Source organism: Molossus molossus, unplaced genomic scaffold (assembly GCF_014108415.1).
Source record: "Molossus molossus isolate mMolMol1 unplaced genomic scaffold, mMolMol1.p scaffold_m16_p_12, whole genome shotgun sequence".
Classification (NCBI taxonomy): Eukaryota; Metazoa; Chordata; class Mammalia; order Chiroptera; family Molossidae; genus Molossus; species Molossus molossus.
In genome coordinates, this window is record NW_023425347.1 from 70,030,034 (window position 1) to 70,100,932 (window position 70,899).

The 70,899-nt window shown below is 47.1% G+C and overlaps 2 protein-coding genes across 3 annotated transcripts; one reads left to right on the forward strand and one right to left on the reverse strand.

Annotated features, from left to right (window-relative positions):
- The first annotated feature begins 2,842 nt into the window (after positions 1–2,842).
- LOC118626316 (cytochrome P450 4A11) lies at positions 2,843–20,678 on the forward strand. The gene is made up of 12 exons (XM_036255830.1): positions 2,843–3,037; positions 12,025–12,166; positions 12,866–12,910; positions 13,385–13,512; positions 14,449–14,573; positions 14,906–15,060; positions 15,514–15,620; positions 15,702–15,892; positions 15,996–16,129; positions 17,410–17,474; positions 17,622–17,698; positions 20,510–20,678. The coding sequence occupies exons 1-12, from the start codon at positions 2,843–2,845 to the stop codon at positions 20,676–20,678; spliced, it is 1,533 nt and encodes a 510-aa protein (XP_036111723.1).
- A 2,808-nt stretch (positions 20,679–23,486) lies between these two features.
- LOC118626314 (cytochrome P450 4B1) lies at positions 23,487–37,265 on the reverse strand. 2 transcript variants are annotated; one of them, XM_036255826.1, is made up of 12 exons: positions 37,077–37,265; positions 30,979–31,120; positions 30,752–30,796; positions 30,116–30,243; positions 29,186–29,310; positions 28,750–28,901; positions 28,491–28,597; positions 27,538–27,728; positions 25,420–25,553; positions 24,608–24,672; positions 24,429–24,511; positions 23,487–24,007 (listed from the first exon to the last, which is right to left on the reverse strand). In XM_036255826.1, the coding sequence occupies exons 1-12, from the start codon at positions 37,254–37,256 to the stop codon at positions 23,824–23,826; spliced, it is 1,536 nt and encodes a 511-aa protein (XP_036111719.1). In that variant the 5' UTR covers positions 37,257–37,265; the 3' UTR covers positions 23,487–23,823. The 2 variants fall into 2 exon arrangements, with proteins under 2 accessions (XP_036111719.1, XP_036111720.1); XM_036255827.1 differs by lacking the exon at positions 30,979–31,120 and having other exon boundaries at positions 37,077–37,134.
- Positions 37,266–70,899: the final 33,634 nt, after the last annotated feature.

Genomic DNA, 70,899 nt, shown 5'->3' on the forward strand with positions numbered 1-70,899 from the left:
CCACACCAAGACACATCATCATCAAAATACAAAAGGTTCAAGACAAAGAGAGAATCTTAAAAGCAGCAAGAGAAAAGCAGTTAGTACCTACAAGGGAGTTCCCATAAGACTGTCAGCTGATTTCTCAAAAGAAACTTTGCAGGCCAGAAGGGAGTGGCAAGAAATATTCAGAGTGATGAAAAGCAAAAACCTACAACCAAGATTACCCTATCCTGAAAAGCTATCAGTTAGAATCAATGGCCATATAAAGAGTTTCCTAGACAAGGAAAAGCTAAAGGAGTTCATCACCACCTAACCATTATTATATGAAATGTTGAAGGATCTTCTTGAAGAAAAATATTAAAAAAATATGAACAAACAAAATGGCAATGAATACTTAGCTATCAACAATTGAATCTACAAACAAAATGAACAAGCAGAACAGAAACATTCTCTTAGATACAGAGAACATTTTGTTGGTTGCCAGATGGGAGGGGGAGGGGGGAATGGGTAAAAAAGATGAAGGAATTAAGCAGTACAAATGGGTTGCTAGACTGACAAACCTCAAAGGGAAGGGGAGATGGGGGTGGGAAGAAATAAACCAACGAACTTATATGCATGTATGCATAACCAATGGACACAGACAACAGTGTGGGAAAAGGCAGGAGGGGGGCAGGAGTGGGGAGGAGGTGGTCAATGGGGGAAAAAATGAGGAACATCTGTAATACATTCAACAATAAAGATTTAAAAAATAAAATAAAATAAATTTCCATAAAGACTGGCCAGTGTGGTTCAGTGGACTGAGAGGTCCTGGTTCAATTCCTGGTCAGGGCACATGCCCGGGTTGTAGGCTCGATCCCTAGTAGGGGGCATGTAGGAGGCAGCCAATTGATGTATCTCTCTCACACTGACGTTTCTATCTCTCCTTTCCACTCTCTTTAAAAAATGGCAATAGCAACATATTCTTTTTTAATTCTTCATAAATACCATTTCAATGACTTCTACATTTGGCCATACGGTTTGCCCAACACTTTTTCACAAAAGTGCCCTGGATTGTAAGGCTTGTGTTTACGCCAATATGTGGAGGTAATGAAACACTCATCTGCTACTTGGAAACACAGGGTAAAACTGAGCAAACAAGACATGCCTCCTGGGAAATTTGGGGGCTGCCATGTGTGGACTGAAATCTCTTTATGTTAATGGTTAACAGCAAAGCTCTGAGGCCAGATGACCAGGGTTTGGCTCTACCCCTTACCAACTATATGACCAGCAACTAACCTCTCTGTGCCTTAGTTTTCTCATCTAGAGTTGGAGAATTTTTTTTTAAATCTGTGTTGTAGCATTGTTGTGGGAGAAAACATATATTCTTTGCTCAGTGCCTAGAACATAATAAGTGTTCACACTAAATGTTAAACATCACCAAGCATAATGAGCCCAAATGAAGAGAAGAAACTGAGGATTCAGGGAGAGAAAGATTTACAACCAAAATTCAAATCCAGGCTTTCTGACTCCAAAGTCTCTCCACTACTGCCCTTCATGCTGATGTCAGGCTGGTGCTGAGCCAAGTAAGGGAAAGTCAGGGTCCAAGAGTCCCTGGGGGTGGACCCAGAGGGATGGAAAATAACCACTGCACTGGGGGAAGGTTGCAAGAATGGGTGTAAAAGGTTACATGCACTGGCTCTTGGGTTTGGACAGGAGTCCAGGGTTTAGGAGAGAAAGAAAAGAACCTGGTTGTGTGATGAGTCTCCCGTCATGAGATAGGGCAATGAAGGAGGGTATTGGGAGTAAGAGTTTAGATGTGTGAAGGAGCAGGTCAGGTGGAAATGGAGCCCCTTGGAATGCTGCCTACTACAGAATTTTATTTTACTACCTGAATTATGGGCCTTGGATTTGGTATTGGGGGACAGAATCATGAAAACAGTGAGGATAAGAGATTAACTTAGCCCTGTCCCTTTCTCTTTTGTAAAGATCTCCATGACTTTTTCGTGCCCATCCCTCTCTCTAGTACTCTCCAGTTGATTAGTTCCTATTCATCGTTTAGGACCCCATTTTCTTTTAGTTTTCTCCTTTCCTGGGTGGACTGAGCCAACCATTCATTCCTCCAGTAAAGGCCTTCTCATGTTTTATTGTACTAAGTGATTTCTGACTTTACCTGCTACATTGTGCACTCAAGAAATACCTGCCCTTCTTAGAAAAAAGTGTTATCCCACCGACAAAAGGAGAAACTGAAGCTCAGAAAGTATCAGTTGCTGACTTCCTGTGTAGTGGGACAGACCTGGAGCTGAACCTCCTGAGTCCAAGGTCAGTGCTCTGTCCACTCACACATTTCCCTTGGATCACAACTGAGTAGTGACTGGGACAAGTGCTGGGGAAACCTTCCGAGGCCAGCAGGCAGGCAGTTTTGGAGACAACAGCAAAGGATTCTAATTCCAGCTCAAACTCTCAATGGTTGTTTTATGTTGGTCACTTTACCTGTCTGTGACTAGTTTCTATCTCTGAAATGGAAATAATAATAAAATAACCACACCTACTGAACATTGGTGATCAGGACTGTGATTCCTAGAACTCGGGGTTCATGTTTGTTTTGCCTGCTGCTGTGTCCTGTCACCTAGTATGCTGGCTGGCCCATGGAGGTGCTCGTTAAATGTTCATCAGGTTACTGACTAGTGAGATTTTGAAATGTACACTGTCAGCTGAAAAAGGTTTTCTTCCTGTTCCCCAAGGTAGATCCTCCACAGTTAATCAATTCTGGTGGCTAAGCTCTGAGCTGTGCCCTCCCCCTTCCCCTCCCCACAGGTGGGTGGGACAGCACTTCCAGACCGGCCTGAGGTGGTCAGACACAGTCAGCAATCCACAGCGCGCCATGGGTGTCTCTGCGCTGAGTGCCTCGGGACTCCTGGGCAGAAGCTCTGGGCTCCTGCAGGTGGTCTCCCTGCTCTGTCTGGTCCTGCTGCTGCTCAAGGCAGCCCAGCTCTACCTGCACAGGCAGTGGCTGCTCAGAGCTCTCCAGCAGTTCCCGTCCCCTCCTTCCCACTGGCTGTTGGGGCATAGCCGCGAGGTAAAGGGGAGCAGGACGGGAAAAGGGAGGGCAAGGAGGGCAGGGCTCTCAGAGCATGGTCACGTCAGCAGTCTGCGGGACAAAGCCTTGTTGTGAGAAGCATGTGGCTGCGGGGCAGAGCCCTCAGGTTGAGGCTCCTCATCCCAAGTGCTGGTGCTCTCCGCCCGTCAGATCCTCCTTCCTTAGGCAGATCTGTGGGCTATTTGGGATGCCCGGCACTTTGAGGACAATGGCTGTTCCTTCCCGAGTCTCTCTGCTCCAGGCTCACAGAACAGAACTTCTAGATGCTTCCCTGCCCATGTCCGCTCAGTTCCGCCCTCTCTGCCTGGCTCTGAGCTTGCCTGGGAACACAGACATCAGTCTCATGGATCCCTGCCTGTGAGGATGATAGACAGGAATTTAAAGAAGGTATCAGGTTACAGGAAGAGAGGCTCACCCACAAGGGGTCTGGGGGTTTTCTCAGCTGTGGGGGACCAACCAGCTTGGTTGGTCTGAGACTGTGGAATATTTCAGAGTGGTGATTACAGTGCCAAGATACTGGCACATATGAGCAAGTAGTCTTCCAGGATGGTCCCAGGTAAGCAGTGCTCGCATTTGAGTTGCTCCATTAAAGAGAATCTCTTTACCTGCCAGGTCTCATTCGCTAATCCCCTGCCCTGTGAGCTCCTTGGGGCTGAGGATATTATCTCCTTTCTGTCTTCGTACCCAGCACAGAGCCTGACAGAGTAATGCCTGCCTCAGGGGTGTGGACTGACAGAGAGAGGAGCAGCCTGCAGGTTGGGTGTCAGACAGTGCTACCGAGCCCGCTCTGTTAGCATGAGTCCCTGAGGGGAAGGGCGCACAGCAAGGTGAGGGGCTGCATGGAGAGGGGCTCACCCATCTTTCGTGGGCTGAACAAAGTTGGATATTGCAGAAACCCGAGGCTTCTTTTTCAGAGAAGGAGGCCAAGCGATTATCAGCAGAGTGTGGCCCAAGATGGGAACTGTTTATATCAGCCACAGAAAGACAGCCAAAGCCCGTTTGTTCATACAAATTGTGGTTGACTTCTAATGACTTCTGGATTATTTGTTAATTTGGAGAAATTGTGACTTTTATTGATGTAATCGTCACTTTCTGAGCTAAGATTTGACAGAAGGAACCACTAAAAATTCCTCCAGTGACTTTTCCCTACACTGATGGCATAGATGATACCTAGACTCAGTAAGAGGGTAATGCTATTTACATAACTATATTACTCATGGTGTGACTCATCTCTCAACTTCGACTGGCCTGAGAGATACTGCAGCCCCCTACTTTTATAATACTGCCTGCGATTTTCATGTATTCAAAATCTCTGCTATTGGCTAACTGGGAATTGAATTCCACATGTTGAATCCAGATTGAAGCTAATCTTTCCAGCCAGATGACAAGTGACAAGGTGGCCAGTTAAGTATATGGGCTCTGTCCCCGAGCTAGCTGGGTTCATATCCCAGCTCTGCCATGACTCCCAGCCCACTGTACAACTCGATCTCTTCATCTGTCAGTTGGGGAAGACGATGATATTTACAGCACTCAAGTGAGTTATTATAATGTTAGAACTGTGCCTGGCACAGAACAAGGGCCATCGTTGCACTTACCCTAATTCATATGAATTTAGAATACTATTAATGCCTACGAAGGACAAGGATGTTGAAGGTACAAACTCACTGCATTAAGTTGGGATGAAATCTGACAGGGACTATGGAAAGGAGAACTAACATCTTTGGAATTCAAATAACCCAAACTGCCCCATTCCCCACCCTTGCCCTGGACCTCCCTCTGAAACAGGCCTCCTGCCATGCCAGCAGAGCCACATCTGATGATGGCCTGGTGGCCACATTCTTACCTGTCCACCTACTGTCTTTGTGTCTCCCTTTGAGGAAATTGCTTTGTGGCCACAGTTCCCAGGGTCAACCAGGTGAGGACAACTCCAGGGCATCACTGCCTGAATGGAGTGGCCAAAGCCTGGAGGCCAGGTGGGCACGGGGTATTTGCCTACACAGGATTGTCACCTCTGCCACTGTGGGCACCATCCCCTCTACAAGAGTTCCTACTGGCTCTGGCCACACCTGCTCAGGGACAGCTGGCAGCCCCAACTGGTGACTGGAGGACTGACAGACCAGTGGACACCAAAATGGCCTAGAGAGAACAATAGAAATGCAGAACACAGTTTAGCTTCTTTGGTTCCCCAAAGGAAACTAATGGCAGTGCCCAGGAGTAGGATTTTCAGGAAGCTGACAGGCATGGGCTCCAAAAATCAGGAAGAAGGCATGATACTGTGCTGAAACAGGGTCTCCCAGGCCCACGCTGTGCCAGTAGGAGGGGATCTGAGAGGACCAGGTAACAGAGCTGGGGTGGTATGAGGCTCCCGCTGGTCAGTCCCCACCTTTAAAGAAGAAGGGCAGCCCTAATAATGCACATGGCCTGGAAGTATAAAGGTTAAATAGTTCGAACAGGACACTGCTCAGGTCACAGCAGGTTCATCTGCCTACCCGCACTCCCACTTGAACATAAGCTCTGTGATGATTTTGTAGTTCATTGCTGCATCTCCAGAAACTATGATGGCAATGGACCAAAGCGCGTGTTCAATACATAGTTATCAAATAAGTAAATGAGTAAATCCATCTACTCATCTCTTCGTTTATGTATTTGCTCATTCACGTAGTGGAAACATTTTGGGATGTCTTCCCTGCTCACCTACTCTGAGACCTCTTCCCTCACATGGATGGGCCCCCGAATGCCCTATTCAACCCCAGCCTCAGTTGCCTGTAGCAGGTGAACATCTTGGCCATATTACAACCAGGTTCTCAAACAGGATTCACAGTGCCACTCAGACACGACACGGGGTAGAATGGTAGCAGTCTGGAATGGGCACAGGGCTCTTCTCCATCACGTGGGCCCAGGTTTATGAGGACAAGGACAGTTGTCTATTTATCTGAGGATTCACAGTGCCACTCAGACACGACACGTGGTAGAATGGTAGCAGTCTGGAATGGGCACAGGGCTCTTCTCCATCACGTGGGCCCAGGTTTATGAGGACAAGGACAGTTGTCTATTTATCTGAGGATTCACAGTGCCACTCAGACACGACATGTGGTAGAATGGTAGCAGTCTGGAATGGGCACAGGGCTCTTCTCCTTCACGTGGACCCACGTTTATGAGGACAAGGACAGTTGTCTATTTACTTGTGAGCACATTGCCAGGTTCTAGAAAACTGTCAGGGAGCCCCAGTAAACATTTGCTAAGATAATGAATGCATATACGTACAGACGAATGAGAGACTCAGTCCTGGCTGCTCTCCAGGGCCTGGATCTGCCCCTTCCTCACCCTCCTGCCTCCTGCCCTTGGGTTCTGTGATAACACCCCAGGTCCTCAGCCTTCTCCTGTCCCTTTTCTCTTTCTTTTTTTTTTTTTTATCCTCACCCGAGGACACTTTTTTTTGCATTTATCTTCAGATAGTGTGGGAGGGAGAGAAGGAGGAAATGAGAGAGAGAAACATCGACATGAAAGGGACACATCAAGTGGTTGCCACCCACACGACCCAAACCGGGGCTGCAGACAAACTGCAACCGAGGTACGTGCCCTTAGTGGGAACTGAACTCAGGTCTCTCCAGCCCGCAGGCCGACACTCTAACCGCTGAGCCAAACCGGCCAGGGCCCTTTTCTCTTTCTTACATTACTTTAAGATTATATCTATCACTTGAAACAAGAATTTTAATCATAACTCACTCATTTACTCGCCTAATACATGCTCATTCATTCCTTGTCACACTTCTTTATTCTTAAAAAAAAAAAAAAAGGCATAATTCCTACTAGCCATGCTCTATGCAGGCTCTAAGAACATGGAGATTATAGGTATTAAAGGTAAATTTGCCAACATCAGGCCCAGCGATTAGAACACTGAGTTGAAATGTGATAGCAGAGACTCCCAGGGAGCTGTGGGAACTCTGGGGTCAGCAGGCTTGGATGTAAATGCGGCTCACCTGGGCATATCCTTGAACAGTTTCCTCATTCTTCAGTGAAACAGGATAAACTACAATCCATCCCCACTCATAGGTATACCTTGAGCATTGCACAATTGTACTACTTCGTAAAGGCTGCCTAACAAACTGGTGGGTAAACAAACAGATCGTCTCAGTTCTGGAGACTAGGAGTCCAAAGTCAAGATGTTGGGAGGGTTGGCTCCTTCTGAAGGCTCTGAAGGAACCATCTGCTCCAGGCCTCTCTCCTTGGCTAATAAACCACGATCTTCTCCATATGTCTCTTCATACCATCTTCTCATTGAAGGATTATTTCTGTGTCCGAACTTCCCCCTTTTTATACAGACAGTTATATTGAATTAGGGCCCACTCTAATGACCTCAGTTTCTTTAAATATGTTGGTACTGATTTTTTTTAGGGAGAGAGAGAGAGAAACATCCATGTGAGAGAGAAACATCCATTGGCTGCCTTCTGCATGGCCCCTACTGGGGATCGAGCCTGCAAGCCGGGCATGTGCCCTGACTGGGAATCAAACCAGGACCTCTCCGTTCATGGGATGACGCTCAATCCACTGAGCCACACTCACCAGGCTAATGACCTCATTTTTTTTTTTTTTATCCTCACCCGAGGACATTTTTTCATTTTTTGTTCAGATAGAGTGGGAGAGAAAGAGAAGAGAGAGAGAGAGAAACATCGACGAGAAAGGGACACATGGAGTGGCTGCCTCCTGCACAACCCAACCAGGGCCGGGGACAAATCACAACCAAGGTACATGCCCTTAGCGGGAACCAAACCCAGGTCTCTCTGGACCGCAGGCCGATGCTCTAACCGCTGAGCCAAACTGACCAGGGCTAATGATCTCAATTTTAAGTTTTATCTTTATTGTTAGCCCTGGACGGTTTGGCTCGGCAGTTAGAGTTTCGACCGCGGACCAGAGAGACCCGGGTTCGGTTCCCGCTAAGAGCACATACCTCAGTTGCAGTTCGTCCCTGGCCCCAGTTGGGGTTGTGTGGGTGGCAACCAGTCAACGTGTCTCTCTCACATCAATGTTTCTCTCTCTCTCTCTCTTCCTCCCTCTCTATCTGAAGATAAATTCAAAAATGTCCTTGGATTAGGATTAAAAAAAAGTATTACAGATGTTCCTCCCTTTTTCCCCCGTTAAGCCCCTCCTCCCCACCACCACTCCCCTCCTGCCTTCCCCACACTATTATCTGTGTCCATTGGTTATGGATATAAGTTCTTTGGTTTATCTCTTCCTGCATCACCCCCTTTCCCTTGAGGTTTGTCAGTCCAACAACCAAATTGTACTTCTTCTTTTTTTTTTTAATCCTCACCGGAGGACATTTTTCCATTTTTTGTTCAGACAGAATGGGAGGGAGAGAGAGGAAGAGAGAGAGAGAAACATCAACGTGAAAGGGACACATCAAGTGGTTGCCACCCACACGACCAACCAGGGCCAGGGACAAACTGCAACCGAGGTACGTACTCTTAGCAGGAACTGAACCCAGGTCTCTCTGGACCACAGGCTGATGCTCTAACTGCTGAGCCAAACCGTCCAGGGCCAAATTGTACTTCTTAATCTCATCACCGTTTTCACCCAACCCCCTCCCATTTGGAAACCATCAAAAAGTTCTCTGCATCTATGAGTCTGTTTCTGTTCTGCTTGTTTATTTGGTTTGTAAATTCAATTGTTGATAAATATGCATTTATTTCCATTTTATTGTTCACATTTCTGTACTTCTTCAAGACCCTTCAATATTTCATATAATACTGGTTTGGTGATGATGAACTCCTTTAGCTTTTTCTTGTCTAGGAAACTCTTTATATATCCATCGATCCTAAATGATAGCTTTGCAGGATAGAGTAATCTTGGTTGTAGGTCATTGCTTTTCATCACTTTGAATATTTCTTGCCACTCCCTTCTGGCCTGCAAAATTTCTTTTTAAGAAATCAGCTGACAGTCTATGGGAGCTCCCCTGTAGATAACTATCTGCTTTTCTCTTGCTGCTTTTAAGATTTTCTCTTTGTCTTTAGCCTTTTGCGTTTTAATTATGATGTGTGTGGATGTGGGCCTCTTTGGGTTCATCTTGTTTGGAACTTTCTGTGCTTCTTGGACTTGTATGTCTGTTTCTTTCACCAAGTTAGGGAAGTTTTCTGTCATTATTGTTTCAAATAGGTTTTCAATTTCTTGCTCTCTCTCCTCCTTCCAGCACCCCCATGATGCAAAGTTGGCACGCTTGAAGTTGTCCCAGAGGCTCCTTACACTACCCTCATTATTTTGGATTCTTTTTGTTCTGATTGTGTGTTTTTTGCTTCCTTATATTCCAAATTGATGGTTTGATTCTTGGCTTCACCTACTCTACTGTTGATACCCTGTAAATTATTTTTATTTATTTATTTATTTATTTTATCCTCACCTGAGGACATTTTTCCATTCTTTATTCAGACAGAGCAGGAGGGAGAGAGAGGAAGAGAGAGAGAGAGAAACATTGACGTGAAAGGGATACATTGAGTGGCTGCCACCCAAATGACCCAACCACGGCTGGGGACAAACTGCCACCGTAGTACATGCCCTTAGCGGGAACCAAACCCGGGTCTCTCTGGACCGCAGGCAGACGCTCTAACCGCTGAGCCAAACCGGCCAGGGCTATTTTTTATTTCAATTAGTTCATCTTTCATTTCTTACTTTCTTATGCTCTTGAGGTCCTCACTAAGTTCCTTGAGCATCCTTATAACCAGTGTTTTGAACTCTGCATCTGTTGAATTGCTTATTTCTATTTTCTTTAGTTCTTTTCCTGGAGTTTTGTTCTGCTCTTTCATTTGGGACATGTTTTTCCTCATCTTGGCTGCCTCCCTGTGTTTGTTTCTATGTATTAGGTAGAGTTGCCATGTCTCTCAGGCTTTGTAGAAAAGCCTGTTATACTATGTATCCTGTAGGGTCCAGAGGCACAGCCTCCCTGATCACCTCAACTGGGCACATGAGGTGCACCACCCCGTGTGGATTGTATATGCTTTAGTTTCAATTGAGTCTTGATTGCTGTTGCCATATAATGGGAGACATTTACTCAGGTTGATCAGCTGCAAGGACAGGCTGTGCCCACTGACCACTAACCTCTGACCACCTTGGAGGATCAGCTGTACAGGGGCCCACCACACAGAGCAAGACTTACTTTAGCAGGGCTCTGGTACCCACTGAGTCCACTGCTTGTGGAGGTGGTTGGGTCAGTTGTGGTTCTATGCTGCGGTCTGAAGATCTTCACTGGGTGTGCTGGCCCTGGGCCTCCCAGGAGGCATAGGCCAAGGTCAGCCACTGCCTGTGTTCTACCTGGGGCCACCAGGCATACGCTACAAAGAGATCTGCAGGTGGCTGCTTCTTGTGCTGGGTTTGGAGGTGCCCAGGAGAGGCCCAGCTGTGAACCACGGCCAGCTGTTGCTAGTGCCAGGCCTGGGGCCACTTAACAAAAGGTATGGTGCTCACTGAGGCCAGATGCTGCTTGTTTGAGAGATTTTAGGAAAATCTGAAGCATGAAGCAAGACAGGCCATTGCTATGGTAAAGCCACTGGAAACAGCTTGGGTGGGCCCAAAAATTGGGTGAGGCAGGGCCGCAGGGAATCACCAGGGCAGAGCAAACAGTATGAGCCAGGTTGCTGGGGTCCCACATATGGCACCTGTCTGCTGTCTGCTGGCCCCCTGGGGGAAGGGCTCACCAAAGGAACAATGGCCTCTGCCAGCAAGTCTGTCTGGGAGAAAGCTGCCCCTCCAGCTCTGCCCTGATGGCAAGCAATGCAGTTCTTCCCTATATGTCTCTGGCACCTTTCAAGCTGCCTCCCCCGTGCTGGAGCCCAGGGGGAACGAGTCCAAGTAAGTCCATGTAAGGCCCTGGCCGGTTTGCCTCAGCGGTTAGAGCGTCGGCCTGCGGTCCAGAGAGACCTGGGTTCGGTTCCCGCTAAGGGCACGTACCTCAGTTGCAGTTTGTCCCCAGCCCTGGTTGGTCGTGCAGGTGGCAGCCATTCGATGTGTCCTTTTCACCTCTCTCTCTCTCTCTCTCTCTCTCTCTCTCTCTCTCTCTCTCTCCCACTCTATCTGAATAAAAAATGGATAAAAATGTCCTTGGGTGAGGATAACAAAAGAAAAAGAGGAACTGCCTGGGACTCTAGAAGCCTCAGCCTCCCTCAGCCTCAGTTCCCGCTGGTTTTTAACTTCTCTTCCTGGCACTGGAATCCTGAGCTGGGGGCCTGGTGTGGAACTGGGACCCTTGCTCCTCAGGGAGGACCTTTGCAGCCGAGGTGTCCCTCCTGATTTTTATCTACTACACGTGGGTGTGGAACCAGCCTGTCCGCACCTCCGCCCCTCCTGCCAGTCTCCATGCGGCTCCCTGTTTAATGTCATAGTGGTAGGACTTCCATTCAGGTCAATTTCAGGTGGTTCTGAATGATGGTTGTTCTGTAGTTTAGGTGTAATTTTGACGTGGTTGTGAAAGGAGGCGATACCGCATTTACCTACACTGCCATCTTGACCGGAAGTCCTCTAATGGCCTCGTTTTAACCTAATTACTCCTATACAGACCCTAGCTTCAAATAAAGTCACATTCTGAGGTATAGGGAATGAAGTCTTCAACATATGAACTTGAAAGGGACACAATTCAACCAATAACTCGAATATAAGTCTGTGAAAAAGGCTGTACACCACTCAGACCATCACTGAACATTTACAAAACACGTATTATGTGTAAGATTCTAAAGGCAGTTCTGAGTGGGGGCCCAACCAGAAGCCAGAATCTGACCTTAGACCAAGTCTTGATAAAGGGAGGAATGCAGATCGGAGGCTGGCCCGTCAGAAACAGTTCCGAGCTCCTGATCACAGCGGATAGATCCAGAACTATCTCCCTGTGGCCGTCCTACCCTTCACCACCACTCCAAGTTCTAGGCCTAAAGAGAAAGTTGTTTGTTTGTTTTTGTTTTTTTTTTTTGTCTTTTCCTTGCTTACAGTTCCAAAAAGACGAAGAGCTACTACAGATTCAGAAATGGGTAGAGAAATTCCCGTCTGCCTGTCCTCGCTGGCTATGGGGGAGCAGGGCCACCCTCGTGGTTTATGACCCTGACTACATGAAAGTAATCCTGGGAAGGTCAGGTGAGAGCAAAACGTATGTTGCCACTGGAGCAGCTCTTCCCTCTGGTACATATCCTTGGTTTGTGGAATTCCAGCATAGGCTTGTGGTTCTGTTATCATTACCTGACACCTCTACCAGTCACCCTCCCAGCCCACATGCAGCTTAAGGCCAACAATATCTGCTTAAACTGAATGCCTACGCAGCTGTATGGGGCCAATTTTTCTCTCCTTTTCTTTTCTTTAATTCTCATTCTCATTCTCCCCCCCCCCTTTTTTAACCAGATTGAAATGATCTATTATGCAAATTTCCCCCAGATCTGAAAGATAATTTTTTATCCACCTTGAGTTGAGTTTGGCATTTCTAATTGTTACTTATTTTGGGTCATGGGATGACTAAGCCCCACAAATTGTAGGAAGACACAGACTTCTGTGTTCCTCTGGCACTGAGGATAGAGCCTATATTTCTGGCTGATTCACTATCCTAGTCCTGTGAGTGTTCTGCTGTGGGGACACTGAGTCTGCCTTGCTGAGTCCACAGTGACTGTTAGGACAGAGACACGTGGGGATGGGAGGCATGTGGGAGGTTGCCTTAGACAAATGCCAGCTGACAATGGCCAGGAAGGGATGGCAGCCCAGTGTCTGCACCACAGCTGCCTCCTGGAACTGCTTGCTTTGTTTGGTTTTCTCCGACTTCCTGTAATGCCCTTCCTTACCTTTCAGACCCAAAGTCTCAGGATGCGTACAGATTACTGGCTCCCTGGATTGGTAAGTATGCGTAACCAGGACTGCTGCCCAGCTGCCAGGTACATTTACCAAGAGCTATCTCTTCGGCTCATAGAGAACAACAGGGAACCAGCACCATATCACCACCCTCATCTCTGAATTAAGCCTCATTTATCGTCTCGTAAAACCTTCACCCGTGCCAGGTGGTGAAAGACCCCCTGAAACTCAGCATCTCTCCGTCCCTTCTCAGTGCTCTCCAATGTTTTCGGGGTGACATTTATTTACATTCTTCTATGACCTGCCCCACTATTGTATTTTAGCCTGTATCTCACAGCTATCATAATGACATCCTGTGTACCTGTCATGTTGAGAAATTCACATCCCTGAAATTCACTGGCCTTTCCTGCCTTTGCCAATAATGTGCCTTTTTCTGACACCTTTGGTTCCTTCCAAATTGTCCCAAGTCATCCTTCTAATTCTATCTCCCCTGCCCCCACACACCTATCTGTGGTCCAGGGTATGGTTTGCTCCTGCTGGACGGGCAGACATGGCTGCAGCACAGGCGGATGCTGACCCCAGCCTTCCACTATGACATCCTGAAGCCCTATGTGGGGCTCATGGCTGACTCTGTCCGAGTGATGCTGGTAAGTCCATCCCTCTCTCACCTGCACACACACACTCATAGCACAACTCACATAGTCCACTAGGACACGTGGACACCCATCACACATAGCCAACCGAAATAAAGTGCTCGGATCTTACTGTGTGTCAGAACTTCCCCAAAGTGGAAAGGACAGGAAGTACCTGGAAACCAGCTCGGGTCCACACTACTTTGGTCATTGCCAAGGGAAAGCAGGGCCATGGTGGAAACAGGTTCTGCTCTCCTCCCTTCTCCATGTCTAGAGCAATGGTCATTCCCCTGGACAACGGGACAAATTGCCAATAGCTGGCATGGGCAGTGCAGCTTTAATGGCAGGTGAACATTTCAGAATATCACTTAAGTGCACTCTGGCCAGAGCCTAGGACTTTGGTTTGAAACTGAGGAACTCCACAAAAGGACATGGAAACTACCTCTGCACTCACAGAGCCAACTTCCACCATCAGGTTTCTGATCTCACCAGCTATGCTCCGCTAACATTTGATGAAGGAAAGGAACTAGAGTCCCTGATGTCCCTTCCTTAGGAGCCTTAGTACTGGTCACTTAGGTTTCCTCTTGTCTGGGCACATTTGCTACCTAGAGTTGGAGTGCACCTGTCCCTCAGGTCTGGCTCAACTCCAGGACAGAGGAGATTCCTTCTTTGTCCACTGAGTAACAATGTTTTCTGGTCTGCCAAAAGGTAGTTACCACCATAACGTATTCCTAAAATTCAAAACGAATTCAGACTATCCTGAGAGAATGTATTTAATTATATAATCAAAGATTCTGGGAATACAGTTCTCACTTCACTAACATTTGCTTTATAGTCTTAATATGCTTTAATATGTCTGTTCTGAAGAGTGGGAGAAACAGAGAGAGAGCTTAGCTCTCTCAGCAGAGGTCCTCTGAGGGAGGGAGACGAATGTCCCTCCTCCCACCACAGGACAAATGGGAGGAGCTCATCAGCCAGGACTCCCACCTGGAGATCTTTGAACACGTCTCCTTGATGACCCTGGACACCATCATGAAGTGCGCCTTCAGCCAGAAGGGCAGTGTCCAGACAGACAGGTCAGTGATAATGCTTCGGCTGCAGGGTTTCTGTTTTTACCAACTGATACGGACTTACTGGAGGGGCAGTGCAGACAGCTTGGATGTTCACCAGCACAAAAAGCAAGAGTCTGTCGAGAGGTCCTGACCATAGACAAATTCCAGTCTAGACCAAACCTTGACTCAGCCACAGATCCCTGATCCCTGGCACAGGGGGAAGCCTGGCTGCTCCTATTACCCATAAAGGACTGAGGGTCTCAACCATTTACGAAAACTTCTGCCTAAAGCCCCGCTTCACCTCCAGGCAACATTCCTCCCAACTCCCTAGTCTGCTCTGTGTCTTCGCCTTTTAGGAACTCCCAGTCCTACATCCAGGCCATTGCAGATATAAAAGAGCTCTTCTATTCTCGATTGAGAAATTTCTTCTACCAGAATGACATCATCTACAGGCTGACTCCTGAGGGCCGCAGGAGCCACCGGGCCTGCCAGTTTGCCCATCAACACACAGGTTGGGCTTCATCTCCTGGGCTGCTCCCCTCCATCAGGCACATCTCAAAGAGACTAGCCCTGACCCTTAGGGAGAGTCTGACCCCCTGCTGCCTTTCGGGAGGTGGGACACCCAAAGTGGATACTTTTCTTGTGCAGAACTTGAGAACCGAGATGTTAAGGTGCCAGTGACTGTTGGAGGTGGGGGGAGAGTTTACTCATGTCACCACATTGGTGATGTCACCCCCTCCAAGCAGCATTCAAGCAGAGCCTACTCCATGGGTGTGCTGTTGAGGGGAGCCCTGACTTGCAATCAGATGTTGCTAGAGCTCTCACCCGTGATGTACACACCCACTCCCACACCCATCCTGATTCACTGGCACCCTGATTGGAGCAGGGTGGGGAGCACTGTGGGTTGCTGTTTCTGGGCACCCAGAGCTCTCAGCTCTGCCTGGGAACCACTGTTCTGGGACAGACCAAGTGATCAAGAAGAGGAAGGTGCATCTGCTAGAGGATGAAGAGCTGGAGAAGGTCAAGAGAAAAAGGCACTTGGATTTTCTGGACATCCTCCTCTTTGCCAGAGTGAGTGTGTAGGAGGGCCTGCAGCTTTGCCCAGAAATACATAGGGTGGGGTGAACATGAACTCTTGCCTGCCTTCCCCAGATGAAGAATGGGAGCAGCTTGCCTGACAAGGACGTCCGTGCGGAAGTGGACACGTTCATGTTCGAGGGCCATGACACCACAGCCAGCGGCATCTCCTGGATCCTCTATACTCTGGCCGCACACCCCGAGCATCAGCAGAGGTGCCGCGAGGAGATTCAGGGTCTCCTGGGGCATGGCGACTCCATAACCTGGTGAGTGCTCAAGAAATGAAAGAGCCCTGCCCACTCAGCTAGACAAGAAGCCCTGGTCTGCCTGGGCCTTGCCTGCCCTCAGGTTGGGCTTCATTCATTTCAGGGGTCACCTGGATCAGATGCCCTACACTACCATGTGCATCAAGGAGGCACTACGACTCTATCCGCCTGTACCAGGTATAGGCAGAGACCTCAGCAAGCCCGTCACCTTCCCTGATGGACGCTGCCTGCCCAGAGGTCTGAACTGCACCACACCCACCAACCTAGGCACTCTGCAAGAACCCATGGCCGATCAGGTCCACGTATCCTAGAGCAGTTCTGAGCCTCTCCGGTCTTGTTTCTTCATCATTAAGTGGATGCCTTCTTTGTAGTTTGGATAAAGAATTTAAAATACCTGACACATAGTTGGACCACAGTGAAAGTTCAATATAGTTTCCTTATCAACTCAGAGAGAATAAATCATTTCAGTACATTTACCTAATAAGGGTCCATCTCAATTCTGGCATCTCACATGAATAGAATCCTAAGCTTCTATCTTTCTCCAGGACTAGCATCCCATCACATTTAGAATCCATGGTTTTATGATATTACAGTATTCCATTTGATGGCACCGATGTCCTATGATTCTAATACTCAAATGCCCCCATCCCAACTCCAGATACAGGACTCTTGGAGCAATCCTGTCTGCATAGTCATGTCTATTTGAATGTCCTCCATATTTAATAAAATATGTACATAACTTCTTCATGACAAATGCAAAGAACTGTGTACATTTTAGTTCATATAATACTGACTCAGGTCATGGAGTCTTCTTCACAAGAAGATGTTGGACTCTGGATATGGCTTCTGGAATTTTACTCTGAAATTCTAATTCTCTGACATGTGAGGGTTGCAGAGACTATCAGACAGGAGTAAGAGTAGCTGTGGTTTCTTTCTTATGGGGTGTAGGCAAATGAAGGAGATCAGGAAACCCACTGTGATGGGTCCGATAGTGCAGTCTCTGAGGAGTCCTCAGGTTGATGGTAGAGAGAAGCTGATGACCTGATTTGAGAGCCCTGTCATGGTTAGATGTCACCCGTTGGCTAGCCTTTGATCTGAATGTCAACACTGCCACGTTCTAGTGGGTGATTGTAGGCATGTTGCTCAGCCCCTCTGAAGATCAGGGGCCTCATCTGAACAAAGGAGATATGAGTGCCCTCCTTGGAAGGTTGTGGTGAGGATTGAACGAGTTAATGTATATCTCCTAGGGCTCATGAATGGCACTTGATAAATGCGAATTTTACCTTGAGTTACTCCAAAAAGGAAATCTTCAATTCTTTCTTGCTTCTCAGTCCTGGGTCATGGCTATCCAGTGCTCATGTGTGCACATGTGCTTGGCTGTGTCCACCCCACCTCTACTGCAATAGGATAATTCCACTGGGTGTGACTCTCATTGTGGCTCCCAAGGTTTTTGTGCATGCACCTGCCCCCTGCTGGCATGGTTATGATCAGTCTTCTCTCCTCTCCCCACCCTACAGGAATCCAAGTCTCACTTTCTATTTATGGCCTTCACCACAATCCGAAGGTGTGGCCCAACCCAGAGGTATGATGGCTGTGGGAGGGAGGATGAGTCGATCTCTGTAGTAGACCAACACCTCCTCTTGCTTCTACTTCCGGGAGTCCTATGCCCTCATGGATTGGAAGGAGAGGCTTGACCCTACCCGTCATGACCCTGGTGCTATCTCTGCAGGTGTTTGACCCTTCCCGTTTTGCACCGGATTCTAATACACACAGCCATGCTTTCCTGCCCTTCTCAGGAGGATCAAGGTGAGGCATTCAGTACTTGGGGGGCGTGTGTCACCAGGTACCTACCCAGATGATTGTCACCTCCTACACTTATAATTGGTGTCTGCAGTTATACCCTTGTATGTTGGTGTGTTGGGAAGGAGGCATTTATCTATATGTACAAAAGAGAGGTGACATTTCAAGGCATGACACAGACTTTGCCCACTGACTTTTCTCTCAAAAGCTGTTGATTGTCCTCATTGTTATGCTTTAAGCCAATGTTGGACTATGTAGACAGTGGGACAATGGTATATAAATCACACTTCATATAAAGAATCTTGCCTACTGAAAAGTTGTCATGGTTCTGTGAATGTTAATGTGAAGTCAAACTTCTGTTGGAATAGGCTGTAAAAACAGAGGCACCTATTGGTCTGGAACTCTTCAAACGGCTACTTTCCCAATGGCCATCCACAATTCAGAGTTCAGTTCAATTCTAAAGTTCAGTGATTCTGAACTTTAGAGGTGCTTTTATTCTGGTGCTTTTCTTACCTCAGGAATACGATTTCTCAGAGTTAAAATGGTTCATACAAATTAAACTTCAGATTGCTTTTCTCAGTCATCAGTAATATTTTTTAAAATTTTTTCTTTATTGACTTTAGAGAGAGAGCAAAGGAGAGGGAGAGAAATAAAGACATCGATGAGAGAGAACATCGATTGGCCGCCTCCTGCGTGTCTCCCACTGGGGGTTTGGTCCACAATCTGGGCATGTGACCTGACCGGGAACCAAACCAGTGACCTCTTGGTGCATTGATCGGCATTCAACCACTGAGCCAGACCAGACCAGTCATCAGTAATATTTAAAGGAGGTTTTTCCTCTTCCCACAGGGCAGTCCAACCACTGCCTTTTCTACTTCCCTGATCCGCCACTCACTGAATCTGTGATATTTGCAGATGATTGGATTTCCAGCCACTTCCCTTTCCTACTCTTCAAGCCCTAACCACAAGCGGTGATGTAGCCATTTGATGAGTTTCACACCAGTGTATGCCTCTCTATTTCTGCAGTCTATCCCTACAAAAGCTTGAATGTCAACATTCACATAAGCATGACCACCTTTCCAGTTTGCGAGACTTTATGTAAGGTGGGATTTATAAACCGCAGTCTCACAGTCTACACAGCCCAACAAAGTAAAAAATGACGACAATCACTGCTGTGAGAAAGAACCCACTGCTTTCTGTTGACATGTAGCATTAGAAAGGCTCCGAGTGTGTAAAACAGAAAGCGTACTTGGAATAGCTGGTGAGCTGGGTGAATACACTCCAGAGCAGCTGCTGTTTGAAAATGTGCGAAGGCTACAGAGATCCTCCTGTGAAATAGGAACTTCCATTAACTGTGCACTTGGTTAATAGAAACAAGCTTTTTCTGAATGCATAAGTCTGCGGATTCTTCAAATGGTGAATCAACTTTCACAGAACAGGCTTCGCACAAATTGTTCTTCCAGAGATTGATTGGCTCTAGCATTTGGTTTCTCCCAGAATGGAGTCCTTCCTCGTAGACCTTGGCTGCAAGTCATGTGGCTGCCACTAGAGGGTAGGAGAGCACTAGGCAGCTCAATCCCTAGCTCAGAACTATTCACTTTTTTTTTTTTAATTTACTTTTTCAATTGAACTAACTTTATTCAAATATAAACACATTTCTTAAGCCTGTTTCTGTGTGCCAAGTCCTGTGCTAGGAGATGGGAAAGATATTGTCCCTGCCTCCAGTTCACAGTCAAGAAACAAATACCTCTACATAAGATAGACATCATTCATTCCTTCTTTCTTTCTCACTCATTAACTCATTGAGCAGATTGTTGAATGTTCCATGTTCCTCACACTGTTCTGGGCACTGGATGGTGATGTGTCCTTGAATACAACACTAATGGTGCCTTGGGGGTCCGGGGAGGAAGAGTTACAGCAGCAGAAGGGTGAGGACAGGATGTTAGTAGACTTGGCCTTGAGCATGTGGCAGGCATAGGGAGGGCATCTCCTGTGGTCTCAGCAACATGAGCTGAGTTAGGAAGTGAATCCGGGCAGGTAAGAGGTGAGTGAGGCAACAACGCATAAAGGGCTTTGATGCCAGCGGAGGCATTCGGACATGTCCACCTGTGACTGGGGGCATAGGAGGGGCTGAGGCGGGGGGCCAGAAAGTCCAGGTAAGGAGACTGACCGATGTCAAGGAGGGACATTTCTTTGGTAGAATAGGGCTACAGAAGCTGGTTGACTGAGCATGAAGGAGAGGCAGGAGTCTAGACCATTTATTGTGAGGCAAGGGGAGCAACTGGTTGAAGGTCACTAATCCCTGGTTGCCCCAGGAAGCTCCCATTGCCATTCTGATTCTCTTACACAACTCCATTCTCCTCTTTGAAAATCAAGGTCCCAGTGCATACTCCTAGATGGAGAGGACCTGAGTGCGTTGCCAACCTAACTCCATGTCATGCCCTGACCTGACCTCCACATTGTGAAACCAGAAATTGCGGGGGAAGGAGTGAACAAATTAATAATTACCTTCGTAGTGATTCATTTGATTTGATTCAGTGGCTTAAGGCACTGACCTTCCCCTAACAGGCTTTCATGTCTGCCAAGAACAGAAGAAGGAGTTAGAAACTACTGCTGAAAGAGACATAGACTTTGTCCAAGTTCAGGGGCAGAATGGGAAGTAAGGCATGTGCGGTAGAGTGTGCGTGACCTAACAGGAAGGGGATCAGATTCACTCTTGTCAGAATGCCCTGCTCCTGGCAAGGGCTCGGAGGCCCATGCCTGGCCAGCTCAAAACAGGGTTTGAAACCATTTCTCATGTCTTTTTCCCTGGCCCAGGAACTGCATTGGGAAGCATTTTGCCATGAACGAGCTGAAGGTGGCTGTAGCCTTGACCCTGCTTCGCTTTGAGCTGGCCGTGGATCCTCTCAGGGTCCCCATACCCCAAGCAGTAGTCGTGTTGAGTTCCAAGAATGGGATCCACCTGCAACTCAAGAAGCTCCTGTAGTCTTTGTCGGGATGAGGACAAGCTCTGAGGAACTCCTTCCTGCCACCCTGTCTTCCTGTTACCCGCTCCCATGCCCTGTCTACTTATCAGTTCTCGTTTTTCATCTGCCCACCTGCTATTCTATCTGACGTCTTCCCTCTGGTCCTTTGCCTGTCTGCCCCTCTCTCTGTCTTTTCACTTCTGCCTGCTTGTCATTCCCTGTATTAGTTTCCATTAGCTGCTATAATAATTTACCACAGCCTCAAGAGGACAGGCTTGGCTGAGACTTAAAACACCACAAACGTTTTCTCTTAGGGTTCTGGAGTCCAAAGTCTGAAATGGGTTTCGCTGAACCACAACCAAGGTTGGCAGGGCCACCCTACCTCCAGGGCTCTTGGAGAGAATCCCTGTCTTTGTCTTCCCAGCACCTAGAGCTAGCTGCATCATTATAGCCTTGGCTCCTGGAGCCTTCCTGCATTTCAAATCCAGCAGCATCTTCAAGCGTCTCTCTGCTTCTGCCTTCACATTGCGATCACATGGGCCTCTCAGATAAAACAGGACAGAGTCGCACCTTGCAGGGATCAGACTGTGGACATCTTGGAAGCCAATATTCAGCCTAATCGGCCCTGATGTGACTACTATGGGTCTGTGTTCCCGGCTCCCTTCTGTGTGTTTCCTGTCTACCATTTGTCATCCCCGCACTCTCTACTTTTTTTACCCCCAGAATAAAGTTCACAATGTCATATGAAGTGACTGTCTTCTCTTTGGTCTCCTTTGTCTTCCCTCTCCTGCCATATTGGGGGGGGGGGCGATGGTCCTCCTACCATGGGCTCTGTTCCCTTAATATTCCTCCACCAGCCTCTCTCAGCCAAGCCTGTCCTCTTGCTGGTTCTGAACATAGCTCTTCCTCTTGTCCCACCCACTGCCATTCCTAGCCCAGGGTCCTGGGTGCCACAGGCAGACCTCCCAGCACCCCTCTGACTGGGGCGGGATGCCTCCTCTTCCTCCCCGAAATGCTTCTCTGCCATCTGGCATCTGTAGCCAGGATCTCCCTCCCAGTCCCTGGCCTTCAAGAGCACTGGGCTAGTTCAGCTCTGCTCTGAAGGGGCTGGCTGGACACTTAGTGCTCGACGAGACATAGAGCAGGAACGTGAGCTGGGACTATCCCAGAAAGAAAATTTGGAGGTCCTCTGACATCAGGTGGCGCAGAAGGGCTTGGTGGCCATGCTCAGAGGGCACAGGACAATGGGAACTTGGAATTCTGGGTCAGCCACGCACACATGCTCTGACCACAGAATCCGCAGGGGTGAGGAGAGGGACCAAGAAATGACCCTGCTGGCTTCAGGCAAAGGAAAGAACCCAGGTTCAGTCCACGCTCACATGCACACCTACATGACAAACACAGACAGACACTCCTGTGCAGCCATACCCGTGTGTGCCCCTCGCACACCTCACCCTACCCCCACACACGTGCCCACAAGTACCTGGGATCAGAGGAGGCAGCAGGGTGTTTTAGAGAGCTAGAAGGATGAAGTGGAATTCATCTCTGGTGCTCTCGGACCCCCAGCCTCTGTCCTCCCTCCCACATGGCACCTCCTCTTTCCCTCTGGCTCCAGAACTCTCAGCTCTGTCTCTCACCAACACATGTCCCAGAGACAGAGTCAACACTACCCACGGAGCCTTGGTCAAAAGAACCCAGAAATGCAAGGCTCAGCTCCAACTCCTCCCTGATGAGCAGCTTGGCAGGTTCCTTCCCTTAATACTGAAGTGGGGGAATGACCTCCTCCAGTCCTGCCTCTCAGGCCTCCTGACAGTCCAAAGGTAAGAAAAGGAGACAAGTCTTGAACTTGGGCGCCACCCAGGGGCCAGGGTTGGTTATGACCACTAGGATCAACTACCAGGTGACAGGTACTGAAACCATCCTCACTTGTGCACAGAAAGGTCTGTCCAGGGCCAGGACAGAGAGGGATGTTGGTGACATGGTGAACACTCTGGCAAAGGTTTCTGCATCCCAGCTTTATGTGGGCAAGGAAGTCTAGGTCTTAACAGGACTTTGCAGGAGTGAGCAGGCACCCATAGCCAACCTTCCAGAGCAGTGGCCTTCTTCTGAGAAGCATCAATAGCAGGAAGGATGTGTCTCCAGATGGTCCACCCCCTGGGCAACATAGATACATCCCCACGTCCCAGGACTAGAATTCTCCTCTCTCGCCCCTTCCCCGGTGTCAGGTGCACCCCCTTCCACGCCTGTCTAATTCCAGGTTTAGAGCTCACTAACGGCCTCAGACCTTGAACTCTAGAGGTATATTTGGCAATCAGGCAGCTGCTGCAGCAACTACTGAGGAAGGACCTCTGATTCATCATGTGGCCCCAGCCTAGGGTTCTCCCCAAAAGTCCTTTGCACCTCATACTCCACCCCGCCTCAAGGCCTGATTCAAGCACCATTTCTTCCAGAAAGTTCCCTCTAATGCCATTCTGCCACCTTCCCCAGCCAAAACCCATACACCCAGACCACCGGGGGACTGTGACACAGATGTTGACAGTAGCAGGAGTGCCACAGAGACCTATGTCAGGAGGGCAGAAGACATGCCTGTGAACTCATGTTCCATACTCCTTGACCTCGGCATTGGTTACGTGGGTGTTTGATTTAGAAATTCATTGCTCTGTACATTTTTGCTTTAGGCAAATTTTCCAAACACACATACACAAAGTTAAACAAAGACACACATCTCGGTGAAGGGGCAAGCTCCAAAAAGCAACCCTCTATCACGTGGAGTGGGTGAGTGCCTGGTCATAGCCATGAACACGAAGGTACAGCTTCCACTGCAGTCACTGTACCACTCAGGCTGGAATGTAAGTTTCTGCTACATTTTAGAAAAATTGCCGATTATGGGAGAAAAAACAAGATTCCAGAAGCAAGTAGCTATTCATCACATGCTTGTTGAATGAATGAGTCAGCTCTAGAATACATGTCCAGAAAGCATTTATAGACACACATGCTTCCACGGCACAACCTCCAAGTGACTGTCTATGTGGGTCCTATTCCCCCTCTGTAATACAAGCCTCCCAATGACAGGGAGCCACAGCAGCTCCACAATCCAGCCGGGAGAGGGTGGTGCCCAAGGAGAGACCGCAGCCTGGGCTGTCTGGGGCCCTACTCTTAGCAGAGCTACTTCCCAGAGCGTGGGCCCAGTGGCTTCAGGTAGAGGTTGATGCCATTCTTGGAGCCCAGGACCAGCTGCAGCAACTTGATGGGTGGCCTCATGGGGTCCGGGGCAAACTCAAAGCGGTGCAAGCAGAGGGCCGTGACCACCTTCATCTCGTTCATGGCAAACTGCTGCCCGATGCAGTTCCTGCAGTGAGCAGCACAAAGAGGCATCAGGCTATGGGGTCCAGGGTGGTGAAATCCAGTGCTCTCAGTGGCCAGCAAAAATCAATAACTATTTTTGGATAAATAATTGGCTGCTAGATTGATGGACCTGGACTTAAGAAACAGAGCTTGGGAGGATGGTAGGGTCCCAGACTGAGATTCACATTGGCGGTTCTGGCTTAGTGGTCTCTTTTGGAATGACTTACCCACCCCACCACCTGCTAGGGACATGAATATGCTAATGACAAAAAGAAGGTCCCTGGAACTTACCCTACCTTAGAATCACCACTCAGCATAGTCCCCTCACAATAAACAGAGTTCCCTAAAGTGATGCCTCGCCTGTTACATCATCCACCCTCCTCTCCCCAGTCCTGAGGCCCTGGGCATGTTGGGTTTCTCCTTACCTGGGCCCAGCAGAGAAGGGCATGAAGGCAAAGGGGTGGCGTCCGGTCACATTCTCAGAGGAAAAGCGCAGGGGGTCAAAGACCTGAGGGGACAGGTCTTGTTTAAATACCTTCCAGGTCCAAGGGGTGACCCCACAACCTCCCGCCCCATCTGACCTTGGGGCACGGGAATGGGGTACCTCAGGGTTGGGCCACACTGCGCTGTTCCTATGGAGGGCATAGATGTGCAGAGAGACCAGGCTGCCTGCGGACAGAGCAGAGGGCAGGTGACCAGTTGGTCCTGGGACAGCCAGGCCCACCTCTTCACAGGGCCAGAATCCCCTCCTGTCTGCCTAACTAGGTACCAGTCCCTACCTCAGCTCTGCTAGTGACAGAAGGTTCATGACAACACTCAGCACATCAATGTGCTTTCGATCATCATCACACCTACTTCCTGTAGCCCCGGCACTGGGCACAGCACTCAACACAGACATTTCGTGCAATGGAACAAAAATGGACTGAGCCCACTCCACCACCAGACAGGACAGGCAAGAACTACTACGTACTTTCCGCTTTCAGTTAAGTGACTCTCGAGGCAAGTTATTCATAACAATATGTATCAGTAGTAACTGCTACCACGCGTGGGATGCACACCATGCTCCAGACACGGAGCTGAACACTCTCTACCAGCCCCCACATGCGGCTGCACAGGCTGGCACACACGGCATCATGGGCTACATGAACAGTGCCCCCCTGAAGTTGTTCACGACAACTTCATGCCCAGTGAGAGGTGACAGCCCTGATGATTTCATCCTAACCACAGCCCTGTAAGGCGGGTACTCTCCTTACCACCATTGGACAGAAGAGGAAAAAGAAGAGCCAGGATTTGACCCAGGCCAAACACAAAGCCTGAGTTGTGTGCCATTGGTGCCAAGGGTGAGCCGAAGGCACAGAGCGTCAAGAAGCATCCTCAAGGACGCCAGTTCCAGCCCCGAATCCACCGCAATCCCACCTTCAGGTAGAGAGCGGCCGTCCACAAAGTTGACAGGCTTGCTGAGCTGGCGGTACACCTGGGGCACAGGCGGGTAGAGGCGGAGGCTCTCCTTGATGCACAGGGTCAAGTAGGTCATCTTGCCCAGATCATCCCTGCCAGCAACACAAGCGGTCTTTTCTGGAGTTGGGGAGCAATGGGGTCCTGCGGAAAGGCAGGCTCCAGCCCCAACTTCCCCCTTCACCACCATCACAGGCCCAAGTGTCAGAGGAGCACCGGTGCTCCAAATGGTCAGGCCCGACTGGGCCTGGGGTGGCACTTAGACCCAGGAGTTCTGACTCCACTGTTCTCCATCCCTCCCTCATCTTCACTGCCAAGACCCTAGAAGTGTGTGTGCACCCAGCCATCAAAGACAACGTCCCTCCTGTGCCTCTCAGAGCCCCACTGAAGCCCCACAAGAGATAGTTCTATAGGTTCCGCTTGGTTTAACCCTATGGAGCTGGAATGGACAGGAACAGGGGCTAATATTCATTGGTTGGATGAATTAATAAATGCAGGAACAATGAGAAGATCAGGTAAGTGTATATATATATATTTCTCTTTTCCCTTCTGCCACTAGAAAGCTCAGACCCAAATCTGAGGTCCAAATATAACGACTGTGCAACACCTTATTACAGAACCCCTAGGTGTTCCCCCTCTTTTTCCCCAGTCCTCATTTTTCATTTGTGTTTTACTATTGTATTGAATAAGTATCCTTGAGTTGCTTCAAATTCTAGATAGAATGAAGAAAAAATAAAATAAATATTTCAACTCTGTGTCTCCAGGCTGTGTTCATGTTGTTACTCAACATAGAATGCCCAGCCCTGGCCGGTTTTGCTCAGCGGTTAGAGCATCAGCCTGCGGACCAGAGAGTCCCTGGTTCGGTTCCCGCTAAGGGCACGTACCTCGGTTGCAGTTTGTCCCCAGCTCGGGTTGGGGTCGTGTGGGTGGCAACCAATTGATGTGTCATTCACATGGATGTTTCTCTCTCTCTCTCTCTTCCTCCCTCTCTCGCTCCTGCTCTATGTGAAGATAAATGCAAAAATGTCCTCGGGTGAGGACAAAAACGCACACACACATCAACATAGAATGCCCAGTTCTCTCTCCCTCTGCCCGAGTTTCACCACTCCTTAGAAAGCCAATTTAAGCTCAATCCCCTCTGATTTCTCTGCCTGCAACATGGGGTCACTCATTCTTTGGTTTTCTCTAGCTTTTTAGTTATGTGACTTAATTTCTCTAAAAACATCCAAGGGCAGCAAAATGTATCCTTCTTCTCTTCTTCCTACCACACTCTCGACACCTAGCTGGACATCCTTGAAAAATTTCCAACATCTAGCCAATACAAATAAGTAATGGAGACTTCATCTTCCTAACCTTCGACCCTGGAATTATGTGTGTCTTCCTCAAATGAATGTAAACTTTCTCCCCTCAATTGAGCATGTTTGCACCCCTGCTGGATGCCTTGATGCACCTGGTCAAATAGGTCATCTAGCCTAGGTACTGCCAGGAGGGGAAAGGCAGAGAGAAGGCTGTGAGGGCAGAGGTGTGAGAGGGTCCCAGAGAACCTGCTGCAAAGAAAGGTCAGCATCAATGGTGTTGTGTTGATGAGTTCAACCTGAACCAAGAAACAGAACAATTCAACGTTTCTGAGCGATGGAGTTTGGAACAGTTTTTCCTCCTTTACCAGAGGAGTCTGGAGACTGCACGTGACCATCCAAAGACAGGCAGGAAGGGATCAGCTGCCTTGACTTTTCCAACGCTGTGTGTCCTCAGTTTCTACCTCTTTCTCCCCCAGCATTCATTCCCTGCTCTACCCAGGAACCCAGAAAAGTAGTCAGGTTCTACCATCAGAATCAACACACAAAAGGCTGGCCTCCCGTTGACAACCTTCTCTACTTTACTCATGTCTGAAAAGGCTCTGCTATTGGAGAATGGGCTCAGGGGTGCATGCACACACTAGAGATAACAGGACCGCTGCCGCTACCCTCACCTGGTTTCCAGGATGGCCCTGTGTCATCTGTGATGACACCAGACAGCATGGGCACAGCCCCTCCCTGGAGCTGAGCAGGACAGACTGGGCTCACTCACAGCCTCACTCACCACTGGATGGTGTCCCTGTCCCCGAGGATCTCACAGATCTCCTCCCGACAACGATGCTGGTGTTCTGGGTATTGGGCCATGCAGTAAAGAAACCAGGAGATGCCACTGGTGGTGGTGTCATGGCCTTCAAACATGAATGTGTCCACCTCGGCCCGGAGGTCTGTGTCTGACAGCTTGACCCCATCTTCATCCTGGGTGAGGGCAGACACAATGGAACAAGCCAAGGCATTTGAGGTAGGAACTAAGGACTACTCGTAACAGCAGCTGTCAAATGAAGGTCAGAGGGAGGTGATGAAAGCTGTGTTTCAGAAGGGAGGTTAGAACTTCCCCCAGATTTCTATCTTATCTCCCAAACTCAGCTTGGTTGGCTCCTACTCCGGGAAGCCTTCCCCGATATCTCTAACCAGTGACCTGTGACCTTACCCAGCCTGGACTGTTGATTCTGCTTATTTGACACATGGAATGCCACCTGACAGCGGAAGAGATTTCGTCAACATCCACCTCCTCTCTTCTCCACCAGACTGTAAGCATCTGGAGGGCAGTGCCAGATCGTTCTCATTCTCTGCATCCCTAGCACAGGAACTAACCCAGGGTAGGGCTCAGTGAGTTTATGGAGTGGGTGAATGAATGAATGAACGAAAGAAGTCTAAGATAATAAGATTCTAAGGTGCTAAGATTCTTCAGAGTCTTAGAAGTCTAGAATTGGTCTTCAGGCTTTCTGTCATGTTACCCAGGCTCCCTGCTACTACATTTCTCCCCATTGCCACAGCCAGCCACACCCTGCTCCTTCCCAGCTCTGAGCCTTTGCTGATGTGTGTCATGGGACAAGGAACAGGTCATATTCGCTGGAGAAAGAAGAGGAACATGCTTAACAGCCCCTGCAGCTGTCCACTGATCCCTGTCCCAGGACGATGGTCTAGTTCCCAGGAGGGAGGGGGCAACTGTGCACTCACCTGAGCCTGCAGGAGAATGTCCAGGAAATCCAGGTGCCTCTGCTTCTGGATCTTCTCCTGTTCCTTCTCGTCTTGCAAGGCTGCCTTCCGTTCCCTGATGACTTGGTCTGCACAAGGAGTACAGGGTGTCATGGCCTGGGAACCCACCCTTTGCCCACAGGGAAACAGAAGTCCTGCATGGGAAGCACCTCATAGGGGCACAGAGGAGCTAGATTAGAACCTAGACTTCCTGTGGGAGAGCCATGTGGGAGAGGCCCACCTGTGTGGTCGTGGGCCACCTTGCAGGCCCGCAGGAAGCGGCGGCCATGTGGGGTAAGCCAGTAGATGAAGTCATTATGGTACTGCATGGACTGCAGGCGCTGCTGCATCAGCATAGTGAGCTCCTTGACCGCCAGGTAGTAGCTGTTGTCCCTGCACAGCAGAGCGAGGGGACGGGGCGCTCAGACACTGACCTGCAGCGGAGCCCAGGCATCCAGCCCCAAATGCAGCGCTTCCCCTGCCTCTCCTTGCCATTAAGCTTTCCCACTAAAGCCAGAACCTATCTCCCCACCGTGGGGGAGGCCCACTCCCCCCAAGCAGGGGTACCCTAGGGCAAGACCCTGTTTCCTCTCAGACCAGGGTCCAGGAGTCCTGCCAACTCTCCCCTCTGGGCTGGCCTGGGTTGAGACTATGGTCAGCCCCAAGTGCCCTCTGACCTGTGGCCCAGGCCGCTGTGTCCTTTGCCAAAGGTGCACTTCATGAGTGTGTCCAGCGCCATGTGGCCCACATCACGGAAGACGTCAAAGCTCTTTTCCTCACGAGCCTTTTCCTCCCATTTGTCCTGGAACCCAGAGAGGGTAAGTAATGTGGGGGCCAGCAGGCTGCATGTCCGCCCCTTGCCTCCAGGACCCACAGCCTGTCCTCCCTGCCAGGCACCCAGGCCCTGTCCTGGCCTCCCTCCTGCTGGAATCTGGAGTGGGGCAGGCAGCTTCAGGGTCAGAGGGCAGGACCAGGGGGCAGGCCTTGCACAACAGCACAGACACTTTGTCCTGCCAGGGCAGCCGATAGATCAGAAAATCAAGGGCCAAGAGGTGGTGAGCTGCCCAGCAGATTCGGTGTGTAAGTCAGGACAGCAGTAATGCTGGAGGGGGGGTTTCCTACAAAGGGAAAGACTACCCTGGATGACCTCTGGGGAGTATCAAGCCCTGAGATGCTGAGCCTGGCCCCGACCCCTGGCATTCTTTTCAGGGATGAGTTGCCAATGGCATTGTTTTAGGCAGTTGTGGTAGAAAGAGAATGAGGAGGAGACCATTTTTAGACATGAATGGATGTCCTCCTATTCCAAAATATAGGCACCCCTCAAATCTGCTACAGTAGGAGCCTCACTGGGTTCCACAGGGGCCCTTTGGTCTGTGAGGGACGGCTGGGTCTCCTGGTGGAGACAAGGGCCAGAGGCGCCTGGCCACTGGAGCGCCACACCTCGTCAGCACCAAGCACACAGCAGGTGTCAGGCACAGCAAGGCATGGCACTGCTGTGGGCAGGAAGGACCTCGGGGCCTCTGCGATTCTCCTCACTGCCCTCCCCCAGGAAAAATGGGGGGGGGCCGGCAGGCACAGCATCCCAGAGCTCGGCACATGAAGCTCACCAGCATGTGGCGCGTGGAGTCAGCAAACACGGTCACGTAGGGCTTTAGCACTTCATAATGGAAGCCAGGTGTGAGCATCTTGCGGTGCTGGAACCACTTGGGCCCGTGGAGGACCAGCAGGCCTTTCCCTGAGGAACGGATGGGAGAGGGAGGGCTAGTCAGTGCACACTCTCCAGCCCAATCTCTGGCAACTTGGGGCCAAGCAGGACCCCTCCCTAGTCCTCCCCATCCAGCCTCTCCTCCCAACTCAGCTCTGCCTTCCAGCCACCAGGCCTCTGGTGACTCCAGCCTTGGGCCCACCACCATAGCTTTCCTCAAGCCCTTCCCTGGCCAGCACTACCTGTAACATCTCCTAGGATCATCTCTAGTGCTGCCTCCTCCAGGAGGCTGTCCCTCACACGCAGATTTTCCAGATCTCTTGCCCTGCTTGTCCAGGGCTGGCAGACACACCCAACAGGAGAAGGTACCTGGGCCCAGGAGCTCTCCTGCCTCCTTCCCTGTCTCCTCACTGAGCAGGTGAGCTTAGGAATGGCACATGGAACCAGGTGGTCCAGTGGATGGATAACTGATTGAGTTGGGACAAGGCAGGAAGGATCCTGGTCACCGGCACCAAGAGCAGGGAAGGTGATCACTCACCAATCCATTCGAGGAAATAGTCATACATGTCTGGGGCCTTAGGGTCTGTAGGAGACAGAGAAGGTTGGGTTAAACCAGAACTGGGGGATTCCCAAAGGAGGCTTCTTGATAAGTAGGGTGTCAACCTCAGCTTCCCGGACTTAGGGTGCAAGCCCAATACTCCTTCCCACATGGTGCCCTGAGCCCTTTGCTCTCGGGAGGCCCCGCCCTCTCCCGAGATTGCTCACCACCTCGGCTGAACACAGCTTTGGCATAGTCAGGCTCATAGATGTTCAGGCAGCCAAGGAACCCTCCGAACCAGAGCTGGTGGGCATAGGGGAACTGGTGGGCCCAGGACACCACCTTGTCCAGGCTTTCTGTCTGATTCATCTATAATGGTGACAGAAAGCCAGACCACTCAGGAACCCGACATGACCAGCCCCTCCCGAGCCTGCCCTGGCAGACCCTGGGAGTATCCCTCCCTCCTCCTACACCACCCCAAGCCTGTCACCCAGTCCTATCCATCTCCGGGCTCAGTTCCTCTCCAGCCACAGAGCCACTGCTTTAAGTCCAAGCCAGCTTCTTATTGCACCTGGGTTAGCTCAGCAACTCCAAACCGGCCAACCTGCGTCCATCCGGTGCTTGCCACCAACCCTCTACACACTGTAGCCAGAAGGATATTACTTTTCAGCATTCAAGGTTTTCATTAGAAAGATCATACCATCTTGTTATGCAAAAAAGAAACCACCTCGATTCCAGACCTGTTAAGACATTTGACACATTTTTATTGAGGACCGACTATGTGCAGAGCCTTTTCTAGATGTCTCAAGGGAATAAGACAGACCCGGACTTGCCCTTTCATTCTATGGGGAAGACAGACAAGAAACACGTAATTCAGTAAAATGGTTCAGACTATAGTAAGTGCTAAGAAGGATGTAAACACTGCTGCACGAGAGACTAACAGGGAAGACCTGCTTGGATAAGAGTGATCCAGACGACATTTAAGGTGCAACCTGCAGGATGATAAGGAGCTGGCCATGTGAGGAGTGAGGGAAGAGCATTCCAGTTCCAGGGAACAAGCGCAGAGGCTCTGGGGCGGGAAAGGGTGTGGTGTCTTCCAGGAGCTGCCCCACAGTGGGACAGTGGCTTGAGAGGAGGAGGGAGAAATCACCAGAGGGTGGTGTGTGCTCTCTGGGAGCTTTCCTAACCACATCCAATCACCCAGAGTCGTTTATGTAAAAATAGAGTATACAATAAATACTTGTCCAAACCTGCCTTTTTTCATTTAACATACCTTGTTCTTCTTTTTAAACTAGTATAATGATCTGTCCCTCAGTATTTTTACAATTACATAGTATTCCACCATAGGGATGTGCCATTATGTACTTATCCATTTTTCCTATTTGGAGAGGGTCTTTCAGACCCTTCAGTGGGGCCCACTGGGTCTCAGAATGAGGTCTGAGCTCGGTCGCTTGTGAGGAGGTGCAGCCAATCTTCATCAAGCACTTGCTGTGTGTCAGGCCTTCTGAGCACCTTGTATCCTGACCTCATAACAACAACCTCAGTCCTTATAACAACTCTATGACGCCCCATTTTAGGGAAGGGAAGCCTAGATATAGAGATCTGAGGTTGCTCTCCAAGGACCACGCAGCTCGTAAGGGCGGGGCAATGTGACCCAGGAAAGTCGACTCCGTGGCTGCCAATCCTCGGAGCTTGACAGACCTGGGTTTGAATATGGATTTCCCCTATTTTTTACATGTGTGAACTTGGGCAAGTTTTTTAGGCTCTCTGAATCTCCCTCTCCTCAGCTGTAAAATGGGGGTGACAATACTTAACTTATAGGATTGCTTCGACATTAGTGACATCATGCATGGCGTGTGTGTTATTGGTTGAGGTTGTGTGACACTCAAGCCCCTTAACTGATAAAATGCATGAAAGGATCCAGAGCTGGATCCTGCACAAGGTGAGCCCTGGACAAGTAGTTCCCTCCCCTTCACGCCCTTCTTTCCCCAGCATCTTCCGCCAAGTCTCCCCCTGCATCTCCTGACACATCCTACTCCCAGATGCCCACAATGACACTGAAAATGTGCTCTGAACATGGTCTCACATACTTTCCCCTATGGGTAAAGGACTAACCAAACCTGTCCCCTGTCACATAAGAAGCTGACCTTAGCTTATACTCTCCAACTCTGTTCCCCTGGACACTTGAAACCTGCAAGATGTCAACTGTGTTGCTAGGCAACATGGCTATGGCAGAAATAAACTTTGGTTGGTAAATAACATCGGGACTGGGAAGAACCATGAATGAGCTACAACATTCTGATGGGGACACATGCGTTGGGCTTTCCTGGGTGTGAGTGCTTGGCCCTTGCAGGAACCCTGGGACAGTCAGTGAACACTGGGAGTCCATGGGGCTTGGGGATTCTAAGACTAGGTGGACCCACACCACCCAATGTGGATCTCATTTCCTTGCCCCTGGCCAGCCCTTTGGGAGCAGATGGATTGCTGATGGCTGATGTGGATGCTATAAGGGATGCCTGACATTCTATAAAGTGAGTGTCGAATGAATGAAGTAAATAAAGGAGACAAAGAAGGAAAACAGGAAAGGAGGGGAGAGAGCATACAAAGCATCTGGCTGATGTGAACACTGGCCAGAGACAGTCAGTCTCCTAAGAACCAGCCCAAAGTCTTGCTCAATTTGGGGAGTCAGTGTGGTAAACAGCATTGCTGACTTTTATTTTTGTCCCTGCAGGCCCTGAACTTCCTGTTCTGGATAATGTTGAAATTTGATGCTCATTTATGCATTCTATCTCTAGACATTGAAAAATGGAAGGGAACAGATATGTATTGAGTATCTCCTATGTTTCAGGTATTATGTGAGTGAATTTATAGATTGCCTCATGCAGAATGGGTAATTGCTCCCATTTTACAGATGAGAAAACTGAAGCACACACATATGACCTGACTTGCCCATTGCTTATAGGTTAGTACTGCTCTAACTCAGGTGAGAGCCCCACGTTCCCTTCTGCACATTGAAGTCCGTCAGGGCTGCTGCGTTCAGTTGTATAAACTGTGCACTGTGCAGTCCTAAGGTGTGCCAGTCATGTTGAGGTCTGTGCAAGTGCTGTCCCTGTTTTTCCTTCCTGCGAAGTTCCCTTTCATAGTCCTCACCCACTCAACTGATCCATGTGTCCTCCAGGAAACAGCCTTGGAGAAGGACATTGATCATCTGATAAGGTCTAACCAGAGCCACTTTCCCTGGACTGGGCGTGGCTACTTTGGTCTCCAGCCACCATCTTTTGTCTTATCTGGGGATCTTCTTTCAGGCCTCTGCAGAGTCCAGTGTAATCTCCTAACCCCAACACATAGGTCAGGTTTGTGGGTCCTCCCAGGAGCCCTAACCTCAGGCCAATAATATGGCTGAGCACCCGTTACATGCAAAGTCCTCCCTGGACCCCAGAGTGGAATGAGCAGGACCCTAGAAGAATAAGACATAACCCCGCCTCAAGGGGACACATTCTAAGAATAGAGGATGACGGGTGGATGCTTCCAGGCCCCAGACTATAACTGAAGAACAAGAAGGGAGACGTTAATTCTGACAAGCAGCTCCCCCTGCTCCAGGCCCTTCTGTCCACCACCAGTTCTCCTCTCCTGCTCCCACCATCACTAGGCCTAGCACTCAAACTTGCAGTCTCCTCATAACCTGATTATGTCCTGAATGAAAAGGTGGGAATCCTGGGTCCAGCCTTGACTCAAATTCTGAACTACTACATAGTATAGGCAAATTCTTTGCCCTCTCTGCACCTCAATTTTCTAGTCTTTTTTTTTTTTTTTTTACCTAGTCCAACTTTTTTATTTCATGGCTGCTATTAGCTCTGACTAGAAGGCAGTAGGTTTTTTTCTCAGAGACAGGGCCATGGAGGCATCTATCTCCTGGGAGGGACCGGGAGGGACCGGGAGGGACCCTCCCCTCTCCACTTCTCAAGCTCAGGTGTGACTCCAACCAGAGCAGAGGTGCCAAGCCCCAAGGGGATGCAGAGAAGTTGGCACCTCTGCTCTGGTTCTCCAGAAACCTTAGTAATCCCAGAGAGCAACCACTCTCACACACCACACCCTCACCGCCTTCCTGGTGCCAAGATCCTTCACATACTTGTGTTAGAGCCAAGAAGCCAGAGCTAAGCCATGTTCAGGGCCTTCTACACACTTTCTAGGTGGGTCCTGGGGGGATCTGGGGAGAAGAGACAGCCAGCTCTGACATGGGGGCAGGGGAGCAAGGTCCCTGTCCTAGAAAACCCAGCTTCGATGGAGGTAAGGGTCAGACCTCAACCTTCTCATGACCTCCTTCTGTACTTAGCAAAGCCTCTACCAACTCCCTCCTGGTTCCTCCACTTGTCTTGTCTGTCACTCTCCCTCTTCTAGTGATTCCTCCCCGTCCTCTCCAACATTCACTTTGTTCATTCAGGGATGCCTACTCTGAGCCAGGCTTCGTGCTAGACCCCGAGGGTACAGAGATGAATCAGGCCAGATAGCCATCCTCTGGGGTCATGGTCTAGTGGGGAAGATAAACAAATACAGTGATACCTCGGTTCTCGAACGCCTCGGTTTTCGACCAAATGGAGATTCGAGAAACTTTTGTCTCGGAATCCGAACAAATATTTGGAACTCGAACTTCCGAGATGAGCCGAGTTGAGCCAAATGGCGTTCATTCGGCCCAGCGCGCCTTGCTTGCGTCATCAGTGTGAGTGCAGAGAGAGAGTCACGCTTTGTGGAGTCACGCTTTCCTATTGGTTTCATTGCTTCGGTTCTCGAACAATTCGGTTCTCAACCGTCCTCCTGGAACGAATTATGTTCGAGAACCGAGGTATCACTGTAAACAGAAGATGCCAACCCAATGGGACAAGTGCTGAGATACAGAGCGCGGGGCAGATGCACATTCCTGGTTAGGACCCCACCTGGCCTGCAGCAGGGGAGGCTCTGGTATCAGTTTTTCCCTCTAGAGAGTAAGCTTCTTGAGAGCAGGGCCTGGGTCTGATTTCCCTTCCCAATGCATCCTTTCCTTTCCTAGGTGTCTCCAAGATGCATGTAGGTTACTAGACCATTCTGAAAGAGGAGTTATTTGTAGGGGCAAAAAAAAGCCTGGACAATCCTCACCTAAAGGTCAAGTTCATTCCCAGCATCAACCATGGACAAAAGTCAATTCCCCAGACCAAGCATGAAGGAAGGTACTCAGGAGGTAGAAGAAGTAATTATGCCTCTCCCTGAGCCTTAATCTCTGGCATCTATACCTGGGCTCCCAACCCTAGCTGCAGAGAGAAACACTCGTGGAGGTTTTTAAGTTCAGGCTCCTGTTTGCAATATGCTCATTGGGATCCCCAGGGGCTGAGGGCCAAGAAATCTACCTCTCCCAGTTGATTCCAATGTAGGTGTTCCTTACCCTGTGTCTAGAAACCTCTAGTCTAGATCCCCATGAAGGTAAGGAGCTAAGAGGTGTTCCCAGCAATGAGGATTAAGGTGATCTCCCCACCCTGAGGTACCTGAGGAGTACAAATCATGATCTGAACCCAGGAAGATGCCACAGCTCCTGAGACAGCCTATAGGTGTGGCCAGGAGAACCCCCTTTTTGGGGGGCACCCACGGTGTAGATGTCCTGGGAAATCTCTCAGGTGACTGCACTCATCTCTGCCTTCACTTTAATTTTCTGCCTTAAAAACTGAAATGTTTACATTGCACAGAACAAAGAGGACACTGGTTAAACTTTAAACAAGATTGCATCATTTTTTCAGACCATCCAGGGGTTTGTTGTTTGTTTTTGGTACGTGCCCCTAGTAGGAACAGAACCCAGGACTCTCTGGTCTGCAGGCCGACGCTCCAACCGCTGAGCCAAATATAGCATGCTTGCAGCCTGGTGGAGGCAGGCTATTGCAAGAGAGAAAAGGAGCAGAGAAGAAGTGTCCAGCTCCTTTCCTCTCCCACCTTCCAGTCACCTAGTGGTATCTCCTAACAGCCAAATCCAACCAGAAGTAAGATGGCAAAGTCTTGGCCAGGGCCCATTCAGGGTTTTTAACCCGATGCTATCACCAAGCCCTTGGCAGACCTCTTGTCTGAACCTCGAGCTGCAGAATCACGGGCCTGAACTTTAAAGTGCCCCTGCCCAGGCCAGCTCAGAAGGCAGAATCGAGAAGGAGATCTGGTGAGAAGGCTGAATGGGAACCATGGCTCCCAGGATATCAATTCCCTACCCACGCAGGGTCTCCCTCCATGGCCCCTAACAGATTGGGCTGTATTCTTTGAAAAAAAAGAAGCTGTTTTCTTTCTCCGTTCCTCCCTCCTCATACTCTCCATTTACCTCGAAAGCATGCCCATAGAGCCAGTGGGAGGGGGGCGCTGGGAAGCTCTCCATAGCCTTGATCATCAACCGCCTCCTCATCAGCAGATGAATGAGCTTGACGAAGCCTAAGACCAAGATCAGTCCAGATGTCCACAGGCCCAGGCGGGAAAGGCTCAGGGAAAGCAAAACAGACATCATGGCTGGAGTTGCAGTCGGCCGGGCTCCTCCTGCTGCTCTTCAGTTCCTTATACTGCAGACTCAGGCACCTTGCCAGTTCCTGCCCACAGCCCTCCCCAAAGCAGCCCAGAGTAGGCGGAGCATCATACGGCAGAAACAACAGCGCCAAAAATCACCGACAACAGAAGAAACAGCCTGGGCGACTAGTCTCCAAAGGGCTAGAGAGAAAGCAGGTGGTGGGCTTCAGAGAAATCAGACAATGGGTATCCTGCCTTGGTTCCTTGGAGGAGCAAACGGAAGGCAATTCTTTGTATAATCATTGGCACGATGACTGCCTTTTCATACATATAAGCACATTATTGTTTCAGGTGCTTTTTTTAAATCCTCACCTACGCATATTTTTCCATTCATCTTCAGATAGAGTGGGAGGGAGAGAGAGAAACAACAATGCGAGAGAGACACATCCACTGGTTGGCTCCCGCACGACCCTGACCAGGGCCAGGGACCGAACGGCAACTGAGGTACATGCTCTTGACTGGAATCGAAGGCTGACGCTCTAACCACTGAGCCAAACCGGCCAGGGAGTTTCAGGCACTTTCTACACACTATCTCATTTAACCCAAACAAGGAGGTCCCAGGTACTCACTCTTTATACCCATTTTCTAGATAATAAAACTGAGGCTCAGCTTGCCCGTGATTTTCACTGTCCCTTTCAATATGGACCACTGGCAGGGCTTGCGTTTATGCCAGGCTTGTGATGCTTTGAGTCCCTTCTTGTGAGGCACTTTCAGGGACAAGGTTCTAGCCCCAGAAGGGAGAGCCTGGGTCAGAAAAGGGCCAACTTCATCCCAAGACCATAGTACAAACTTGACACTAAAGAACATAGAATATTACTTCCAGGGTGCCTAGGAAGATCATCAAATTCAATCCCTCCTGGATTGATAGAGGGAGCCACTTGGGCCCAAAGAGGGACAGGGAATTGTCCAAAGCCTCTCAGCAAGGCAGTTGTAGCACTCAACTGCCCAGCCCAGAGTTCTAATAAAGAATAAGTTTGGCCACCCTGGCCGGTTTGGCTCAGCAGTTAGAGCGTTGGCCCGTGGACCAGAGAGTCCTGGGTTCGGTTCCTGCTAAGGGCACATACCTCCATTGCAGTTTGTCCCCAGCACCAGTTGGGGTCATGTGGGTGGCGATCAGTCGATGTGTCTCTCTCACATCAATCTTTCTCTCTCTCTCTTCCTCCCTTTCTCCCTCCCGCTCTATTTGAATATAATGAAAAAAAAAAAGTTCTCGGGCGAGGATAAAAAAAAAAAAGAAGAAGTTTGGCCAGCTTTGCCTGGGGGAGTCTGCTATTTCTCCCTCTAATCCCTGGTCCCACAGTCAGGTCCCAAAGGACAATTCACTGCCTATATTTCAGATGAAAAGACATGAATGCAGGGCTCCTTTCAGAGGAATAGGCAAAGTTAAGGAATAAAACGAGGTATGGTGTGGCTTCCAACAGCGGGAAACCCACTGACATCCTTAAGCTGAAGGAACAAGGGGAAAATATAGCATGCTGGCAGCCTGATGGAGGCAGCTATTGCAAGAGAGAAAAGGAGCAGAGAAGAAATGTCCAGCCCCTTTCCTCTCCCACCTTCCAGTCACCTAGTGGTATCTCCTAACAGCCAAATCCAACCAGAAGTAAGATGGCAAGGGAGGCCGTGGGAGCTAACATGCAGAAATCAGCCTCCCCTCGGGGCAGAGAAGAGCAAAGTCTGGGCCTGGCATGGAGGCAGCATGGGGCAAACCAGCAAACAGGTTTGGACCTGGAACTCTGATTGAACTCCTATCTCAGGTGCTGACTCAGAGAATGGTAAAATGCTAACATGACTTCCAACTCTTCCCCTGAGGAGATACCTTATCTCGTCCTACCCATAGGCAGAGAACGGTGGTACAATAAAAGGAACTCCAAGAGAGCTCCTGAAATTTCACATTTGTACTTCATATCATTAGATCAGGACATGGAGTGCTCCATGGAAATTATCCAGGTCAGAATGTAAGGGTACATGAAGAGTTATCAGCCAACTTATGTAGTTTATTTTTATTTTTATTTGTTTTATCCTCACCCAAGGACATTTTTCCATTTTTTGCACAGATAGAGTGGGAGGGAGAGGAAGAGAGAGAGAGAGAGAAACATCGACGTGAAAGGGACACATCGAGTGGCTGCCACCCGCACTACCAACCAGGGCCGGGGACAAACTGCAACCGAGGTACATGCCCCCAGCGGGAACTGAACCCGGGTCTCTCCGGACCACAGGCCGATGCTCTAACCGTTGAGCCAAACCAGCCAGGGTGAACTTATGTAGTTTACAGTGAATTTGTTTATCGGTGCGTTCTCAGCCTGATGGTATAATGGAGTGTTTGGGGAGATCCTGGAGGAGCTCCCACCTGATGAAGGAACCATGGCTCTTGGCAAGAACCATTCAGGATGCTCCAGGGCTAGCCTAGAAGATGGTAAGTGGATGTAGGGATATTGATTGACTCTCAGTATCCATTCCCTGCTTCCCTCTTTTCAACCACTACCGTGGATTTACTGGCTTTGAGGTACAGTGGGATTGACCTCACCCCCCACTCCAGCATGGGCCCATATTTATTTAAGATAATCCGCATTCACATTGCCCGTTTCAAGGATAAGCACATGACCAAAGTCAGTCGATCAGGACTAATGAAAGTCGATTTTGGTATAGTTTAAGGCATTAGGAAAGTTGAGAACCCTTTAATACAGTTCCTCATGTTGTGGTGACGCCCAACCATAATATTATTTTCGTTGCTACTTCATAACTGTAATTTTGCTACTGTTACGTCTTAGGCGACCCCTTTGAAAGGGTCCTTCGACCCCCACAGGGGTCATGACGCACAGGTTGAGAATCGCTGCATAAACAGACTCTAATGCTGGATTTGAGTCTGGAAGCACGTGTTAGGAGGAGAATCAATGTGGGGAGAGCCTGGCAAGAAGGTACTCAATGCCAAAGGAACTGAACTGAGAAATACAGAGAGAAACTGAGCACTAGTCACGTTGTTCGAACTCCTGAGTCAAGCTTCACCTGGAGCTAGGAGGGCCTTTGGAGCTTTTCATCATGTGAGCCAATAAATCCATGTTTCTACTTACATTCCATTTGAGTGGGTTTTTGTTACTTGAAGGCAAAGGTTTCCTAAGTGGTATCCTGGGGAAAGCCCAGGAAAGTGGGAAAAGCTTGGCTAAGTTGGGCCGAAACAGACTTACGGGGCTAGCCTGTGACAAACCGGGTGGAACTGACAGCCGAAGGGACAATGGGATGAACCTGGTATATGTGGAGCAGGGGAGCTTACCTGGGAAGTACTGAGAGGACTCAGAGGGGAATTCTAAGTGAGATTAGCCGGAGCAAACCTCCCATAAGAGAGAGCAAGAAATAATCTGATTACGGTGAAAGTGCAGGGCACGGCTTGGAGGAAAAGCAACTACCTAAAGTATGAGGTATAAAGCAGAAGCACAAGGGGAGGAGCGTGTTGGGAAACTGGAATGCCAAAGGCAGTTAACATGAGCCTCTAACAGAGGAGTAAGGAGGTTGGACATCTCTGTGCTTCAGGGAGCACAGAGAGGTCCTGACAGAGGGACAAGGGTGTCAGTGATGTGCTCTAGGATGATCTCCCCCTCTGTATGTGTGCAATGGCCCTGAGCTAGCCTAGTGTGCAAGGGTCCTAGAGCCTCAGTTGGCAATCAGAAAAAGGAAGTCAGAGCTCAGCTGGTGTGGCTCAGTGGTAGAGCATCACCCGATGGACCAAAAGGTCGCCAGTTTGATTACCAGTCAGGGCACACACCCTGGTTGTGGGCTCGATCCCCAGTGGGGGGCATGCAGGAGGCAGGCAATTGATGTGTGTGTCTCTCTCATTGATGTTTCCACCTCTCTCTCTCTCCCTCTCCCTTTCTCTCTCTCTAAAAAAAAAAAACAAGGAAGTCAGAGGGAGAACCAATAGGGTAGATGTTGATTATGGTGTTAGAGGTCCTACATACCTTCTCCTGCCAGCAACTTGCCCCAGCACTCACAGTCTATTTGTCACAAATCCTGCTCTCTACTTACTGGCTGAAATCTGACAGCCATTAAATCTGGAGCCAAAAACAGGTCATCATGTGTCCAGAATCAAAGACTGGTGGTAGCCAACTTTCAAGCCAACTGTGGCTACCTTAGCAGTGTGGTTTTGGGAAGCCAGAATGAACCGCCCACCCACCAGTCTTAGTTCTGCCCAATAGAAAATGTTAACTGTAAAGAAAAGCTTGGAAATGTCCCTCGATCCAGTAGGGAGACAATGAGACTTGGCCTTCATCCAAATGCTTTCCATAGCTCTTCTCCTCCAGAAAGAACCAGTATTCTAACTCTGCCAACTTATTCTCAGATCTGTTTACTTTTTCCCAAGCAGCAGTTATCTGAGTGCTTGTCTGACCCCCCAGTCTCCCCATTCTGTTTCAGGTGAGAGACTGAGCTTGCTGTCCCCTCACTTTGCACGGTTGAGCTGAGACAGACAAGACACGAGTATGCAGTGAACCCGTGATCAGGTACATAAATGAAAGAATAGACCACCTTGAGGGGTCTGCAGGTGCTGAGCTCTGCGTGAGCTAAGAGAATGCTGGCAATGTGCACCTACCACACTGTCCTGCTCTTACCCAGAGCTCTGTAAACCTTCAGAGGAGGCTCCACGTTCAGGTCCTTTCTACTTCCCTAGCACACAATACACAGTAGGCACTTAATAAATAATTGTTTTGTTGTAGACCAACAAGACAGACCAGACTCAGACTCCGAACTGGGTTCAAATTAAGAGAGCTTTATTAGCCGCGCGGCGACTGTCCCATCCTACACAGAGGAGAGAGCAGCCCCACGCTCAGGGGGTGGGTTGCTTATGTAGCCCCTGTTAAGGAATTCGGGCTAAAGTTTTGCAAGCAAGCAAGCACGTACAGAAGCAGATATCTGTGGTTAGCCATTATGCATGAAGGAGCAAGCTGTTTTGGTTTGCACAATGCAATGGTTATCTATACAATATAATGGTTATCTACTAACTGGCTGCTAGGTCTTGCTTAGGGTAAGGTCTGCCTAACGGGAAAACTTTTTCCTATACATTCACATAGCATGCGTTTGTCCTTTACAGTTTGTTGAATGGGTGTAAAAGGGATTGGCTTTTATACAGCAGGAGGTATGGGGAGGAGAAGGTGAAGAAGTTTGACTGGCAAATGCAAAATATATTAGAAATGCCACAGTGATGCCCTTCTGGACAACACATGTGGCACCTTTTGTGGCTGGGTTCCGGTAGCTGCTGTCTGGTGGGCAGCCAAAGCTCACCTCCACCCTCAACCTGACCTCATACCTCCCACAACACACTTTGAGCACTAACCACAGTAACGATGAAAACCACTCCCCAGCCATGCACCAACCTTACAATGTGCACAAAGCAATGGCATGCTCTCAAGCTCCTCACCACAACCCCATGAAGAAGGCCATGCATGTAGGAGACACAGATGTGGGCAAGCACAGAGGATAGGGATGCGTCAAGGGCAGCAGATGTTTCTAAAGCGCACCAGGTAATTCCAGTGTGCAGCCAAGATCAAAAACTACTGTTTTACACACAACTTTTTTTCCTCCTAAATATGATCTGGTCCCTTCTCTCCCCTATCAGGAATTCACACTCACTAATCCCTCAGTTTGACTGACATCCTTGGGAAACTGAGGTAGGAATCAGGTTGAGGATGATAGTCCAAGAGGACCTATTTCCTTATCTCTCTCCCTTTTCTTCACTCCCCCTTTTCCTTTCCCTCTATTTCCAGGGACAGTGACTCAACATTTTTCCTGATTGGCTCCCCCGGAGGGACAGCTAGGCCATTTGGCAGTGTGACCTCAAGCAAACAGGGTTATTGGTCTCCTCTGGAGGAACCCAGGTAGAGAATGAACTTTAGCACATGGAATTACTCCTGTAATTCCCAGTCCAGCTGTACCCAACTTGGTATCTCCCGGACTTAAGCTTCCAATAGTTTCTACCCTCAGGTGCCTGAATGGGGCAGCCAGGAGAAGGCCAAACCCTCACCTTAGCATTCAGGCTGCCCACCGTCTACACCTTGCCTCTCCACTCCCACCCCCACCCCACCTCTTCATCAGATGTACTAACTGCCTGGGACAGACAGGAGCTTTAGTTAAGAACATCATCTTGCCCTGGCCAGTTTGGCTCAGCGGTTGAGCGTCGGCCTGCGGACCAGAGTCCCGGGTTCGGTTACTGCTAGGAGTACATACCACAAAAACAAAACAAAACAAAAAAACCCACCATCTTGAGTTTCTAACTGGCCTGACATACACATCCAACCCAGACAAGCTTCTTAACCTCTCTAAATCTCAAGCACCAATCTGCAGGTTATAACAGTATCTACCTCACAAGGCTGTTTGGAAGATTAAATAAAATCGTATGTGTAAAGCACTCAGCTTCCACATGGGGTGTTCAGTACAATTAAGTTAAACAGGTATACAGCTGTTTTTGAAAAGGTAATGATCAATAAAAGGAGAATGGCTGAGATAACCTCTAGCCTGGATTCTGGGAGTTCTTTTTCTTCCAGATAGCTTGTCTCACTGAGATAGACTTGCTTCGGAATAATCCCAGCTGCCCCTGGCTGGTGTCCAAGCCTGTACAGGGTGGAGCCAGGGGCCCTGGCTGTGGGAGGTGGGAGGGGCAGGGCAAGATGAGGAGGCCTGGAAGCCGGCCATGTTCCATTCAGGCACTACCCAGTAAGGCAGGCCCGGATTCTGCCTCAGTAGCGGCCTGAGAGCCTTTGGCTGAGAGGTCAGAATCAGGTCACTGGAATAAGCAGTTGTATACAGGTCTTTGATCCATTTAAAATTTTGTGCATGATATAGAGATCTAATTTTCCCATTTCCATATGCACAGTCGATAGTCACAGCACCATTTGAGTATGTATTTCATTTATCTCCACGATTTGTAATTCTGCAATTGTCATATGTAATGTTTCAATATCACTGAAACACAAAAAGCAATACTATATATTACACACATACCATATTTTTTAAAAACTATAAAACCTGTATGGAAACATGCTTATTTCAGGCTAGACTCTTGTAGACAGAGGAAGGGAGGAGGGATGAACAGGGTAGGAGTTGTGCTGTATCTAACATTTAATTGCTTTCAAAAGAGAAAAAGGCATCTGAAACAAATATGGCAAAATATTCACATCTGTTAAATTAAATCTGGGAGGTAGGTTCACAGATCCTGTTATATTATTTTCTGTATTTTCAGTTTGTTTGAACTCTTGTCTTATAACTTAAAAGCTAAATTTAAAGCAGCACCTTGGTAGGGTCGGCGTGTGCACTAGCTCCGGGCGGGGCTGGAACAGGTGGAGAGCGGCCCCCACAGGACATGCTGCTGTAACGGTTTTCAGCAGCAGCAGCAGCAGCAGCAGCAGCAGCAGCAGCAGCAGGGCAACGGCAGTGAGGAAGTGGTCTCTTGAGTTTCTGATACTAGTTATGGTGTCTTCCTCGCTCCAGAGAGATTCACCTGAGCTAAACTCAACCAGAAGTGGTCTTTTGACCCCAGCCAGCTCCTGGGAATTTCCTGAGATGGTCACCGTAGCAGGAAACCCAGAGAGGAGCAAAGAGCTTTCTCAGAGACTGGGAGGCTGGGACATCCAGCCATTTCACTTGAATATTAAAAGGAGCTATAAAGAAAGTAATGCTACTTCTATTTTGCTTTTCAAATAGAAATTACTAGAAGATTTCATTCCTGGACTCAAGACCGCTTTCTCAGGCTGAGATGATCCAGAGGGTCTTGGACAGAGCTGGGAGTGGAGATCAAAGCCCTGGCTCCTAGCTGACCCACTGACTCTCAGCAAACAGCCGACATCCCACAGTCCCCAGTGTCAGGGAAGGTTCCAGTTTGGAAATGGAGTGGGATTGTTGCCTAAACTTGCCAGGTACAGCATTAAGGAACAAAGAGGTCTCTCTGCCATGAAGCCCGCGAAGCCTCCTTCAGAATCTGAGCTCCCTCCCGCGAATGTGCTCTTTCTCCAACAGCACACAGGAAAATGCCCCCATCCTCACTCCCAGCTCTTTGGCCAATGATCAATTTATTAGTTTTCTGCAGTCAACACTACTGAACTTAGGACTGGGAATCTTAGTGATAAGTTTTTCAGTATATGGGTAAGTCCTAGAGAGGAAACTTAGCCAGAAAGTCACTGAAAGTGCTAGAAAGAGAACTTTCATCTCTAGATTTGTGCAATCTCTGAGCTGAAAGTCCCTGGTAGAGCTGGAAATCCCAATGGAAAATTGCACAGGGAAGGGAGGCATGACGTCTCAGCAATTCAGGGAATGGAGCCCAGAGTGCAGAGACAAAGCTCATTGGACAGGGTCCCCAGCAAGTGGGAGTAGCCAGAGGGACCTGAACTCCGTGGCCCAGAGGGCAGGGGTCCTAGTGTTACTGGACAGGGACTGGCTTGGAACAGGTCTGCCTCTAGCTAGCCTGTAGTGTGTGGGTTCTTGACTTCGTGCAGGAAAGATTTTACAACACAAGTCCAGGTGATTTTGAGAGTACATTTCTTAGAGCTGGGGACAGTAAAGCAAAGAAAGGATTTAAGGCCCTGGCAGGTTTGCCTCAGTGGTTAGAGCGTCGGTACCTGGACCAATGAGTCACGGGCACATACCTCAGTTGTGGTTTGGTCCGGGCCCTGGTCAGGGTTGTGCGGGAGGCAATCAATGTGTCTCTCTCACATTGATGCTTTTCTCTCTCTCTCTCTCTTTCTCTCTCTCTCTCTCTCTCTCTCTCTCTCTCACACACACACACACACACACACACCCTCAACTCTATCTGAAGATAAGTGAAAAAATATCCTTGGGTGAGGATTAAAAAACAAAAAAAGAAAGAATTTAAGGTAGAAGAAGCAACAGGAGAGAGCCTAGGCGGTGCTGTGCTTTGACTCTCTAGAAACTTTATAGGAAAGAAGTGAGCCAAGGCGGGGCTGCTTTAGCTCACTGGAAAGTCAGAGGAAAGGGGGGGCCTTGGAGCCAGGATCAGGGGGTAAACCTGGGATGAGCTGCCGCTACCTGCTGCTCCTCTGGTTGCAAGTCTCAATGGGACCCTTAGAGTTTAGGAGGATATAAAAGTTCCTGCCCGGGAAGGGCCATGGGCATGCTCTAGAGCAGTGGTTCTCAACCTTCCTAATGGCACGACCCTTTAGTACAGTTCCTCTTGTGGTGGCCTCCAACCATAAAATTATTTTGTTGCTACTTCATAACTGTAATATTGCTACTGTTATGTCTTAGGCGACCCCTATGAAAGGGTCGTTCTACCCCCAAAGGGATCGCGACCCACAGGTTGAGAACCACTGCTCTAGAGTGAGTCTACACCAGGTCTTTGTCTTGAGGGTTTTTATTTTTCTTCTGGAGTGAAAATCTTAGGGGAAGGTTTCAGTAGAATATGCCTTAGATTTCCAGGTGCATTTTTAATATATTGATGCATTAAAATGAGCATATTGGGGAGTATGGGATTATTCTTTGGTCTACTTTACTGTTTCACTTTTATCTTGAGTCTGTCTGGCTTTAATGGGGCTTTTGTTATTTGTTTCTCTGACTTCATTCATGCTTGGGTTTGGCTGGCACAAATGGCATTAATTGGGTTTCTGTCTTCTATCTCCCTGACCAGGGTGATTTAAGCTATATATTCTCTGGTTAGGGAGGAGAGGTAGAACCCATTTGCTCTCAAGTGTCCTTGGTTACAGAAAATAAGGTCCTGCAATTCACTTTCTAAGTGTAAAGTTGTTAAAATTGTTTGGCCTTGTTTAATTTTCTTGTCTCTGTCTCCCCATTCTACTTGCCAGGAATTTTCCCAGCTTCATTATCCTGCCTCACTAGGAACAACTCCAGGACCTTCTCTAATTCTCTAGTCTATCTAGAGGGTACAGCCAGGAACTAAAGGAGAAAAGCAAGCCTCCAGCTCCAACAAGACAATAAGGAAGTGAGGGCTGTGGGAAGGTGACAATCTCACCCCCAAACAGGTTTCCGAGGGAGTAGTTGAAGACATCTGCTCACAAGGCTGCCTGCTGTCTCTGCCCCATCTCAGATCAGACCAGCCCTGTGCCTCCACTCATGCTGTTGTCCCCCCATTTTCACTCCCCTTTACATCTCACTTCACCTCCAGGACCCAGCTCCACAGAGGCTTCCCCACAAGGACTGTCAGTGTCTTCCTGCTTGCACCTTGACTCAGAACCACACACTATACTGTATGGAATTGCTCAATGGGCATGAAATAAAGAAATGGCATTTTGAATAAATGCCTGTCTACATTTGTAATTTTTATCTATGAAACATTCAAATACAGAAGTCCAAGTATTTAGGAGTGAAGTATCATGCTGAAAGCAACTTACCTTCAAATAAATTATAGATACAGATATAGATAAAATAATGTACATGTATGTAGAGTGTCTGTGTGAAATATGTGTGTGTGTACACACACACACACACACACACACACACACACACGTACAGAGAGAGACAGAGAAAGTCTGAGAGAGTTAGTCTAGGTCCTTCAAAAAGCAGATACCAAGCCCAGCCAGTGTGGCTCAGTGACTGAGCGTAGACCCATGCCCCAAGATGTCACCGATTCAAGTCCTGGTCAGGGCACATGCCTGGATTACGGGCTCGATCCCCAGAAGAGGGTGTGCAGGAGGCAGTCGATCGATGGTTCTCTCTCACATCAATGTTTCTATCTCTCCCTCTCCCTTCCTCTCTATCTAAAAATCAATAAAAATACATATTTTTTAGAAAGCAGATACCAAAACAGGATTAAATATGCAAGGATTTTATTATAGAAAAATGCCTCTGTGAGAAAATAGGGAGGAAGCCTGAAAAGCATCATCACACTATGATGCCAGTTTGATCCTGAGTGAAGGAGAGAAGGAAGTAAGTTTGGGTAAAAGTGTCCTGGACGGCCATAAAGGAATGGCAGTCTAAGGAAGTTGGACAAGAGTCCTTGAGCCAAATCTGCCATGAAGAATTCCTAGGAACAGATCTGCCTTAGTATCCCTGTTGCTCTCAGTTATGGGCTAGGATCAGCCCATGGGAATGACCTTGGAGTAAACATGGCAATGTACTGCCAAGTGCAACAACTGTTACAGCCAACTGTGTGCTCTGTAATTGAAGGTCTGCAAGGAGCATTCTCGTGGCCCCCACAGAAAGAGCAAATATGGTGAAATATTAATGACTGAATCTAGAGTGTATATATATATATATGTATATATATATATTCTATATATATATACATATATACACACACTATATATATTCTATATATACTATACATATATACAATATATATGTGCTCTATATAATATATATATGTATACTCTCTATCTATACATATATATGTTCATTATTCTATTCTTTCAGTTTTTCTGTAAACTTGGGATTTTCTCATAATAAAATATTGAGTGGAAAGAAGAGAGACACTTTTTTAGTACCTACTATTTGCTAATGTGAGACACCAATAGATGTCTGCACCATCTATTTAAGTGTTTACTAGAAATCACTTTCCTCCTAAAGGGAGAGCAAAAAAAATTGAGTCTCAAACCCTAATGATAGGTAAGAGAGTTTTTTTTAATCTCCTTAGAGAATTCATAACCACAAACTGAACCTGATTTGGGATTTCAGCTTAAATTCTACTTGGGTGGTTGGACGAACTTCAAGCAAAGAACTCAGTTTAGAGCACTCCTGGATTTGTAGCACTCCCCATCACCCGGCACCTGGAAAAAGTACACGGAAATCTTTTTTTTTTTTTAATCTTTATTGTTGAATGTAGAATGTATTACATACAGATGTTCCTCATTTTCCCCCCATTGACCCCCTTCTCCCTACTCTCGCCCCCCTCCCGCCTTTTCCCACACTATTGTCTGTGTCCACTGGTTATGCATATAAGTTCTTTCGTTTATTTCTTCCCTCGCCCCAACCCCTTTCCCTTTGAGGTTTGTCAGTCTAGCAATGAATTTGTACTTCTTAATCCCTTCACGTTTTTCACCCATTCCCCCAACCTCCCTCCCATCTGGCAACCAACAAAATGTTTTCTGTATCTATGAGAATGTTTCTGTTCTGCCTGTTCATTTTGTTTGTAGATTCCATTGTTGATAGATATGTATTCATTGCCATTTTGTTTGTTCGTATATTTTATCTTTTTCTTCAAAAAGACCCTTCATCATTTCATGTAAAACAGTTTGGTGGTGATGAACTCCTTTAACTTTTTCTTGTCTGGGAAACTCTTTATATGGCCATCGATTCTAAATGACAGCTTTGCAGGATAGACTAATCTTGGTTGTAGGTTCTTGCTTTTCATCACTCTGAATATTTCTTGCCACTCCCTTCTGGCCTGCAAAGTTTCTTTTGAGAAATCAGCTGACAGCCTTATGGGAACTCCCTTGTAGGTAACTAACTGCCTTTCTCTTGCTGCTTTTAAGATTCTCTCTTTGTCTTGAACCTTTTGCATTTTGATGATAATGTGTCTTGGTGTGGGCCTCTTGGGGTTCATCTTATTTGGGACTCTCTGCGCTTCCTGGACTTGTATGTCTATTTCCTTCACCAAGTTAGGAAAGTTTTCTGCCATTATTGTTTCAAACAGGTTTTCGATTTCTTGTTCTCGCTCTTCTCCTTCTGGCACCCCCAAGATGCGAATGTTGGCACGCTTGAAGTTGTCCCAGAGGCTCCTTACACTATCCTCATTTTCTGGGATTCTTTTTTCTTTTTGCTGTTCTAATTGAGCGTTTTTGCTTCCTTATATTCCAAATCGATGGTTTGCTTTTTGGTTTTGCCTACTCTACTATTGAATCTGTGTAAATTATTCTTTATTTCAGTTAATGCCTCCTTCATTTCTGACTGCATCCATAGTTTCTGACTGGTCCTTTTTTATGCTCTTGAGGCCCTCACTAAGTTCACTGAGGTTCTCACTAAGTTCACTGAGCATCCTTATAAGCAGTGTTTTGAACTCAGCATCTGTTAGGTTGCTTATCTCCATTTCGCTTAGTTCTTTTCTTGGAGTTTTGTTCTGTTCTTTCATTTGGGACCTATTTCTTTGTCTCCTCATTTTGGCTGCCTCCCTGTGTTTGTTTCTGTGTATTACTTAACAAGCGGTATGGGGCTAGCTGAGACCAGATGCTGCTTGTTTGAAAGAATTTAGGAAAAACCTGAAGCAGGATCCAAGACAGGCCAATCCTATGGTTAAGCAAGTGCCAACAGCTTGGGTGGGCCTGAAAGTTGGGTGGGGTGGGGCGGGGCCTCAGGGAGTCACCAGGGCGGGGCTACCAGTGTGAGCCAGGTTGCTGGAGTCCCAGATATGGAGTCTGTCTGCCGCCCCAGGGAAGGGCTCACCAAAGGAACAAAGGCCTCTGACAGCACGTTTGTCCCGGAGAAAGCCCCCTCTCCAGCCCTCGCTCCAGTGCCAAACAGCTCAGTTCTTCCCTGTGTGTCTCTGGCGCCCCTGGAGCTGCCTCCCCTCCGAGCTTAGAGGGAGAGAGTCCGATAAGTCCGTGCGCGGGCCCTTTAAGGAGCTGCCTGGAGCTCCAGCTGCTTCAGCTTCCCTGAGCCTCAGTTCCTGCTGGTTTTTCCCGCCAGAAGTTATGGGGACTTCTCTTCCTGGCACTGGAATTCTGAGCGGGGCACCTGGTGTGGGACGGGGACCCCTCAGTCCTCAGGAAGGACTTTTCCAGCCGAGGTGTTCTCCTGATTTTTATCCGCCACACGTGAGTGTGGGACCAGCCCTTCGTGCTGCCGCCGCTGCCGCCACCACCACCCCTCCTGCCAGTCTGGATGTGGCTGCTGCTTTAATTCCGTAGTTGTAGGACTTCCATTCAGCTTAATTTCAGGCGGTTTTGAATGATGGTTGTTCTGTAGTTTAGGTGTAACTTTGATGTGGTTGTGGGAGGACGCGATACCGTGTCTACCTACCCGCCATCCTCTAAACACAAATCTTATTAGGAGGAACTCCTGTTCAACACAGGGCTCAAGGAAATCCTGCAGGAAAAAAAGAATAGCTCTAGTAAAACTCATAAAACAGCCCGGCTGGTGTGGTTCACTGGTTGTGCGTCAACCCATGCAGCAGGAGTTCACCAGTTCGATTCCTGGTGAGGGCACATGCCCAGGTTTCAGGCTGATCCCCAGTGAGGGGATGTAGGAGGCAGCCAATCGATGTTCTTTCTCAATGTTTCTACTTCTCTCTCCCTCTCCCTTCCTCTCTCTCTAAAATCAATAAAGAAAAAATATTAAAACAATAGAATAAAACACCTCACAAAACAGCCCTGGCCAGTTTGGCTCAACAGTTAGAGTGTAGACCCTCAGACTGAAGGGTTGTGGGTTCAATTCCTGGTCAAGGAGCCCTGACTGGTTTGGCTCAGCAGTTAGAGAGTCAGCCTGTGGTCCAGAGAGACCCGGGTTTGGTTCTCACTAAGGGCACGTACCTCAGTTGCAGTTTGTCCCTGGTCCCAGTTAAGGTCGTGTGGGTGGCAGCCACTCGATGTGTCTCTCTCACATCATGTTTCTCTTTCTCTCTCCCTCTCGCTCTAAAGATGAATGCAAAAGTGTCCTCGGGCCCTGGCCAGTTTGGCTCAGCAGTTAGAGCATCGGCCTACAGTCCAGAGAGACCCCGGTTTGGTTCCCGCTAGAGGAGCGAACCTCAGCCCTGGTTGGTCGTGTGGGTGGCAACCATTCAATGTGTCTCTCTCATGTTGACGTTTGTCTCTCTCTCTCGCCCTCCCACTCTATATGAACAAAAAAGAAAGAGAGAAAGAGAGAGAGAAAGAGAGAAAGAAAGAAAGAAAGAAAGAAAGAAAGAAAGAAAGAAAGAATGTCCTCGGGTGAGGATTAAAAAAAAAAAAAGTGTCCTCAGGTGAGGATAAATTTTTTAAAAATTTAAATTCCTGGTCAAGGGCACATACCTGGGTTGCAGGTTTAATCCCCAGCCCTGGCTGGGGTGTGTGGGAGGCAACCAATCAATGTATCTCTTTCATATTGATTTTCTCTCTCTCTCTCTCTCCTCCCCTCCTTCCTTCCCTCCCTCCCCCCCTACCTCCTTTCCACTCTATCTAAAAATCAAATGAATAATATCCTTGGGTGAACATTAACAACAACAAAAAACTCACAAAACAATAAAAAGAACAAGACACCATGAGAGCAAGATTCAAAAGAAATAACAAACAGTAAAATCAGACCCACAGAGACTTCAGATGTTGTAGTTACCACAGTTTATAAAATAAGTATTCTTTAAGATTAAAGAAATTTGGGGGGGCAATAAGCACTAAACATTATCATTTATTTATACTATAGGGATGCAAGCAAGCATATATGGAGAGCACTAAAATGAAGGGGAGGAGAAGGTCAATTTTAAAATAAATGATGCTAGGGAGCCACAGAGGCTATGGAGGATTCACACCCTACCTAAGAGAGAGAAAACACTTAGTACACTGCCATGCCACAACAAAGGCCTAAGACTGCCAGATCTTCTGAATTCTAAAGAGACAACACACATTCTTATTTTATATAAAATCTCCCAATTTTTAAAATATTGGCACCTATAATTAGAGACAAAGAAGGCCACTACATAATATTGAAACGATCTATCCAACAGGAAGATATAACCTTGGTAAACATATATGCACCCAATTTAGGAGCACCAAAATAGATTAAAAATCTTTTGGAGAACTTCAAAGGAGAAATCAACAGTAATACAATCATAGCAGGGGACTTCAATACCCTGCTGACATCACTGGATAGACCTTCTAGACAAAAAATTAACAAGGAACCAGAGTCTCTAGATGATGCACTAGGTCAAATGGATTTAATAAATATCTACAGAGAATTACACCCCAAAACCGCAGAATTCACATTCCTCTCAAGTGCACATGGGACATTCTCAAAGATAGACCACATGTTAGGACACAAACTAAATCTCTACAAGTTCAAGAAGATTGAAATCATATCAAGCATCTTCTCAGATCACAATGGCATGAAACTAGAAATCAATGGCAACAAGAACATGCAAAGACATTTGAAAACATGGAGGCTAAATAGCATGTTATTAAACAATGAATGGGTTACCATGGAGATCAAGGAAGAAATTAAAAACTTCCTGGAAACCAGTGAAAATGAACACACAACAACACAAAATTTATGGGATGCAGCGAAAGCAGTTTTGAGAGGGAAGTTCATAGCACTACAGACCTACCTCAAGAAGCAAGAAAAATTTCTAATTGACTGTCTAACCTCACAACGTAAAGAACTAGAAAGCAAACAGAAAGAAACCCCCAGAGCAAGTAGAAGGAAGGAAATAGTAAAGATCATAGCAGATATAAATGACATGGAGACAAAAAAAATAATAATTCAAAGGATCAATTGAAAAGATAAACAAGCCCTGGCTGGTTTGCTCAGCGGTTAGAGCATCACCTGCGGTCCAGAGAGACCCAGGTTCGGTTTCTGCTTAGGGCACGTACCTTGGTTGCAGTTTGTCCCCGGCCCTGGTTGGGTCATGTGGGTAGCAACTACTCGATGTGTCCCTTTCGCATTGATGTTTCTCTCTCTCTCTCTCTCCCTCCCACTCTATCTGAACAAAATATCAAAAAATGTCCTCGAGTGAGGATAAAAAAGAAATTTTTTTTAAAAAGAAAAGATAAACAAGATTGATGGGCCCTTCGCTAGACTCACCAAGAAACAAAGAGAGAGAACCCAAATACACAAAATAAGAAATGAAAGAGGAGAAGTAACAACTGACACCACAGAAATACAAAGGATTATAAACAAATATTATGAACAATTATACAAATTCTACAATCTAAGCGAAATTGACAAATTTCTAGAAACACATAATCTCCCAAAATTGAACCAGGAAGAGATAGAAAACTTGAACAGATCAATAACAACAAAAGAAATTGAAGATGTAATCAAGACTCTCCCAGCAAACAAAAGCCCAGGCACGGATGGCCTCACGGGGGAATTTTACCCGAACACTCATAGAAGAACTAATACCCATTCTCCTCAAACTATTTCAAAAAATTCAAGAAGAAGGAAGACTTCCAAACTCGTTTTATGAGGCCAGCATAATTCTAATTCCAAAACCAGAAAAAATACACTACAAAGAAAGAAAACTACAGACCAATATCCCTGATGAACACAGATGCCAAAATCCTGAACAAAATACTAGCAAATCGAATCCAGCAATACATAAAAAAAATTATTCACCATGACCAAGTGGGATTCATCCCAGGGATGCAAGGATGGTACAATATTCCCAAGTCAATAAATGTGATACACCACATAAACAAAATAAAAGATAAAAATCTTATGATCATATCAATAGATGCTAAAAAAAGCATTCAACAAAATCCAGCACCCATTTCTGATAAAAACACTCAGCAATGAGGGAATAGAGGGATCATATCTTGACATAATAAAGGCCATATATGAAAGACCTACAGCCAACATTATACTCAATGGGCAAAAATTAAAAGCATTTCCCTTAAGAACAGGAACAAAGATGCCCACTTTCGCCACTCTTATTTAACATGGTACTGGAAGTCTTAGCCACAGCAATCAGACAGGAAGAAAAAATAAAAGGGATTGAAATTGGAAAGGAGGAAGTGAAACTGTCATTATTCACAGATGACATGATACTATACGTAGAAAAACCCAAAGACGTCATCAAAAATTTACTAGACTTGCCCTGGCCGGTTTGGCTCAGTGGTTAGAGCGTCGGCCTGCGGTCCGGAGAGACCCGGGTTCGGTTCCTGCTAGGGGCACGTGCTTCAGTTGCAGTTTGTCCCCGGCCCTGGTTGGTCGTGCGGTGGCAGCCACTCGATGTGTCCCTTTCACATCGATGTTTCTCTCTCTATATCTCTTCCTCTCTCTCCCTCCCACTCAATCTGTACAAAAAAATGGAAAAATGTCCTCGGGTGAGGATAAAAAATAAAAAAAAATTTACTAGACTTAACAAACAAATTTGGCAAAGTAGCAGGATACAAAATTAACGTCAAGAAATTGATGGCATTCTTATACACCAATGATGAACTCACAGAAAGAGAAACTAAAAAAACAATCCCATTTACCATCACGGCAAAAAAATCAAGATACCTAGAAATAAACTTAACCAAAGAAATAAAGAACCTATTTGCAGAAAACTACAGGTCAATGAAAAAAAAAAAAATAGAGGAAGATATAAAAAAGTGGAAGCACATACCTTGTTCATGGATTGGAAGAATCAACATCATTAAAATGTCCATACTACCCAAAGCAATCTATAGATTTAATGCCATCTCCATCAAAATACCAATGACATACTTCATAGAACTAGAACAAATACTCCAAAAGTTCATATGGAACCAAAAAGACCTCGAATAGCCACAGCAATCTTGAAAAAGAAGAACAAAGTTGGAGGAATCACAATACCAGATTTCAGGTTATCCTACAAAGCCACTGTACTCAAAACAGCCTGGTACTGGCACAAGAACAGACATATAGACCAGTGGAACAGAACAGAGAACCCAGAAATGGACTCAAGGCTATATGCTCAATTAATATTTGACAAAGGTGGCAAGAGCATACAGTGCAGTAAAGACAGCCTCTTTAATAAATGGTGTTGGGAAAATTGGACAGCTACATGCAAAAAAATGAAACTAGACCATAAACTTACACTATACACAAGAATAAACTCAAAATGGATTAAAGACTTATAATGTGACTCATGAATCCATAAAAATCCTAGAAGAAAATGTAGGCAACAAAATTTCAGACATCATACACAGCAGAATTTTCACTGATACATCACCTAAGGCAACAGAAACAAAGGAGAAAATGAACACATGGGACTACATCAAACTCAAAAGCTTCTGCACAGCAAAAGATACAATCATGAAAATGGAAAGGCAACCGACTGTATGGGAGAGCATAATTGCCAATGATATATCAGATAAGGGGTTAATTTCCAATATATATAGAGTGCTCATACAACTCCACAAAAGGAAGACAAAAAATCCAATTAAAAAATGGGCAGAGCTCTGGCCGGTTTGGCTCAGTGGTTAGAGCTTCGGCCTGAGGTCCAGAGAGACCCGGGTTCTGTTCCCGCTAAGGACGCGTACCTCGGTTGCAGTTTGTCCCTGGCCCTGGTTGGTCGTGTGGGTGGCAGCTACTCGATGTGTTCCTTTCAGGTCAATGTTTCTCTCTCTCTCTCTTCCTCTCTTTCCCTCCCACTCTGTCTGAACAAAAAACGAAAAAAAAAATGTCCTCAGGTGAGGATAAAAAAAATAATAATAATGGGCAGTGGAGCTGAATAGACACCTCTCCAAACAGGACATACAAATGGCTAAGAGACATATGAAGAAATGCTCAACATCACTAATCAACAGAGAGATGTGAATTAAAACAACAACGAGGTATCACCTCACACCTGTCAGAATGGCCGCCATCAACAAATCATCAAACAACCAGTGTTGGTGAGAGTGTGGAGAAAAAGGGACTCTAATACACTGTTGGTGGGAATGCAGATTGATGCAGCCCCTATGGAAAACAATATGGTGTTACCTCAAAAAATTAAAAATTGAACTGTCATTTGACTCAGTGATCCCACTTCTAGGAATATACCCTAAGAAGCCTCAGACACCAATCAGAAAGAATATATGTACCCCCCCCCCCCATGTTCATAGCAGCACTATTTACAATAGCTAAGATCTGGAAACAGCCCAAATGTTCATTAGTAGACAAATGGATCAAAAAGCTGTGGTACATATACACAATGGAGTACTATGCAGCTGTAAGAAAGAACGAGATCTCTTAGTCTTTGAGATGACATTGAGGGACCTGGAAAGTATCATCCTAAGTGAAACAAGCCAAACAGAGAAAGATAAGTATCATATGATCTCACTTATTTGTGGAATATAATTAACATAACAGTCTGAGGAATGGGGTAGTCCCAGAGACGTGGTAGTGGGGTACAGACTGACACTCCCCAGAAGAGGAGGTGGTGGGGGAGAGATAAACCACAGAACTTATATGCATGTGTGCATGAACAATGGACATGGACAACGAAGCTGGGGACAGGGTGGGGAGGGTAGGGAAGGGGGGAATCAGTGGGGGGAAAAGGAGAAACATCTGTAACAAAATAAATTAATTAATTAATAAAAAATAAAATAAAATATTGGCACCTCATGAAATATAACAAGGACCAAACATTGTGGGAGCTAAATAAAACACTGGGCTAGATGACCTCTGTGCCACACCCTTCTGGTCTGCATGATTCCATTAAGCTTAAATAAGTTTTATAAAGATTAAAAATATAAGTAAGGAATGCCCTGGCCGGTTTGGCTCAGCGGTTAGAGCGTCGGCCTGCGGTCCGGAGAGACCCGGGTTCGGTTCCCGCTAAGGGCACGTACTTCGATTGCAGTTTGTCCCCGGCCCTGGTTGGTCGTGCGGGTGGCAGCCACTCGTTGTGTCCCTTCTCATCGATGTTTCTCTCTCTCTCTCCCTTCCTCTTTCTCCCTCCCTCTCTATCTGTACAAAAAATGGAAAAATATCCTCGGGTGAGGATAAAAAATATATATATATATATAAGTAAGGAATAAACTGTAAAGAACATCAGCCCTGGTTGGTTTGGCTCAGCGTTAGAGTATCGGCCCATGGACCAGGGAGTCCTGGGTTCGGTTTCCGCTAAGGGCACGTACCTGGGTTGTAGTTTGTCCCTGGCTCCGGTTGGGGTCGTGTGGGTGGCAGCCACTCGATGTGTCTCTCTCACATCGATGTTTCTCTCTCTCTTTCTCCCTCTCTCTCTCCAGCTCTATCTGAAGATAAATGCAAAAATGTCCTTGCATGAGGATTAAAAAAAAAAAAAAAAAGAATATCAAAGTGCCCTGGCTGGTTTGACTCAACTGTTGGAGCATCGGCCTGCGGACCAGAGTGTCCCGGGTTCGGTTTCTGCTAGGGGCATGTGCCCAAAAATAAAAAGAATATCAAAGTATATTTAAAAGAAACCAAAGATAACTTCTAGAAATGAGAAATATTAAGTTAAAAATTGGATTGATGGCTTTAATAACAAATTAAGCCAAAGGAGAGAATTACAAACTAAAAGATAAGTATGAGACAATTTTTCTTTTATAATAAAGCATTAAGTGACAAAAAGAACATGGTATTGGTTAATAAGCATAGAGAATTTGATGAAAAGGTCTAACCTACATTTGATCAGAATTCAATAAGAAGAGAGAAAGCATGGAGGAGAGACAATTTGAGGACATTATTATTTAATTATTAATTAGGGGAGATTTTTAGGACTGATGAAAGGCAATAATGTTTTAGGACTGTGGACGGAAAGGGGCCACATGCTAACCTGACAAGCTCAGGGAAGGCCTGCATGACAGCCTTGCACACTAGCAGGAACTAGGAAAGTCACAGAAAACGTGTGCAGTTGAAGAGGTTTGTGTAGAGGGAAGAAGCAAAAATAGAAAGAATTAAAGAAGTAAAAATGATGAGAAAGGATAAAAGAAAGAGACACGAAGAAAGGACATTGAAGGAGGAATACTCAGGAAGGGAGATGGAAATGGGAAGAAAACAAGAATAAAAGGAAAGGCACAGAGATACGAAAGTGGAGCGGTCCAGGAAGTTCCATTTGACTTTTCAAAACTGATTGTAATTTCCCCACCAGAACCTGTGGGAGACATTTTGCATGGCATCCATTTTGTTAAAATCTGCTCTGCCATCACCTTCCCCAAGGCAGGATATCTCTGCCTTCTGCATTTCTTTATCTCTACATTTCTTTAAGTAAAATCTGCTCTGCCATCTTCTGCCCCAAGGCAGGATATCTCTGCTTTATCTCTGCATTTTGAACCATTTACTCAGTCTTCGGGGTGGTTACTCAATAACTATCGCTTGATAACAAATGATCTTGTTTTTCCTGCCCTATATATTGTGTAAATTTCCCCAGAATAAACGAGACTTGATCAGAGCCCTGTCTTGTCTCCATTTCTCGTGTCTCTTGTCCCTCCTCATCCTCACTCCCCCTCTAGAGTCTTCGTTGCTCGACCTGCGGGACGGGTCAAGAACCCCCAGTACAATTGACAGCGGGAAAAAATTAATTGATGTCTTAAGTCTGATATACTTTTATTCGTAATTCTGAGTGTTATCTTAAAATGTTGTTACAAGATAAGCAAGTTCCTTGGTCAATTGCATTATAATAAAATCTAAAACCAAGTCATTTTAAATTTTCTTGTCATTTACCAACAGTCACTGTTTTGTTATAATGCATTTGCAAAGATGTTTCATGTTCTGAAAGTTCTGACTTACTTTAGATTACATACCTCTGAGAATAAACTTTCAGAGAATCCCATTAAACTAGATGGAACTTACTAGAACTCAAGGGAACACCTGCTCTGGGTGAGTGCTGGCGATCCCACTTGCTGAGGCCTAGAGTGCAGCAGCCCCAGAAATTCCCATCATCTCACTGTTGTGGCGCCAGAGAGCTGAGAGACCACCAGAGCCAAAATAAAGCCAAATAGAGAGCAAAGCTGGCTGGCGACTGATTCCCAGTTCTCAGAGATCAGCCCTGACTTTCAACTACTTTTTTATTTATAGAGGGTTTGTTACAAACTTCTGCAACTGGCACTTCATGTTGGCCTTGGGAAGAGCAAGCAAGCAAGTACAAGAAGCGGAGGCAGTTAGCCATAAGCAATAAGTGGGAGGGAACGGAGGTGAGAGGGAACTGGGTGAGCTGGGTCAGCATACATCTATCCTGCTATTCATTCTATTTTCTAAGTTCTAAAAGCTAACAAATTCACTTAGAGGACAAATTCATTTAGAGGAGTACCAGGCCAGCTGGTACTTCCTCAGTTTGCCTCTGAAAGCTTCGTAGTTGGCCTTTTGTTTATGTAATCAGGACAAAGTGATAGGAGCAGGCCAGTACATCACCTAAAGTTGAACCGAGCTCTATAATTCTGTAAAAATGTAATGAGAAGCCCCTGTTGTTTCCTCTCATCCGGTGTGAGTCTGATCAGCTCCTGGTTGCAAGTGACCTCTCACAGTTCTTGCCTGGTCTCCAAACCCAAGCCTGATCAGCTTAGGGTGGAGACATTGCTCTGGGCGGCGCAGGGCATTCTGCCTGACATTCTGTCTGGTCTTCTGTCTAGCTGTACAAGCAAAAGGCACAGTAAGCCACAAACATTTTTTTTTTTTTTTTTTTTTTGGTACGTGCCCTTAGCAAGAACCAAACCCAGGACTCTCTGGTCCACAGGCCGATGCTCCAACCGCTGAGCCAAACCGGTCAGGGCTACCACAAACAGTTGTCTTTCTGTTGTGCACACTTGTAAATATTGTATACTAGGGTGGTTTTGCTTGTCTTGTGTAACTTTGCCTGTAATTTTGCTTAATTGGTTTAAATATGGAGGCATATCCCAATTAGATGGGGGCCCCAGCTGCTTGTGCTGAGCTGACCCCATAGCAGGGATTGCAGGAATTTCCCAGCAGCTGCCGAGTATTTTTTTTTAATCTTATGTAATATCCCTGCTCTCCCTCTCAAGGCATTAGCCCCCAAAAGGCTTAGCCAGTAAAAGAATATATGTCTGGCCCTGGCCGGTTTGGCTCAGCGGTTGAGCGTCGGCCTGCGGCACAGAGAGACCCGGGTTCGGTTTCCGCTAAGGGCGCGTACCTCGGTTGCAGTTTGTCCCCGGCCCTGGTTGGTCGTGCGGGTGGCAGCCACTCGATGTGTCCCTTCACATCGATGTTTCTCTCTCTCTCTTCCTCTCTCTCCCTCCCGCTCTACCTGAACAAAAAATGGAAAAATGTCCTCGGGTGAGGATTAAAAAAAATATATATATATATATGTCTGTTCTGTTTAAGAGCTTGTAAGAGTTCTTGTCTGTCTGTAACATAACTTTGGTTTTGGGTGTTCTTTACTCGCTTTCTCACCTGTTGAGAATTTGTTTTGCCCTTTGCTATTTTGTGAACACAGGGAATTAGTCCTCTGTCTCTACTGTTCGGGCTTTGTGCCACGCAGACCTTGTGAGGGCCATTTTGCTGAGCCAGTTGGTGTGAGATACTAGTCTGAAATCAGTGTTCCAGTCCCTCCTCATGAGAGAACTTATTTATTTACTTCAGATGTTGTTTCTGTTTCTGTTTTGATATAGGATAGGATCTCATCTTGTTACATCATAAATATTGTTCAGAAAGATCTAAATTGATGGTTCAAAGGGGGTGGGGAGTAGTCTCACACCCCTCCCAGAGAGTAAAAGAAAAATGTGATGAAATAAGTCTTTAAAACACTCCAAATCATCCTCCTGGAGGCCTCGGAGCTATAGTGGTCGCGGGAAGAATGGGGAAATTAATACCACCCCAAAACCCTGTGTGGGCTGTGGAAGCAGCAGGGGCCAGTGCCCCACCTCAGTGAGAAGAGAAAAAAAAATTGGTACTTTTAAATTCAAGCTGCTGTCCTGGGAACAGCTGCAGTCCCTGGAACAAGCCCAGGAGCCTGTCCCCTCCCCCTGCCTCTTCTCCAGCCTCCTAGAAGTAGCCAAGGACACTAGGTAATTAAACAACTTACTTTTGAGAGCACTAAAGGAATACAGTAATCGTTAAGAATCATATGGGTAATTTACATTTAATTGATTTTTTTCCTTTTGATTTTAGAGAGTGAGAAAGGGAGAGGGAGAGAGATAGAAACATCGATGAGAGAGAACATCAACTGGCCGCTTCCTGCATGCCCCCCACTGGGTACTGGCCCACAACCTGGGCATGTGCCCTGACCGGGAATCGAACCAGCAACCTCTTAGTGAATGGGTCGATGCTCAACCACTGAACCACACAGGCCGGACATAATTGACTGTTTTTTAAAAATAATAAATAAATATAACTAAAATGAAGGTTTTTTTTATAAAGTTGTTCAGTAATAATTATATATACTAAACATAATTTTCCAAAGTCTTTGGTAACTTAAACTTTGGAGATCTGTTGGGTTAAATGATTAAAATGTCAAGTATCTAGGTACTTAAAATAATAGGCTACTGCCCGGTCAGTGTGGCTCAGTGGTTGAGCATCAACTGATGCACCAGGAGGTCTCGGGTTCGATTCTCGATCAGGGCACATGCCCAGGTTGTGGGCCAAATCTCCAGTCAGGGGGCATGCAGGAGGCAGCCAGTTGATGTTCTTTCCCATCAATGTTTCTGTCTCTCTCTCCCTCTCCTTTCCTTTCTCTCTAAAATCAATAAAGGAAAAAAAAATTGTTTTTAAATAATAGGATATTAAAATTTTACTAATCTGAGTTTGCCTACTTTTGGCTTCTTATTACAGAGAAGCTAAAGGGTGGATTTAGATCTGTCAATGAATATCTAATATTAAAAAATGTCTCTTGAAAATGTAAATGTATTTTCCATTGGGGAAAAAAACAAAACAAAAACCTGTTTCTGAAAGTTATGAAACGGGTTCATAAACTTGCCAGTCCTTAAAGTATGAAGCATGACTGTCACAGGGCCAGAGGTGGGGCTCCAGAAGCTCTTCAAGCCCACTAAATCCTTCACCTTCCTTATTCCGTTCAAAATGCTTATAGACAACTGGCTTCATGAAACCAACGTCCTAGGGGAAGCTTCAAGAAATCTTTTTTTTTTTTTTTTTATCCTCACCTGAGGACATTTTTGTATTTATCTTCAGAGAGAGCGGGAAGGAGAGAGGAAGGAAGAGAGAGAAACATCGATGTGAGAGAGACACATAGACTGGTTGCCACCCATACGACCCCAACTGGGGCGGGAGACAAACTGGAACCAATGTACATGCCCTTAGCGGAACCGAACCTGGGACACTCTGATCCACAGGCCGAAGCTCTAACCGCGGAGCCAAATCAGCCAGAGCACTTCAAGAAATCTTATCTGAGGCATCTTTTAAAATGCAAGTTTCTGGGAGGTAATCCTTTTAGAAGGGAAAAACCTTAGCTATATGAGCAGCTAATTTCAGCTATTAAACATTGATTGCTAGACAAGTCTTAAGTAAACCAACTGTTGGCCTTTTATAAGAAAAATCTAGAAAATAGATTTAAAGTTGTAACTTTTTTAGTTGTCACACAACTAAGAGTTAAGAATTTTAATTAGTTGGAAAGAAACTGAATAATTTCGGTGGTAGAAGGTAGAAGATATAGAGATTATTTTTAAAAGAAAGTAGGGTGTTCTAAAGTTGGTTATTTCTGAATTAGTTAAAAGGAAGCAAACTAAGAGGAACTAGTAAAGTCACAGAAGATTTGTCCCAGTTGGAGAGGGTTTGTGTGGAGGGAAGAAGCAAAAATAGAAAGAATTAAAGAAGTAAAAACGATGAGAAAGGATAAAAGAAAGGAACACGAAGAAAGGACATTGAAGGAGGAATACTCAGGAAGGGAGATGGAAATGGGAAGAAAACAAGAATAAAAGGAAAGGCACAGAGATACTAAAGTGGAGCGTTCCAGGAAGTTCCATTTGACTTTTCAAAACCAATGGTAATTTCCCCACCAGAACCCCCAGTACAATTGACAATGGGAACAAATTAACTGATCTTTTAGTCTGATATACTTTTATTCAAATTCTGAGTGTTATCCTAAAATGTTGTTACAAGATAAGCAAATTTCTTTGTCAATTGCATTATAATAAAATCTGTAACTGTGTCATTTTAAGTTTTTTTAATATCAAAAGGCAGGAATGTTAGGCCAGAGAGCACCGTGGCATAGGCGTGACCCTCTAGATCTGGCCTTTCATTGTTCACCACCCATCCCCCACTGGTAGGAGAACCTGACTGCACAGTTTTGGTTGAGCAACCAGTATCTTGCTTGTCTGGCCTCTGTTCCTGTACACGCCCCAAAACCACTGCCAAAAGAAAGCCCACCCAAAGCTCTTTGTAAGCAGCAAGCCCAGGTCAACTCGCAGCTGACACTATTTTGGACTCAGCCCATCTGCTTTACAGATGTCCTGAATAAAGTTGTGTTCCTGCATTACTTTGGTCTCGCGTTCCTCCCTCAGCAATCTAACAAATAATGTTTTACAATGGTGGACAAAAGGGGGCCACATGCTCACCTGACAAGCTCAGGGAAGGCCTGTGTGACAGCCTTGCAAACTCAGAGGCCTAAAATAACCACAAAGGAAAGTCTGAAATTTAAACTTTTTAACTAGAAGCAGTATATGGCAAGTAATCCTGTGGTAGGCCAGCATCTTCCGTGACAAAGGTCAGTTTTCACCTTAATGGAGCCTATTGTCTTTTTGCATCTAAGATAACACACCTTTGGAATGTGGGGTTATTGTAACGCAAGAGAACCGAGAAATCACCAGAGCCAAATTAAACCCTAATAGAGAGCAAAGCCGGCCAGCGACTGATCCCCAGTTCCCAGAGATCAGCCCTGACTTTCAGCTACTTTTTTATTTTATAGTGGGTTTGTTAGGAACTTCTGCAACTGGCATTTCTTGGTGACCTTGGGGGAGAGCAAGCAAGCAAGTACAGAAGAGGAGGCAGTTAGCAATAACTGATAAGTGGCAGGGAACGGAGGTGGGAGGGAGCTGAGGAGAATGGGAACTGGGTGAACTGAGTCATCACACATCTATCTTGCTATTCATTCTATTTTTCTTTTTTTCCACACTCTATTTTTCCACACTCGAGGACCTTTTTCCATTTTTTGTTCAGATAGAATGGGAGGGAGAGAGAAGAAGAGAAAGAGAGCGAAACATCGACATGAAAGTGAACACATCGAGTGGCTGCCTCCCGCACACCCCAACCAGGGCCGGGGACAAACTGCAACTGAGATACGTGCCCTTAGCGGGAACCAAACCCGGATCTCTCTGGCCCCCAGGCCCACGCTCTAACCGCTGAGCCAAACCGGCCAGGGCCATTCTATTTGCTAAGTTCTAAAAACTAACAAATTCACTCAGAGAACAAATTCATTTAGAGGAGTACCAGGCCAGCTGGTACTTCCTCAGTTTGCCTCTGAAAGCTTCATAGTTGGCCTTTTGTTTATTTAATCAGGACAAAGTGATAGGAGCAGGCCAGTACAGGGTAACTTTCTTTTTTCCAGACCCCTCAGGGTGGCACAACCTATGTACCAGGGTGGAAACTACAAATCCCCTCATTGTTATTATTATCATGTTAATTGTTGACTGTTAACTATCTTGTACCCACCTATGTAAAAGAAGGATGTGTCTATCATTTTACTGTTTATCCAATCCCAGAGATTTCCCGGCTTTGCTTTCTTCCACCTCCCTAATCTATCACCAATGGATTTCATGTAACCCACTTGTCTTCTCTTTTGATTATAATGTATAAATTAAGGTGCAAGCCCTGGCCGGTTTGGCTCAGCGGTTAGAGCGTCAGCCTGCGGTCCACAGAGACCCGGGTTCAGTTCCCGCTAAGGGCATGTACCTTGGCTGCAGTTTGTCCCCGGCCCTGGTTGGGTCGTGTGGGTGGCGGCCACTTGATGTGTCCCTTTCACATCGATGTTTCTCTCTCTTCCTCTCTCTCCTTCCCGCTCTATCTGAGTAAAAAATGGAAAAATGTCCTCGGGTGAGGACAAAAAATAATAATAATAAAAAATAAATTAAGGTGCAAAACTGCCATTCTCTGGAGCATTTTCTCAATCCACTGAGGTTTGCTTCACGGCATTTGTCGACAGTTTGGCTCAAATAAACTCACAAAATACTTCACAGGTTTGAATGTTTCTTATATTTACAGAATCAAGAATTTATAAATTCTAAGTGAGATAAATCAAAATGAAATCCACATCTCAGCATATTATAGTGAGTCTGCAAAATAGCAAAGACAAAAGAAAATCACCAATAAAGGAAAAAAATTAGACTGATTTTCTTATCAACAGCAACAATGAAGCCAGATGTAGGCTAATATCTTCAAAGTCTAAGAGAAAATAAATGTCAACCTAGATTTGTATACCCTGAGAAATAACCTTTCAGAAATGGGGAGGAAATAAAGACATTTTCAGACAAAGGAAAGCTGAGAGTTTGTCACCAGCAAACTCTCACTGAAGAAAACTCTGAAAAATATACTTCAAAACTAAGAAAAGTGGATCCCAGAAGGAAGATCTGAGTTGTAGCAGTGAGAAGAGAAGGTGGCAGACACACGGGGAAATGTAAATAAACATTGACTATATAAAACAACAATCATAAATGGTCTTATGGAATGTAAAAACAAAAAAAAAGATACAGCTAAATTAACTGATAGTAATACTATGTAGGCAGGAGGAGGGGAAGGTAAGAATTAGTGTTCAAAGATCCTTGAATTATTCAGGAGGACATAAAGTCTCAATTTTACTTTAACTCTAAACTTTGATATGTAAATTATAAATGTTATAGTTTCTAGGTAGCCAGTTAAGAATATAATTTAGCCCTGGCCGGTTTGGCTCAGCGGTTAGAACGTTGGCCCACAGACCAAAGAGTCGCGGTTTTGATTCCCCCGTCACGGGCACATACCTTGGTTGCGGTTCATTCCTGGCCCTGGTCGGGGTCCTGCCGCAGGCAACCAGTGGATGTGTCTCTCTCACATCCATCCTTCTCTCTCTCTCCCTCTCTCCTTTGCACTCTATCTAAAGATAAATAGAAAAATATCCTCAGGTGAGGATTAAAAAAGAATATAATTTAACAACTTTTAAACTTGTAGGTGGAAAATGGAATGAGAGGAATTGTTCAATTGATCCAAAAGAAAGAAAGAAAAGGCAAAAAGAACAGGTGGGAAAAGCCAAATTTATAGAAATAAACACTAGAAAGCAGAAAATAAGATGAAGGAAAGCTACTGTGACCCCATGGGGAGGGGGGGAGAGGAAGCAAGGCTGCCCGAGCGGAGAGGGGGGAGGGAAAGAGCTGCAGGTGCATACTGAGGACACTTTCCGTGACGGTGCCCAAGAAGAATTTGGGTGTCCTAATCCACCCCAACCCTAAATTATCTCCAAGAGCCTCCCACAAACAGGTCCCTCAGAAGTACAATTTAAGTAAAAGGTTAAGTACTTGTTACGTAAATACAGAAAACAAGTGCTCCCGGCATTCCCCACTCCATCCCCAAAACATACCACCCATTCCAACCAGGGTTCTTGTGAAGATTAGATGCCAAGATTTTATTTGCACATGCACAGAAAGAAGGTGCTCCAAGCAGTTAAGTGGGCCTTTCATTGGGTTTCTCCTGAGCCATAGGGCAGGGCTGAGCCAACAGTAGGGGCTCGTCAAAAAGGCTTGGTATCAGACCCAATGGAGGAAGAATGCAGCACAGTGTGGAGAGAGGGAAGAGACAAGAGAACAGGAACCCAGGGTTACAGAGCTCTTACCATGCCAGGCCCATTACACAACCAGCCTGCCAGGCAAGTACCTCTGAGCTATGAGATGGTGAGCTCCCCATCACTGGAAGTGAGCAAGCAGAGCTTGAGTTCCAGTCAGTGATGTAGAGGCCAAGGGGTTGAACAATGCCTTCAGAAACTCCTTCCTCTCTAATTCAGGGAACAGGGCTCCACTTCAGGCAAACAGGCCCAAAGGTGGCCCAGTCTCCAGTGAGGACAACCAAAAATGTTAGGACAGGTGCAGGGCAGGGCAAGGCAAGAGATCAAGTTACCTGGCTCAGGTTACGGTAACACCATCCTGTGGATCCTGCTCGGCACTTAGACAGTGTTTAGGCTTAGGACAGCTTCCAAAACCTTTGAAAGGTAGCTAATTACCTTGGCTTCCTGCTCAGCCTCCTGTCCTGCCTTGGGAAAGATTCCCTTTTCTGTGGTCAACAAAAATTTCCTGGTCCTCAGGCCTGCAGATGGGAGCTGAGTAGGTTTAAAAAGAGGTGTGCTCAGAGAAAGGTCCTGTGGATTGAGCAGGGGTGGCGAAGGGGGGGGTGCCTGCTAACCTGGGCCAGAGCCCTGTTGGGGGAATGACTCTGGGGCCAGAAAACAAAACATAGTGTGTGAAGGAGTGAGTGGGAACTGAGGAATGTAAATAGTGAGGGTCAACATCAAAGTCTCCGAGCTGGACTGTGCAGAGGAGAAGCTGAGGAGCTCTGAAGGGTAATTGACTTTTAAGGTAGGGAGACCTGAGCATTTTAATGCTAAAGGGAAGATGCTGGTAGAGAACAAGGTTGAGAATGCAGGACAGAGAGGGGCATAAGAGGTGGACCCAGGTGCCAAGCATGGAGAACATGAGAACTACATGTAGGTGGGCCGTGCCTAGGTGGAGAAGGGGCATGAGAATGGGGTTGAATTCCGAGGGGACCAAGGACACTGCTGTATCCTTCTCAGGCAGGAGGAGACAGAGTTTGGGCAGAGGGGAGGCTGCCCTGAGTAGGAAAGATGAGTAGGAAATTGTGACCATCCAGAGAAGCCTGGGAACCGTCAGAAAGGACACAGGTCAGAGCTGGGACCCAGTATACTGAGGGGAGCTGAAGGACAGCAGAACCTGCCAGAGCCGGGAGGGCAGAGTGTGAGGACTACAGACACCTTGGATGGAAAACTCAGCCCTGTGGCAAGCAGTGGTGGGCTGGGTGGACCTGCCCACCCCAAGCAGAGTGAGCCTCTCTCCCCTGAGTCCCCACAGGCCTCTCTTGATAACTGCAATCCCCACAATAATGCCTAAAGCACCAAGGTTTTTAGACATATTGTTGTTGTTTTTCACTTAACTTTCTTAACACAGCCTTCAAAAACAAATTGTCATCCTCATTTTACCGAAGGAGAATCAGGCTCAGGGAGGTAGACAGTTGCCCGAGATGACTCAGCCAGGACTTGCCCGGGGCAGCCCAAGCACACAGCCCACCCTTTCCACTTTGCCACTGTGTTGGAACCATCTGAGCACGAGTCTGCTCCTCTCTGGACTGTGTGCTCCTTGAGGGCAGGATGGTTCATTCCCACATCACCAGCAGACTCAGCATGGTTCTCAGGAATGTTTGTTGAGAAGACCCCTTCCATTTTGTAAGTAAGGAAACTGAGGCACAGGAGGAGGAAGCGGACTTGCCAAGGTCTCACAGTAAATCCTCACAGGTGCTGAGTTACGCTCCACATCTTCTGACTCTGAGGCCAGAGTTAGGGCCCCAGAAACCAGAATGAGGTTTGGTCCCCGTGCCTGGGGCCACATGCTTCCTTGTAGTTGCCTAATTATGTACCCACATATCCTATTGTAGACTACGTGCCCTGAACCTTGAGGCAGAAGCAGGCTCTAGGGCCTGAGAACGCTGCCCACACCCACCTCTCTGCTCCCTCTGCCAAAGAAACCACTCAGGAAGCAACTCAGTCAGTTTGCCCAGGTAGGTCTGAGCCGGGGGCCGAGCCTACAGGCCAAGCATTAGTCTGGGTCCCCCTTTAAGGTAGTAGAGAAGACACAGATCAGAAACATCTGTAGGAAGAAGGCTAGAAATGATCTGCCGAGGCAGCCCCAGAGCCAAGACCTGAAGGATAAGTAAGAGATAACCAGACAGAGAAGGGTCTGGAAAGGGTATTTCAGATGGAGGGAACAGCAAAGGCAAAGACCTGGAGGTAGAAGAGTGAAGAGGATATTTGTAAGTTGCAAGTTCAGGGCAGCTGTAATAAATAAAAGATCTGAGCAGGCGGGAGATCACATCCACAACGCAAGGCCAATGTAGAGCAAAATGGCTTTATTGTGTGCACCTGGGTGCAGGCGAAGTGAGCCGAAAAGAGTTCAGCATTGAATCAGGGTTGGGGTGTCGGTTATATACCCTACTTTTAGCTTCCAGCAATTCCTGCTAATGTACTTTATCTGGCCCATTGTCCAACTTGCAGTAGGGTTGGTCTGGTATCTTGTCCGGCATCTGCTGGGTTATCCATTACCTTGCGGACAATCCAGATAAACCTTATCCTTACTCAATAAAAGGCTAAGCCACGGTCATACAAGGGACACAATTTCTGCCTTTTGCAAAAGTTTACCTTTACCCTTCAAAACATTGCTAACCTTTTCAATGAAGGTGCCGTGAGATTCAGGGTTTAGGAGACAGGATGCAGGGCTGAGCGAGACTAGAAATCCTTCCCATAGCCCTGGCCGGTTTGGCTCAGCGGTTAGAGCGTCGGCCTGCGGTCCTGAGAGACCCGGGTTCGGTTCCCGCTAAGGGCACGTACCTCGGTTGCAGTTTGTCCCCGGCCCTGGTCGGTCGTGCGGGTGGCAGCCACTCGATGTGTTCCTTTCACGTCGATGTTTCTCTCTCTCTCTGTGTTCCTCTCTCTCCCTCCCACTCTACCTGAACAAAAAAGTGGGAAAATGTCCTCGGGTGAGGATAAAAAAAAAAAAGAAATCCTTCCCATACAAGGAAGAGAACGGCTCTGGCAACTTCAGATGGGCAGAGTGGAATGAGCAAATAACAGGAGTGGAAACAGAGAGAAAACTATCTAAATCATGGCACTGCCTTGTCTAGAAGCTACCAATGGAATTGTACCTCTTACCCTCAGGATGGAAGCCAAGCCCTTTGCCACCCAAGCCTGGCACAGGCTGATTGCTGCAGGTCATTCTGGTGTTCCCTACCTGCAACCCATAGTTCCCTCCTCATCTCCTGCTCATCATCCCCAGACAACTTCTGCAGAATTTCTGTGCTGTTCTCTCTTCTTAGAATGCTCTCGCCAGCTCAAAAGTTACTTCTTCCAGGAAGTCTTCCATGGTGCACCCTTGCAAATTGTCCCTTCCTACTCTCCGCCCCAA

Excerpts from the sequence above, each read along its gene's own strand:
- LOC118626316 (XM_036255830.1), top strand. The coding sequence starts at position 2,843 with ATGGGTGTCTCTGCGCTGAGTGCCTCGGGACTCCTGGGCAGAAGCTCT. Across the intron at positions 12,911-13,384 it reads ATTACTGGCTCCCTGGATTG|GGTATGGTTTGCTCCTGCTG; the intron begins GTAAGTATGCGT and ends TCTGTGGTCCAG. Across the intron at positions 15,893-15,995 it reads CATGGCGACTCCATAACCTG|GGGTCACCTGGATCAGATGC; the intron begins GTGAGTGCTCAA and ends CATTCATTTCAG.
- LOC118626314 (XM_036255826.1), bottom strand. The coding sequence starts at position 37,256 with ATGATGTCTGTTTTGCTTTCCCTGAGCCTTTCCCGCCTGGGCCTGTGG. Across the intron at positions 30,797-30,978 it reads AGCTGTGTTCAGCCGAGGTG|ACCCTAAGGCCCCAGACATG; the intron begins GTGAGCAATCTC and ends TGTCTCCTACAG. Across the intron at positions 24,008-24,428 it reads CCCTTCTCTGCTGGGCCCAG|GAACTGCATCGGGCAGCAGT; the intron begins GTAAGGAGAAAC and ends TGCTCACTGCAG.